This window comes from Gastrolobium bilobum, unplaced genomic scaffold (assembly GCF_033153095.1).
Source record: "Gastrolobium bilobum isolate Gb01-03AN ecotype WA unplaced genomic scaffold, APGP_CSIRO_Gbil_v1 utg41763, whole genome shotgun sequence".
Lineage (NCBI taxonomy): Eukaryota > Viridiplantae > Streptophyta > Magnoliopsida > Fabales > Fabaceae > Gastrolobium > Gastrolobium bilobum.
The window spans coordinates 27,370-99,458 of record NW_026895909.1 but is presented as its reverse complement, the minus strand read 5'-3'; the positions used below and the strand labels follow the sequence as shown (position 1 = coordinate 99,458).

Below are 72,089 nucleotides of genomic sequence, written 5' to 3'. Positions count from 1 at the left end.
TGGGAGGATTGTTTACAAACAACTGGTGGCAAATGCACCAAGAAACTCCCCCTTTTTTTTCCCTTGTCTGGTCACTGAAATGTGCAAGAGGGCTGGTTTAAAGGCCAACATCCCGATTTCGGATGAAATCATTCCAGAAGGGTCGGACATTGATTAGTCCACGATAAAAAGAATCAGAGACAATGAAGGATTGGAAAGTGAGGAGGAAGAAGAAAAAGAAGAGAAAGAAGAAAAAGAAGGAAAGGAGGAAGAAGAGGAAGCTGAAGTTTCGGGGAATGTGAAAGAAGAACCTCAGAAAACTCCAAGAAGGGAAAAACTTCCCTTTAAGAGAGCTCCTGCAAGGGGTGGACGAAGGCAGTTCCTAGTCGAGACAACTGACATGACTCAATGTCAAACTATGTTTGGTCTCGGAGCAGACCTTCTAGCCACTCAAGTGCAAGCCTTAGAAGACACAGTTGGAAGGGAGCTGCAATCTCTGAAAGAAGCCAGCTTGCTCATCAACAAAGAAAAGGTGGCCCTGCAGAATGAACTTGACCAGATAAAAAATGCTGGACCACTGCCGCAGAAAAAAAGGATTGAGGAAGGAGAGGGATCCTCAACCTTGCAAAACACGGTAAAAGACCTGGTGAAAGCAGTAGAGATGATGAACAAGAGAATGGAAGAGAGGGAGCAAGCCCACGAAAAAAGCAGGAAGGACTGGAAGGAGGAGATCGGGCTCTTGAAAGATGAATTGATGAAATGCAAAGAGGAGAAAATTCAACTTCGATTGTACTACCGAGCTCGGGATCAAATCTTCGCCAGTAACTGGGGAGAAAAATTCAAGGGACAAACTCCATATCCATCGTTTCCAAATGTCTTCCCTCCAGAAGCAATAACAAATGCTTCGTTTAGCGGAGCAAGACAAGAAACTGGAGAGCATTAAGGGTCGCTACGGTGACCCCAGGTTCATTCGTTCCCTATCTTTTTTTAACTTGTTTAAATCTGTTGGAATGAATGCTTGAAAGTTTTGTGGTGAAATGTTACTGACTTTGCTCTTAGATAAATGACTTCTGTGGTGTACCAGGGATTCGCCACCCTGTTTTATTTTATTTTTTATTTTTTTAAAATATATTGTTTTTAATTTTTGCTAAGTTTACCGTCCTAAGTGTCCTGATCTACTCAATGATTCTTTTTGCCCAGGATTCTGCTCCTTGAGATGCCCTAAAGAGTTTACAGTTTCTAACAAAGCAACATAGGGCATCACTCTGATTTGGAGCAACACCATGCACAAAAAGCAGCACTCCAAAAATCGGACACTCTGTTATTCAGTGGACTATTTGAGTTACCAAGGAAAGAACTTCAGGCTGTTTAAGTAAATTGCTCTGCTCCTGGTTAAAAAAAAAAAAGGTCAGCTCCTCTGCTCCAAAATTTCGCTCAAAGAGCTCAAGTCATCAAGGTAAGAGCAAGAGCCGCTCAAAGAGCATACTGTTGAAGGTCAGCCCTATGCAAAGAAAAGGGTAATTGACTTCCAGTTAAAAGACCTGAAAAGAAAGAAATAGAGAAAGGAGCTAGAAAGTAAGAGAAAAAAAAATCAAGCCAAAAAGATCAATCCGGAAGCAACTCTGTGGGAAACTGACTAAAAGAGTGGAAGAGTTCACACACACAATGAAGCTGGTGAAACTCACAAGTCAGATGAGTGCTCTAATGAAGCGATGGAAGGAATTAAGTTAACTCTTTATCAATAATCTCAAGGAGCATTAGCCTGTCACAAGAAGACTGTTGGTTGTGAAGGATTACTTGGGACGAGTAATATCTAGTTTTGGAGTGTTGATAGTCCTCAAGAGTTGAGGCCCATTAAGTGCAAATTGTTCCACAAAACACATGTTTTGGTTATAAATCACGCCCTTTAACCTTCTTCTTTTCATATAGAGCAACTGTTTTGAATAGTGGACCAGAGCAATGCCGAAAGTGGGAATTAAGGTAGACCTGAAGCAAATTTAACATTATCTTTTTCACATATGACTATTGGGTTAGTTTGCTTTGTTCAGGACACCTAAGGCCCATCAAAATGAACCACAAAATGAAGAGAGAAGAAGGAGTGTTGCGCAGAAAGGAAAAAGAAGTCTGCTATAGTACAACAGCAGTCAAAAGAAGCAATGGAGTGCTGCCTCTGCTACAGTACGAAAGCAAAGAAGCTGAGCAATGGGGAGCCGCCACGTCAGCTACAGCAGAGAAGGTGAAGGTGCTGCCTCTGCTACAGTACGAAAGCAAAGAAGCTGAGCAATGGGGAGCCGCCACGTCAGCTACAACAGAAGGAGTGGAGGTGCCACCCTGAATCCGATACTCCTACTCACAAAGGGAGCCAAAAGCAAGGGGGACCACTTCCATTTAAGGCCAAGCTGGCAAGAAACAAAGCTACCATTGGAGAGGATTTAGACAAAGCACGACCCTTGATGAAAAGAACAATGGAGATCAAATGAAGAACCCTATAAAAGGAACAAGCAATCCTCATAAAGAGGAGGATCAGCACCCATCCTAGGACTGGTTGTCTCTTTATTTTTCTTATTTCTTTGTAAAAATGCTCACTAGGAGCTAACTTCCTCTAAGTAGGTGAGGGTTTCATAGAAGTAATACCTTTTGTCTTAGGATAGCTTTGTAAGGAACACATATTTTATAAATGAATTTTGAGTTGCTCTTTGGTTTAATTTATTGATTTTGTGAAACCCTTTGGGCTGGCAACCTCATCCCGGGACCACTCGGTTGATGAAACACTGACAAAGGCATGTGGAGCATTCTCAAAATCCTGGGGTAGTTTAGCCTGAAGAAAGGAGGGATAAACACCTGGAATGGGGAGCACTGTCATGTGAATCCATGCTCTTTTGAGAAGGCAGCATGGTTTCCTTGCATATAACTCTAAGTACTATGGAGTAACGTGGAGAGTAAGGCCTTACCCTTTGCTTACATATAGCAAAACAAGGGAAGGAGCAAAATCCACTTGTAAAATATGCTACCAGGCAGGGTTAACCAAAGGGATGAAAACATGGAACCCGTAACACCTACTTGATCTTTTTCTTTCTGAAATTAATCTTAACTCAATTCCTATCACAACCTTTTCCTCACGATAACTGAACTGTGTTTTACTAGCTGATGCTCTTACTTTCATTTTGTTGACTGCTCTTAAAGTTACTTCAATTGATGCCATTTTATTCGATGACCATGCTAAGTCATTCACTGCTCTCATCTGGTTCAGAATGGTTAACATTGTTTAACTAGCTGCCCAGAGATTGCTCTTTGTGAAGCTTAGCTGAGAATAGTGATTTATTTTATTGCTCCATTTTACAAATTAAGTTTCCTTTAGCACTTCTTACTTCACAACTGCTCCCTGAGGACGATAAATCTGGGGCTATAATACCCTATATTGCTTGACACGTACGCTTGCGTATAGTTGAAGAGGGTTGCTCTTAGTCAGAGTAGATTGCTCCTGTTGGCAATCCTGATTACTACTCTACACTCTTGCTCTCTGAAAGAAATATTCCCGAGCAACTCTCGGTTCGACCAAGCAATAATATATATAGTTCGGAGCTTGTTGGAGTGAGATAGAATATGGTGATCTCTCTTAACACTGGAGATAAAATAAAAGGTTGGAAAAGCCAAGCCTTTAAATAATGGTATTTAAGTGGTGGTGTCACTAGTGCTTGTCTTTATCTCATATATATGATAAAGAGGAAACTTTATCAGACACTCGTGCATTTTAGTTTTAAAGAGGCAACTATAACTTTAGCAACATTTCTCTTCTTATTAATCGAAGGTGGGGTCTATTATACCATTGATAAAGAGAAAGACTCAATTGAGTTGAGCTTCACGAAGCTTTGTCTTGAAATGAACATTCCTTACATGGGAATTTGCAGATGTTCACAAGTTTTGAATGTTGCATGTGAGGGTACCCTTTATATGGATATAGGGAAAATGCTTTCAAAAAAGTGTCCAAAAAACCAAAGAGTGATGCATATAAACTATGATGACTATGACGGTTATAGGCATGCTGTTGAGGTTTTCAAAAACACCTCTTTTCATCATTGGTTTAAGGATCCATTGGAAGAAGGGAAAATGGATATTTCAGTTAATAGCTATCACCATCAAGGGGTCAAGAGATTGGCGCAACATTTTGTCCTAATGGTGTTTGCCTCTAATGGCTTGATTGAAGGGTTTTATGACCCTGATGCTTATAATCTAGAAGAGGGCACGTTTATTATGGGATTGCAATTTCACCCAAAGCGCATGAGAAAGCTGAATTTAGATGAATTTATTACCCATTATGCCCATTTGCTTATAAGGTTTAAAAATGGTTACTTTTAAGCTACAATTAAGAGAATTTTATGAATAGGTTGTTGCTTGAAATTGAAAAATTATAAAAATCTTAATAAAAATCAAATATGGGCTTTTTTCTTATGAAAAGAATACATATTAAATTTTTAGAAGGCCCGCAGGCTGGCCCTAATCCATAAGGCTATATCATTGTGGGCTTTTTGGTCTTAACCCATGCAGGCTAAGGCTAAATGAGTCAGCTGACCCGTTTTGACAGCTCTACTGATATATTCGAGAAAGACAGAGTTCTTTGAGAATAAGTTTCACAAAGATCATGGCTTAAGTGTTTTTCGATCTACAGATATAATTTTAGAATCTCTTATCGAATCTGAAGCAAGTCATTCTGACACTAACCTCCCACAACTGGCTGTTAAATCAGTTCTAGTTAGAGTATCTACAAAAGGGAGAGTTCCCAAGAACTTTGGCGAGGACTTCATCACTTACTTTCTAGAGGATGATCCATTCTCCTATCAAGAAATTAAAAAATAAGATCTAGGGAATCTCTGTTGTAGGCTGAAGCCATAGATGATGAAACGAGCTCTCCGTTGTAGAATCATACTTAGCAGCTAGTCAATTTGTCGAAAGAGGCTAAGGCTATACGTTGTAAGTGGGTATTGAAGAAGAAACTGAATTAGCAAGATATAAAGCATGTTTAGTAGCTAAAGGCTATAAGCAACAAAGTGCAATCGACTATTTTGATGTATACTCACCTGTGTGTCATCTATTAGCTATAAGAATTCTTCTTGCATTGGCATTTTATGTAGTGCATCAAATGGATGTAAAGATGACTTTCTTAAATGGAGAGTTAAATGAGAAATATACATGGAACAACTGGAATGGTTTGTCATGAAATATCTTGAGGGCAAAGTTTGTAAATTGAATAAATCTTTGTATGGTCTTAAGCAAACACCTAAGATTTGGCATCTTAAATTTGATGAAGTGGTAAAAAGTTATGGATTTCAGTCTAATTATTCATATAAAGGCCTTTACCATCATTCTATGTCAAATAAGATAGTCATCATTTGCTTGTATATGGATAACATGTTAATTCTAAACTCCGATCATTTTGTAGTGAGTGACAAGAAAGCTAATTTAGATAAAGAATTTGATATGAAAAATCTTGGTATTGCTAATATCATTCTTAGTATCAAAGTAAGCTTTGAAAGGCAAGTCATTTTCCTTAGCTAGACTCATTATATTGAGCAAATATTTTTTGCCTGGGGATACAGTGAGTGCAAATTGAGAGAGACACCATGTGATTATAATAAAAGACTGAGTTTGAAGGGACCAACGTGGATCAACTAATATATTCATAATTGATTGGTAGTCTCATGTATGCTTGTTGGGCCAAGATGTGCTTTGGGATATTATAGGAGCAAAAGTGTACAAAGAGAAAAAATTACTACGAGGAGCAATTAATCAATTAAGGAGCAACTCTTCTTGAAATGCGCAAGAGTACGTGTCAAGCAATACAGGGTTTTCAAAGAACCCAGATTATCGTTCTCAGGTAACAATTGTAAAAGTTGCGTTCAAAAAGAAGAAATAACGAAAATAAATAAAAGAAAATGAAAGAGCAATGGTTCTCGGTTAGAAATCACCAAAGAGAAATTTCTACTAGCTAGTTAAACAATGTTAACCAATCTAAGTAGCTTAATATTGGGTATCCTTTTTAACCTTCACTGAATAGTAAGAGTAGAGCAATGAATGGAAATAGTCAGTGAACTAGAGAGCAATAAAACAAAGTTTACCAAGATTCGTAACCAGAAAGTACTAAGAGCAATTGTCTCTTTTAGTTTTTGATTTTTGTTAATAACAATATATTAAGAGAATTGAAACAAAAATTAAGAAAGTAGGTTTTCAGGATCGGTATTTTCACCCTCTTGGTTAAACCTACAACGTTACATGTTTCTTTAGCCAAATTAAGCTCCTATCACCATTACGATTAGTCAAAAATAACCTGAATCAAAGGCCTATTGCTACACCATACTCTTGAAGTTATAGAGTCGAAACTCAGGAAGATCATGTCTGCTTTATGAGAAGAGCATGGCTGAAGGGATCACGAGCAAAAGTGATTTACACATGACATTGCTCCCCTTTCTGGACATTTCTCTGACTCAGAATAAAATACCCTAAGATTTCTAATCTTGCTCCACACTGCTTTATGAAAGTTTCATCAACCAAATGGTCTTGGGATGAGGTTGCAAAACAAAGGGTATTGCAAAATTAGAACATTAAACCAAAGAACATCCCATGATTCATTAAAATAAATGTGGTTCCATTACAAATTCATCCAAAGACTAAGAGGGCTACTTCTACCTCACCCTTTTTTTTTTGTAAAGAAAGTTAACTCATGAGGAGCATGACTAAAATTACTGTGAAAAATAAAAGACTCTCCCAAAAATATCCTAAAACTCTAGGTTGAAGATGACGAAGGTGAAGACTTCCTCGTGATTTGATCCCCCTTTCTTTTTATATTAGGCTCTCATCTTCAATCTCAACCGCTCCTTAAATCCATGGTCCAACTTTCTTTAAATCCTCTCCAATCACAGCGCTGCTCCTTGCCAACTCAGCCCTATTGCAGATGTGGTCCCCCTTCTTCTTTTCATTCTTTTCTTACAACATCTGCACAGTGAGGGCACTACCTCCATGTTCCCTGCTTACGCTGATGTGGAGGCACTCGAGTGGTTTCTTTTCTGGCGCTTGTACTATAGTACACTTCTTTGTCCCCTTTCGGCGCTTCAATCTCTCTCTTCTTCCAATTTTCTCCTTAATTGAGTTGGGTTTCATTTGGTTGGGCTTTAGGTTTCCTGCAAGAGCAATCCGACCCATTAAATACATAAAGGAAAAGATTCAGTCAAATTGCTCCAGTACTACTCTAATTTCCAAAGTACGTATTGCTCCAACCCAATCTAACAAGTATTTGCTCCTGGGAGAAATAATAGAAGAAAAGTGAAGTTTATACATTAAAAATTTGGATTAAAGGAGAATCCAAACCATCAATGGAGCTATACTTTTGAGGGCTATCAATATGCACATAATCAAAGTTCCAAGCTACACTTGCTAGATTTTTACCTTTTCAATTTTGTGAGGCTTGTGCCCAACAATCCCTTCCAACTCTCAATTACAACTTCCACAAATCAGTTGTATCATAATAAAATTTGTTTGAAACACACGCATGTGGCAACAAAAGCATTGATTTCAAATATGAAATAAGGCATGAAACCATTGTTATTTTTCATAATTTAACTCATTAAAATATTAAACAACATTGAATGTTAAATTGGGTTTAAAAATCATAATCATGGCTATGAAGCAAATTCTCTCCCTATATATTATATAATGAAACTTAAAATAATAGCAAATCAATTTGTTTTCGAAAGAAGCATAGGACAATAAATATAATTATTATAAACATAATAAAGGGCACCATTATTGGGGAATTGGTATCAATACATCATTATCAATAGAAAATACAATATTTTTCATAAAAATATATCCCAAAAAAGTTATAAAATATATTATAAATTTTAATTTTTCTTTTAAATATTTATTGTAATGGAAAATAAAAAAAATGCTCAAATATAATATTTAATTCTAAGACTACGTGAGTAAAATTTGGTGTAAATAAAGTTAAGAATGAGCTCGCATGCACCCCACACGCTATTAGTCGCAAGTTGCTTTCCCTCGATAGACCTAAATGGGTCTTTTCCCTTCCAAGTAGGTCAACCCACCTAGGAAATGAGTGCCTCCATTAACATCCATGACTAAGCTTTATTATGCACAATTTACAACAATTACTTTAAGCGGGTTTCTTCCAAAAATAATATCCATGCAAAATAAAGCACTACTCTTCCAGACTTTGTTAAATTTAAGTTAATATTAAATTGAAAACAACTCGTAATTGTCTCGAATATTCGTTCTAATCAATATCAAATATATATAACAAAATGACAAACAATTTCACTTGTGACCGATGCCCAAATTCCAAGTCGTTCAATAATTCTTCACTATTGGTTAAGCTTTATGTATTCTTGATAAACCTTTACAACATTCAAGCTTTTGGGTGCTTGAAAACCTTACAATCCTCTAAGCTTTATGGTTGCTTAGAAAACTCATAATCTTGAAGTTTCTCGAGTGTTTAAAAACCTTTCAACCACCAAGATTCTCGGGAGCTTAGCAACCTTAAAAAATCTTTGGGTCTCACTACCCTCAATCACAAAGATATTGTCTGGAAAGTGTTTAAGATATGATATATACCATTGTTGTGAAACCCGACCCGACCCGGACGGGTCGACCAGGAACCCAACGAATCGGTCATCGAATCGATTCGGGTCACGCATTGGACCGATCATGCACCAGACCCGGACAAAACCGGCCAAATCCAGTCAAAATCGGTGACCCAATCGGGTCATGAATTTTTATAAAATAAAAAAAATAACAAAAAAATAAAAATTGTTTCATCTTGTCAGAAAAAAATATAAATTTTTTTTTAAAAACTTTTTGTTATTTTCTTTACTAGTATATTCTTCTACAATGACCTCAAATTTCAGCTTCCAATACTGAAGCAATTTGCAGAATAATAAATTAAGAGAATGTGACATATGTCATTTCAATGTAGATGAATTTGAAAAAATGAGTTCAATGTCATTGAGAGGTATGCTTATGGGGATTATGAGTTGCAATTTAAATAGACATAGTAATAACGTGTATTTTCATTTATTTGTGCTTCATGAACTTGTAAAAATGTGATTGAATAATTTTTGAGCTTATCGGGTCATCCGGTCTGATCAGTGACCCATCGATCCGACCAGTGACCTATTGACCCAGTACCCTGACCGGCTCAATTCCTGGGTCGGGTTTAATAACATTAATATATGCACTCTAGAAATATGGATAATATAAATTGAAGATCTATGAGTATACAATCTTTCACAAAGAAATAAGGTCAATGAATTTAAATAATCAAGAATGTATAAAATAAAATAAAATCACACAATAATGGTTCAATAAATGTTTTGAGATTGTCTAAACTTATTTCAAACGAACTACCATGTGAAATTTTACCGTTGTCTTCACCATCATCATCATTATCTAGGAAGCATTGATACGTTGTTTTGAAAAAAAATTGTGTCAGACACTTGTCGGACACCGACACGCGTCCGACATGCGGTCAATTTTTTGGACACGTTGACTATCTCGACACGCGAATTTGACCGTGTCAGACACGGTCAAGGGGTAAAAATATAAATTTTTTGAAATTTACAAAATTAAAATAATTATAAAATAAAACCTAAAAATCACCAATGCAGAAACACTTCGTCGCCTTCACACGTCGCCAATCATCCGGTAGCTTCTCAAACTAAAATCCCGCCGGAACCAGATATGAAGGGCCACTAACGACCTCGAGGTATTTATACCCACAAGAACAGCAAGATCCAGTATTCAGCACCGCAAATTTCTCTTCTAATCTACGCTTATCCAAGTTTTCAGATTCTTGTGATTGTGATGCTAAGTTTGGTTGCCTGAAGTGGACGTGTCTTGTTTTGAGATGTCAACAGAGGTTAAAAGAATTTGTTTGTTCATGGCCATGTAACTTTTAAGCGTGAGATTGAAGCATATCTGCGGCTATGGATATTTTTTTGCGATCCGTGTGCTTTTGCACATACCAATGGAATGCCATTATTTCATCCTCTTTCTTCTATTTGTACTAGATTTGAATTCTTCTCTCTCTTTTTAAATATCTTGGCCACGTCATTTTTAATTGGTTGTTTTAGAATTGTTGTCTAGTGCCATTTTATGGATTTTAAAAATAATAAATTTATTTGTTCTTTACTTTTTTAAAGGAATTCTAAAGAAGTTTTGAGTAAAAAAAAATATTCTAGTTATATGACTTATTATGAGATGTTATATGTATTAAATGTAAATCATATTATATATATTAAAAATATATTTAATATCAAAACGTGTCCTAACGTGTCGAAATATGACATTTTTTAGAAAATTTACGTATCGGAATGTCATGTCAGTGTCGGTGCATCATAGATCATTATCGATCCTAGATACTTTAATCTATACTCCAATCATCATCGTCGTCTTCTCCTATGCCAACATTAATGTTATCCTGCGTACATTGGCGTAGATGTAAACTCATCATTGTATTTTAATTTTCTTATTTACAACATGAGAGTTGAGTACTCTACTCTAGTGATTACACAAGTAAAGATGAGTTGCTAATATAGTCAATATCATAGTTCAAGCATTGTCATTAGAGACTATTTCTTACGGGCACTAATCATGCACTTGGTATCTTCATCGTCACAGACCATTTATTTGTCCTGGTGTTGAGATACCAAAATTATACACATTAATCTAGAAATAAATTTATTTGCTTCAAGGTTCGATTTTGCATGAATTTCTTTTTTAGAAAATTATAACTCATGCCACATTTTTTGTGCAATAATCTTTTGTTTCTTTCAAAAATTATTTCTTGTTGACCTTCAAAATTTTATAACAATACAGAAAGATAATAATTTGATTCATTTTCAATTATAAAATACTAAAAAATATCGAGGATTGTGAAAGCTTCAATAGACTAAAAAATTATAAAAATATAGAGTAGGACAATATAACTATGAAAAGGATTCTGGGCAGAAGAGAGTGTAGGTTGCGTGTGAGGACGAGGATATGGTAGGGAAGGTTATATTGGGAGAATAGCGTGGGTTGTGTAGAAAACGTCATGTGGATCGGCATCTTTTTTTTTTTTTTTTTGGTACAGGGATCGGCATCTTTTTCAAACACTGCAACATGACAACTAAATTTTATATTTATGGTGAAGTCTTGCATGATATCACATGAAATAACGTTTTTTTTTATAATATTTGATAGATATATTAACTGTCTGAAGTTTTAATAGACTCTATTAATCCAGTTTTAGGTTGGTGTCTTTTTATTATTTTCAGAAATTATAACTCTTATAATTCAAATACAATATGAAACCAATTAATCCGAAAGCGCCGTGGAGAAACCCTTTGGGCAGGTTAAATCATGTGATTTAATTAAGTTGTCATGACTAAATCAACGCCTCTTAAGTAGAACAACGAAATTAGATAAATTGTTTATTTTATATTCTGTTAATAATATTTTTTATATATATTAATATTAAAAAAAAGCCTAATCTAATCAGTGACAAGTTACTTTACAGGGGGGATGCGATGGTGATGTTGAATCGTTGATTGCAACGGTAATGGCAAGTTACTGTTAATGCCTGAGGCTGGACCAGTACTATCCTGTTTTTAGTTTTGACAAAGAAAGAAAATGTTACCAATACAACTTTTTTAAATAATTTTTAATATAATTGTTATTATTATTAAGTCACGTTTATATTTATTTAATAATTAAAAATCTTTTATAAATAAAATTTAAAACATGACTTAATAATAATAACATATTAAGAAATACGTTATTGGTAATTTAGTAATATATCCCGCGAAGAAAATTCGATCACCTCCCTTGCCTTCAAACGAATGGAAAAAATATACTTATGGTAGGAGTGTTTATCCTTTTACATGACACAACTTATATCCTTTCACTCTCACAAAGAGGTGAGACTCACACCTTTATTTTTTTTTTGTTAACTCTCTATCCTCATTTATTTATCTTTTTCTCTCTCCTAAAATGACATAATTTTACATCATGTGAAATGACACAATTTTACATCACTGAAATGACACATATTTTTTCTCTATATTTATATATTAAATGTAGGTATAGAAAAGGACCAAATAAATAACACATAAGATCATACATTAATTTATACGTATTAAACTTATTTTCCATAGTGTTTCTCTTGTTGTCGTCACAGCCTTCTTAAGTCCAAACATAACGAGGAGGTCTGAAACTTGAGAAGCCTAAAAGTCACGCTCACAAAAGCGTTGACCCTCCCAATTCCGGTTAAGCGAAGCAGAGAGACAGCAAAGAACAGAAAGAGGAAGAAAGTTAATCAAAAAAAAAAAAATGGGGGTAGTTGAAGAAGCTCACAACGTGAAAGTGTTGGGATCGGGCACGCGGTTCATAGTTCTGGCTCACGGGTTTGGCACGGACCAATCCGTGTGGAAACACCTCGTACCTCATCTCCTCGACGAGTTTCGTGTCATAATCTACGACAACATGGGAGCTGGTACCACTAACCCCGATTATTTCGATTTTGAGCGCTATTCAACTTTAGAAGGCTACGCTCACGACTTGCTCGCTATCTTAGAAGAGCTTCGAGTTCATTCCTGCATCTTTGTTGGTCACTCAGTTTCCGCTATGATCGGTACTATTGCTTCTATTTCTCGCCCCGATTTATTCGCCAAGATCATCATGATCTCCGGTTCCCCTAGGTAATATATAATTAACCATTGATTAATTAATTAAACTTGCATCTTAATTATTGAGTAATAATAATGCTTTTATTTGACTTTTGTTAGTAAGTTAGAACTAATTATTCAAGGATCAATTATTATTATTATTACATAATCATGGTTAATTTTTGGGCAAGGTATTTGAACGATGTGGATTACTTTGGATCGTTTGAGCAGGAAGAGTTGGATCAGTTATTCGATGCTATGGGGGCGAATTATAAAGCGTGGTGTTCAGGGTTTGCTCCAATGGCTGTTGGAGGGGACATGGAGTCGGTGGCGGTTCAAGAATTCAGCAGAACCTTGTTCAATATGAGGCCAGACATTGCTTTGAGTGTGTTGCAGACCATTTTTCAAAGTGACATGAGGCAAATTTTAAGCCTTGTTACTGTCCCATGCCATATTATACAAAGTATGAAGGACTTGGCGGTTCCGGTGGTGGTGGCGGAGTACCTCCACCAACACCTTGGCGGCGAGTCCATCGTCGAGGTCATGTCAACGGAGGGTCATTTGCCGCAATTAAGCTCGCCGGATATCGTTATTCCGGTGCTGCTCAGACACATTCGCCATGATATTGCGGCTTGAGGGTGATGGTGATGGCTACATTATTGAGCTTTTAAAAAAATAAAAATTTGAAAGAGGATCGCTATTTTATCTTTTGTGTCTGTTTCCTAGATGACGAAATGGGGTTTGGCGCACATGCATGTTCCCCTCAACTGTGTATTGCTGGCTGTTGAGTGCAATTTAATTTAATTGTGGTAGGTGATACAACTCAATCGTACTGGGCATAGTCTTTCAGAATCATTCACCCATACGTACCTTCATTTATTTATTTTTATTTCTCTGTCTTTAGTTGAAAATGACATTTCAATTAATAAAAAAGTTATCAGGACTTGTAGAGTTATTTTTGTGAAAATGAACATGGGAATATATAATTTAGGATTTTATAAAAGTTATTTTGTAGAAAAATTGATTGTGTTATGTTACAGAGATTCGTTATTTCCGTGCTGTAGTATTTTTTTTTTTTTACTTCAAAAAATGCGGGCCCCACAAAATATTGTGTATGTAGGAAATTTTTTGTGGTCAAGTTGCATGATAAATGTAAACCCCATAACATTATTTCATATTTGGTAAAAGCTTTAAAATATATATATATATATATATATATATATATATATATATATATATATATATATATTGATTTCCAAGAAAGTAACATGCTCATATTTTTTATTTTTTTAGTTTCTCCACTGTTTTATTTTCAAATACTATGTGGACTAACCAAATACAAAGATATAAAACAACATATATAGCATCTTGGGAGTGGATCCTCTCATATGGAAAAGTTGACATGTGATCATGTTATTTGATCATAATCACTCATTGAAAAATTATATACTTTTCTCTCTCTTATGTCATCATCAATGAATGGTTGTGATCAAATAACATGACCACATGATTATTTTTTCATATGAGAGAATCCACTCTCATAGCATCTGGAGTGAATCCTCTCATGTGGAAAAGTTGTCATGTGATCATGTTATTTGATCACAAGCACTCATTTAAAAATTATATATTTTTTTCTCTTTTATCTCATCATCAATAAATGATTGTGATCAAATAACATAACCTCATGACCACTTTTTCACATGAGAGGATCCACTCCCATAGCATCGGGAGTGGATCCTCTCATGTGGAAAAGTTGTCATGTGATCATGTTATTTGATCATAATCACTCATTTAAAAGTTATATACTTTTCTCTCTTTTATGTCATCATCAATGAATGGTTGTGATCAAATAACATGACCACATGACCACTTTTCACATGAGAGGATCCACTCTCATAGCATCGGGAGTGGATCCTCTCATGTGGAAAAGTTGTCATGTGATCATGTTATTTGATCACAATCACTCATTTAAAAATTATATATTTTTCTCTCTCTTATGTCATCATCAATGAATGGTTGTGATCAAATAACATGACCACATGACCCTTTTTCACATGAGAGGATCCACTCCCATAGCATTGGGAGTGGATCCTCTCTTATGTCTAGTATAGTCTGTTTGCTAATAAAAAACATAAAATTAAAGCATAGAATTCACTTTTAAAAATAGGCAAAAACACATAAAAGCTTAAAAAAATTTGAGTTTGTTTTTGAATTTGATGTGTTCGAGACTTGAGTACTTTGAGTTTGTTGTAGTTTAATTTTAGATGCATTGAAGATTATTTTTCCTTTGTCTTTTCGCAATTGCACTATAAGATTTTGATTGTTTGAATGAAAAATTTTCAAAAAAATAAAAAAGGGGAGCCCATTTAGGCTTGCAACCTATCCTTAATAAGTGGTTCGTTTAATAACTTTGTCTCGGTAAATACTAACACACTTTAATTTTAATCATTTTGGCCTAACGTATTTCATAGGGGGTCAAAGAAGTCAAGCTGACTAGTTTTACAGCCCTAACTATATATAATATATATTGTTCAGTAAAAATGCATGACATACAATATCCCAAACAATTGGGGACAAATCCAAGAACATCCACATTAGGATTCCATTCAAGGACCCCATCATATAACTCCCGGAATCTTCCTGGTGCCTTTCCCATGGATGAGACGACCCCATGGCAAAACTCAACTGGAACTCCTCATGAGCCATATCCAGCGGAAGTCCCTCGTTTGGATCATCCTAGTACCGCTCCCAGAGTCGGCCCCATGGCAACAACCCGACCGGAATCTCCAAAGGATATCTTCAGCGGAAGTCCAAACCAACACATATCTACTGGCCAGAGACCACACAATTTTTCACACAACATGCTCCAAGCATGTCACACAATCAAGCAATAATGCATGAACATACATATTCACACCATGTCAAAAGCATAAATCCAACCACAACCTTCCACCAGGTGTGGTGGAGCACACAAGGGACTAAACCCAAGTTCCAAAGGTTTACCTCAACTCCATAAATATTATTTTTCCATGTAAGCTCCAAGCTTAATCCACTTCTATTGGTCCCATGAGAGGCAACCGAAATGATCAAACAATAATGATCAACAATACAATTCACAAGGCAATCAATTCACTTTCAAAATACTCATACACAAACCCCTTCACTTAGGCCAAAGGGCTATTTACACTTATTTTTCCTTATACATCACTATAGGTCAAATTACCACATACTCAATACATCCAACATTCTTCCTTCCAATTCCACAACATCATACCAACCTACATCCATTTAAACACCATTTACAACCATGCAACCTCAACTACACAATTTTTTACATCATTTTTCCTTACTTTTCATTATAATTCGAATTCTTCAAGAAGTATGCCCCAAGGCTTTTCAATTCAATTCAACATTCATACACATATTTCATCATACAATTAATTCATACTCATAACCCATTCACTTAATTCTCAATCATCACATTTATGATTTCCATGACACATCCATCAAAATTTGCCTAAGTTACTAAAAATATCACCAATAATTTTCATGAGTTTAATCACTCTAACACATCATTCTAATCCACTTTTATTTAATACACATTTTCCATTTGAGCCCTCTAACCATATCAATTCAAGAACACGTACTCTAGGTCACCAATTTCAAATCCACAAAACTAAACACCTACAAGTAGAGTTACTCACCAAGGATGAAGGCCAAGGGCTCCTCCACACTATACCCAAGCAATAGCTTAAGCAACAATTCCAAAAACACCTATTTTCCTCCAAATTTTTGTGGAAATGGGTGATGGTTTTTTCCCAAACCAATGAGTTTCAAGAGTGGAGAGTGGTATGGTTGGGTTTAGAATGTCATTTCCATAAACTTTGATGTGTAACACTTTGGCTTTTGGAGAGGATTTGGTGTTGTTTTGGTTGGATGAAGGTTTCAACACAAAGCCCTCAACAATGGAGGAGCTCCACGGGTTGGAGAGAAAGAGAGGAGAGAGAAAATCAGATTTTCAATTGAAGTGGGTTCACTTAAGTCACTTAAATCCATAGGTGGGTCTCACATGCGATTAACTTTAATAAATCACCTAATTTAACCCACAAATTCATAACCTACGTGTTTTTCTTGTTCACGTCATATTTTTGTTTCCTAAAAATACTGATAATATTTTCGCGCTTATCGGTACAATTATACCGCAGTATTTTACACCGAAAAATTCACTATTCATCAAATTTTTCGAAACTTGCCTATCCACTCGATTTTTCGTTCTGAATCCATTTCCGGTATTATTTTTATCATTTGAGACCTTCTACTCAATTTTTCATGCCTAGGGATACGTGTTTGGTAAATTACCATTTTGCTCTTTTCACACAGTTTGACCTTAATTTCAAGATTTTCACTAATCCTTCCCTTTTAAATCACCTTATCATAAATAATTATGCATTTAAAATTATGAGGTGTTATAGTCAACATTTAATGACTTTATGTTATTTTGATACCAATTTCATACATAAATAGGTGATCTTGGTATATACGGTATATTGGAGTAGCTTTTTTGGATTACAAGCAAGGTTGGAAGAAAAGCGCTTATATATAGGTAAATTTTTGGTTTAGGAGTTTTACTCCGTTATATTGTTCCACCAGACTTCTACAGAAGTTATGGTTTATAAATGGATGATTGAGTGATGTGTTAGTAATATGGTTTGATGCATTCATATAGAGGAAGTTGTATCATTGGTCAAAAGATCAGTGGACAAGCACTAGGGGCTAAGTTGCAGAATCAATGGAAGTACTGTTATGCAACTAAGGCATGTGTGACAATTTGATAATTGTATGTTCTTTGGCCAATTGAATTAATATGGACTTCTTGAGTGAATGGGGTTCACAATTATGATGGACACTGTGTGTACTGGGTCACCTATGACCAGACGTGTACCAGGTACACGAGTGCACTGGATGTACAAACAGGAAACTAATACTCACTTTGGGAGATATCTCATTGAGTGATCTGAGTGAGTGTACTAGGTGCAAAACTTATTTATGGAAGTTCCGTACTGGAGCTCACTTTGAGTGTTAGCTCATTGGGGGTGTGACCTGAGTGTACTGGGTGCACAATTTAGACAAACACCAAATGAACAAAATTCATGTGTGATCCGGAGTGTACGGGGTACACAATAAAAGATAAATAAGAGTTTTGTGCATGTATGAGACTATACAAATTCAAAAATATGTATCTAATTAAGTCTTCTTATGATTCGTTTTGTCTATCCCATTGCTCCTTATTTCATATTTCAAATGCATATGATTTATACCCGGCATATATTTTTTTACCTATTTCTTTTCGTGGGCATTCAAATCTAATGATATGATGCTACAACATTCAATAATTAAGTTCGACATTGAATATAACTATTAACATAATCAAACTTATTATATGACATGCATGTTAATACATTATTGAAATATTATTTTTTAGAATAATAATACATCAAAATCAAATTCATTATTTATTATTTACATATGAGCTCGGCTCATGCTTATAATGTTTGAGGGACAAAACTAAAATTTAGAAGGGAATCAAATAATTGGGCTTTTTCACCCTTTTGCCCCTTATTAATTAATTAATAATCATTTTGCCCCTGATTCGAAACTATCTACCAATCTGCCCCTCTTTAATCGACTACCTTGCATTTTTAATCGACTAAACGGTTGTTGGGAGATTTAATCGACTAAATCTCTCTACTTAATCGATTAAAATCATACTGACTTATTTTTTTTTTTGTAAAATATGAAGATTTAGTCGACTAAATACGGAGATTTAGTCGACTAAATCTCCCAGCAGCCATTTTTTGTCTGTTTTGGTCATTTAGTCGATTAAAAATGCAAGGTAGTCGACTAAAGAGGGGCAGATTGATAAATAGTTTCGAATTAGGGGCAAAATGATTATTAATTAATTAATAAGGGGTAAAAAGGTGAAAAAGTCCAAATAATTGTTTATAACAAAATTCAATAAAACATACCGGGGGGTTGTTAAAATGTTTTAAAGTTAACCATCATAACAACTTGGTAAAACAATAAAACACGTAATGAGTGTATATGTTCAAATTCCATAATGCATTGTACTCCTGTTTCCGCAAGTTTTATGTCAACTTTTTTAGCATTAATTAAGTGCAACACCTATTAAAGTTAAAAAATAAAACATATGACTCATATGACTCACATAATTATATTTACTCCATTTTTTTAATGCTATATAAATCCCCATATTTTTAATTTTAATAAAAGAGCACGCACTACAATTGTAGTTCCAAAAATACAACACCAATTAGCTTACTAGGCCTCGTATAGAGGAGAATGTCTTTATTGGTACGGATGCATTGAGTTTTCAGTACATCTTTCACTCATAATGTGATATGTGTCTTATTTTTTTATCAAATCACTTTTTTATCTGATTTTAAAATAATTTATTTATTAATAATTTAATAAAAATAAAATGCATGTTATATTATGAGTGGAAGATACAATGAAAATTCAGTATAGAAATTTGTTCATATCAAGTGTTAGTTCCAAAAAGAAACCATCTTTTCCAACTGAGAAGAATGGAGTTTCGAGGAAATTAGACCATATTTAAATACTGCTTCTAAAAGTAATTTTTTGGTTTTCAGAATTAAAAAATAAAAAATCCATTTGATAACACCTTTTTTTGTAAAAAATTAAAATTAAAAATTACAACTATTTTTTTTTTAAATCAAATTTAGAGGATATGTATGAACTATTTTTGTTTTGTACGTAATTTGATTTTCTTTTTGTTGGTAAACTTGTATTTTGATTTTTAAAGGAAAAAAAAAACAGAAAACATATGTTTTTATAATTATTTTACAAAATAATTTTAAAAACCAAAAAATCATAATACAATCAAACAGATTATGCAACCCATGAGTAGCAGAATGAACATCAAACACATGCTCTCATGGGGCCTACTTAGCTCTCATGTACCAACTGAGCTACCATAATTTGATTCATTCTTTCTCACCATTTCATACATGGCACAAAAGTGCCGAGTGATGCCAGACTTGATAGCTAAACCATGGTTCGAACAAAATAACTAGACTTTTTATTAGACTTTAGAGGGCGTTTGGTAGAGAAGTAATTTTTTTTAAAATTACAATTTTTGGGAATATGGTAGAAAAATGAATTTTTCGAAGATATTCACGGAAATGTTGGGTAATTTTCTTGATGCTATGTTTGGTTGATTGTAAAATATTGATAGGGATGTGGATTGAGGTTAATTAGAATTTTTCTTCATAAACATGAATCCCGGGATCCAACTTTCTCAGGAAAATTTTTACAATTCTCGTACCAAACATGGATAAATCGAATTCTCAATCCCACTTTAGCAGGATTTAAAATCTTTCCTTCTACCAAATACCTCCTTAGTGGCAACTCTAATACAATTGAATTGTCAAAAAATAATATAAATTATTAAAAATATTCATATCCAACCGCTTAAATTTTTGGGTTGAATTGATTCTTCAAAATTGGTATCGGGTTAAATTGGTTTTCAAATGATGCTTCAAACCCCTCACGTAACAACTTACATTTTTTGATTGAATTAGATATATACGGGTTCTCACTCTCATTTAATTTTATAATCAACAAAATCGTACGGGATAATCAATGCTTCACTGTTATTAATAAAGAATTTGCATTTATCATTTAACATGACACAATAAAATTTTCTACACATATAATATTTTGTGGGGCCCACACTTTTTGAAAAATAAAAATATGGCACGCAAAACGAATCTCTATAACATTACACAATCATTTTTCCTTCAACATAACTCTTATAAAACCTTATTAATAAATAAATGAAAATAAGAAACTTGGGAAGACTAACACTGCAAAAATATACAACTTTGAGGTTTGATAAACTGGCACGCTAACAAATTGTAGCATATTAAAATAGGTGTTTATTTTTCTCGCATTATACGAGGAAAAATATACTTTCTACATACTTATTAAAAGATGTATCGTGAGTTTTTTTTTTTAAAAAAAATATGAATCCTACATATTTTATGTCTACAATATGAAAGAAGTTATTTTATGTAATATAAGATTCATTTTCTCCATTAAAATATAGAGATAGGATATTGTGATAACCAAATAATGTTACTATCAATGTTACTATCACATCTTAACCGTTGATTTTCGTCAATCAACGGTTATCATTTATCAAATCAAACTCATTAATTAATTATTAATTCACAATAAATAATAACCGTTGATTGGCAGAAATCAACTGTTAAGATGTGGTAGTAACATTATTTGGTTGTCACATATTTGGGTAATATATTAAAATTCATATTTAACAGATTATTTCTTCTTTGATTCTTCGATCCCATGATAGTTTATACCTTTCTTGTTAGTTTTATGGCGGCCTTCTAACAAAGGAATCAGGAATCCAACTTTTGTTGCCATATTTCAAAAAAAAAAAAAAACTTATCGATTAATTAAGTTCTACATGCTAATTTTCATGTATATACTACTATGTACCAACCGGATTGCATGTGTTGCTATTCTATCCCTCTGCCGTTTTAATTCAAAAAAATTCTGAAATCTTCCGAAATTTGCGCAAGTTAAAAATGCTGATCTGGTTAACTTTCAGCCACACTTTCCAGATGGCTGAGGCGTTTAGGCGGTCACGAAAAACATTGGCCATTTCCTGTTTCAAGAGGACAAGCAGTTTGGTTGAGTTTCCAAAAAAAAATACTTTTTATATTTGATTAATTAAAAGTTAAAGTTATTTAAATTTTTTAAAAATTATTTGATTTTTGAAAAAAATATTTAGTTTTGGGTTTCTGCTTTTTTTCAGATGTTAAAATTTTTAGTTTTTTTAAAAAAAGTAGGTCTTTAATTTTTTATAACTTTTTTTTTAGTAAATGACTTCTGTTTGTTTTTTAAAAACAGACATTCAAATAGATTTTTTGAAAAATAACTTTTTTGTTGAAAAGAAATAATTAAAAAAAAATCCATCCAAAAATCCTTGTGCTGTTTGGTACAAGTTTTCTTTTGGAATTGATGGGAAGTGTGGGTGGGTATTGAGAAATTCCATGTTAGGTACAAGTTTGACAAAAGCAGTAAAATATGTTGCGTAGTATTTGTGATTTGTATTGAAATTGTGATGAAAGCTACTGTTTCAAAATACCACTTCTAATGTGGTATTTTGGAATAACTAGGTAAGTGAAAAAATGAGCATCAAATCATAGACCAAAATGACCCTCCCATCATGTAAAGTGAGTATTTCAGATTCAAAAATTATAAAAGGGTTATTTTTATATTTTCAATTCATTTTTCCATCAATATTTTACTTTCAACCAAACATAGACTCAATAAACTTAACCCAATTTTTTCGATAATATTTTGACCTACCAAACAACTTTTTTTTAACTTTTCTACCAAACTCATTTTCCCACCATATTTCTAGAAATTATATTTTCCTAGTAAAAAAATTTTCTCCTCTACCAAACACCCCTTACATGTGTTGAGACCGTCATTCCAATTAGGGGTGTGCATGGAGCGGTTCATAACCGGTTTTAACGAAAACCGAACCGAACTGGTTTTCTTCTCTTAAAACCGGTTTTTAATTTTCTAAACCGGTTTGAAACCGGTTCCAAAGCCGATTTATGGTTTACAACCGGTTTTGATTTAAAACCGGTTTTAGACCAGTTTTAACTGAAAACCAATTTTAAATCAAAATCGGTTATGAATCATAAACCGGCTATCAAGTTCAAATCAGTTTTTTAACAAATTCAAAATGGGTTTTTGATGGATTGTGCTATTTTTATAAGTAGTAGTTTGTTTCTCCCGGTTATAGGTAGTTGACCAATTATTTCTTACAAGAATCTTCATTGATTTGGAACTCTCCGGACGAAATGATTCTTATAGAAATTGTTTCACGTTGTTTTGAGAGTAATTGGTAGAAGAACAATTGAATTATTTTAAAATTATAAAAAAATTGTTTTTCGTTCTCTCAAGATTTATGTTACTAAGAGTTTCATTTGAACTGATGGAGAAAGGTATGGGTAGCGGTATTCAAAATGTACAAAAGAACTAAATCAATCCATAATCAAACTGCTCCATATTTTAAAAATCGGTTATTTTTAAAAATCAGTTTCATATGAAATTGTATTTTATTTTTATAAATTGATTATTTACCAAACCATAAGAATAATTGGTTATCCATAACCAAACTGCTCTATAATTAAAGAACAAATAAGTTAATCCATTGTGAGTTGTCCTTTTAACGGCGCTCTCAGAGACGTTAAGCCAATTGATTAATTTCGTTGCGCTTTTTGTTATTATTTTTTAACTTCATCTTTGTCATTTCAAAGACTTCGACTTGTCAAGTTATGAGTTTGTCAGGAGGCCTGTATGTGGTTATTTTATTTTTTTGGGAAAAAAGTTGTTATGTTACATAAGAAGTGCTTTATTAGGATGCGACCTTTCAATTTATGTGTAATTTTTTTTAAAATAAATATTTTCTACTTGAGCTGCTTAACTTTTTTTGTTAGTTTATTGTTTGGAAGTTTGAGTTAATTGATTAATATAATAGACATGATAAAAGATAATACTTATTTGTTCTTTAATTGTAGAGCAGTTTGGTTATGGATAACCAATTATTTTTATGGTTTGATAAATAACCAGTTTATAAAATAAAATGCAGCTTCATATGACATCAGTTTTAAAAATAATCGATTTTTAAAATGTTAGTTGGCAAGTGTTCATTCCCAATTTCCAATTACCGTCATTCCAAGTGTTTATTATTATTTTCATCTCAAGTATTTTTTTAAAGTATTTTATCTAAATTTCGAATAAAGGGTTGTTGTTTTTTATGTTTTATCTCTTATGCTATTAGGAACAGTCAGCTTTGTAGCTTGGCTGAAGGTTATATCCAGATAGGTTGAACTCGGGGATCAAATTAATAAATTATAATTATTTAAAAATTATTTACAAAAATTACAAATGTTAAAAGGAATGTTTTTATATAGGCAGCGGACAATTCACTCTCGCAATCCCTTGTCCTTGTCACCCTGTGTTATGTTAAGAGGAGAAATAAATAAAAGATGTGGAAGAGAAAAATAATTTGATTCATTGTATGAAAATATATTCATTTTTAATTAATTTATAAGAAATAATTTACATTTCTCGTACTTTACCTTTAATTATTAAATAAAGAAAAGAGAATTATTTTCATTTCGTCACATAAATATTTAAACAAAAGGAAGTTATTCTCTTGTATTGGAATGCTTGTGATAAAAAAAACGAGAATAAATAATAATAAAAATCTAACCATATTTAAATTTTAAATTAAGAATAATTTTAAAAAGACTTTTTTAAAATGTAAAATAGAGAGTGCGACTAAGCACACGAAATGCAAGTAACCCCACATGTATCACGTAGTCTAAGGGTGTGCATGACAACTATTTTATTCCATAACACTGTTTCTGAAAAGAAACAATTATTTTCTATTTCTGTGCCTTGGAACAGTTTTTGAGAAAAAAAATGTGTTTGATAACATGTTCTATTTTTATTCCGAGAATGAGAATTGTGTTTGATAACATAACAAATAATATAATAAAAAAAATTCATATTAAATATAAAAAATTTCCGGATCATCATTTCCTTTCCATATGGTGTGATTGTGGTGGTGGCAGAGGCGACGGTACGATAGTGGTAGTGGCAGTGACGTGGTGAAGATAGTGGTGGTGGTTGTGATGGCAGTGGTTGCGACGATGGCGGAGGAATGGTGGCGGCGACGGTGGTAGTGGTGGAGGTGACAACAATGACTGCGACAATGGTGGTGGGTATGGTGGTTGGTGGCGGCAACAATGGTAGCAGTGGTTGTGGTGGTGGTGGTAGCAGTGGTTGCGGTGGTGGCGGTGGTGTTAGGTGACAGTGACGGTAGTGGTGGTGATGGTAGTGGCGGGGGTGGTGTAATAGTGGCGATGGTGGTGACGGTAATGGCGCTGACGATGGTGGTGGTGGTTTGTGGCGGTTGGTGGTGACGACGACAGTGATGGCGATGGTAGTGGCTGCGGCAATGGTAGTGGTGGTTGTTGACAATGGTGGTGATGGTAATGGTGGCGTCATGGTGGTGGTAGTGATGGCGATAGGGGTGGTGGCAGTGGTGTGTGATGGCGATGGTGGCAGTGACGGCAGTGGTTGCGATGATGGTGGTGGTGGCTGATGGCGATAGTGGTGATGGTGGTGGTTGTAACGCCCGGCCACTTGCAAGCATCAACGACTATCCCCACACACTAACACGAGACTTTTCAGCTTGCTTTGTCCTCACTCGCACACTTCCCGGGAAAACTTCCCAGGAGGTCACTCATCCCAGAATTGCTCCAAGTCAAGCACGCTTAATTGTGGAGTTCTTCCGATCCTGGCTACCGAAAAGTAGATGCATCTTGTTAGTATAGGTAGTACCAATTAATTCTTATAAGCTATTCTCAGTTGTGTTTTCCTATACCAGCACAATCTCTGGAATCCCTCTCTTTTCGGTGTTATTCAATTCATTCATGTACCCCTCCCGCTGATAGTACGCTAGCTCTTCCACTAACCATACATTCAATTGTACATTAGCTCTTCCACTAACCATACAATTGTCAGCACTCGGGATGTTACAGTGGTGACGATGACGGTGACAGTGATAGTGGTGGTGGTGGCGGCGACAACGGTAGTTGTGGTGGTGGTGACGGTGGCATGGTGGTAGTGATGGGTGGAGGTGGTGGTAATGATGGCGATGACATCGTAGTAGTGACGGGTGGTGACGACGACACTAGTGGTACGATGGCGGCGGCGACAGTTGTGGTGGCAGTCGTGTTCGAGATGATGGTGATGGTGGTGATGATGGTAGAGGTGGAGAGTGGTTGAGAGAGATAAGTGTTTCTCATTTTGTGACTAGAAACAAAAAAACAGAATTTTTTTATTCTTTTTTTGTTCCCCAGCGCAAAAATTAAACTGGTTCATCCCGGGAACAAAAAAATAAACTGGTTTTACCAAACGAGTTTCCTATCCATTTCTGTTCCCGGGAACAGAAATTAAAAAAGAATTGATTCTGAAAAGGTTAGGGTGTGCATGGCAACCATTCTGTTCTCTGGCACTGTTTCTGAAAAGAAACAATTTTTTTCTATTTTTGTGCCTTGGAACAGTTTCTGAGAAAAAAAACGTGTTTGATAACATGTTCTATTTTATTCCGAGAATAAGAATTGCGTTTGATAACACGTTTTATTTTTTATTATGAGAATCAAAATTACTTGTAAATCTATTTCTTTACTTTTTGTTTACAAATTTCATCAATTGTATAAAATAAGAAATTGCAATAGATTTTAATCGAAATGATAACATTTCATATTTAAAAAAATTATCTATAAAATTATAATATTTTATGGTGTAATTTTTTTTACAACAAATGCTAAAATATAGTTTTAACCATTATTTTTCATCCTCTTCTCAATTAAATTTTTTCTTATTTCTTATTTCTTTTTTTACATAAGGAAAGAACAAAATTTCCACTTTTCTCCAAGGCAGCGTTGAGATATATAGTCCCACATTGGTTGTATGTGCAACTAATGTGGAGTTTATAAGGCCTTGGGCACTCCCACCCTTTGAGCTAGCTTTTGAGGTGGTGTATCCCAAGGTTCTTTACATGGTATCAGAGCCTCGCCGCTCCCCACTTTCTCTTGTGGCGTTTCTTAGCACAGGTAGGATGGGCCTGTTGCATTGTCCACGCTTCAAGCCCAAAGGGCTTTCGTATGAGGGGGCGTGTTGAGATATATAGTCCCACATTGGTTGTATGTGCAACTAATGTGGAGTTTATAAGGCCTTGGGCACTCCCACCCTTTGAGCTAGCTTTTGGGGTGGTGTATCCCAAAAGGAAAGAACAAAATTTCCACTTTTCTCCAAGGCAGCGTCAAAAGAATTGAGAACCAAGGAGATAAGAACGAAACATTTTTGTTCCATTCGTCCTATTTCATTCTTTTTTTTTCTATTTTCGCACCAAATTTTATCTAAAACTTTCCACAGAACTTTACAGCACGTGAATAAGTTAAAAGCTATAACAAGAACTGAATTTCAACAGCATAAGAAATTAATATATATTTTTTTGTCAATAAGTAAATAAAGACTTTTAAAAGATTCAAGAGCAAAAGAACCTATTTGGAAATTCACAAACTCAATTGCACAAGAATTCAACCACAATGCAAAAGCACCTATTTGGAAATTCAAGAGCCTTAGCCCCAATTTAAAAAATCCCAAAAATTTGCAACTTCAAGTTCTAATCACAGGTCAGAAAAGAAGAAAAATTAAGTAACAAAATAAGCTTTTATTCCTGCCATTAATCCGAGATTCAGTGAGACGAAGAGATGAGGAGCATACCTGTTGTTCTTGTGTGAAGGAGAAAGACGTGCAAGTGGGAACGCGAAAGAGAGAGGGAAGGAGACGAAGAACTTCCGCGATGAAGGAGGATTGTGGTCTGCTGATATGTTGAAGGCCGGTTATGGTTTGGTGTTAGTGTGTGAGGGGTACGAAGAAGTGAGAGAGCGAGGGGAAACTGATTCTATTTTTGTGCCCGGAATGAGAAAAGCAGAAATTTTTTTTTTTTTTGTTTTGTTTCTCAGCACAAAAATTAAATCGGTTCATCCGGAGAACAAAAAAATAAACCGGTTTTACCAAACAAGTTTCTCATCTATTTTTATTCCCGGAAATAGAAATTAAAAAAAAAACTCATTCCGAGAAGGTTGTCATGCACACCCTTATCATGCACATCCTAAATTCCCAACTTTTCAACCTAGGCTTATGAAATTGCAGCGACTAAGGGTGTTCGCGGTCTAGATTGGATCGGTTTTGAAGCAAAAAACCATCTGATCCAATTCCTTCGGTTTGGTCATTACATCATCCAATCGGTTTGAATTTTTTTTCAAATCCGATTGGATTGGATTAGTGTTCGGTTTTTTGAAAAGCCAAAAAAACAAAATTTATAAGAATTATTTTTAGAAAAATGAGGATGTTTCAAAACATTTCAAACGTACTTAACTGATTAACATAGTACCAAATGATCTAATGTTAAAAAGAGCAAATTATTTTAGATAAATAAATGACAAAAAGTGGTAAAAAAATCCAGCTTTGATTTAAAGAGTAATATGAGAACGTGAGAAGGTCTCCTTATTAATAGAAAGAAAAATAATACATTAAAATTCAGAGTATAAAACAAATTGTGAAGCCAATGAACAATGCATTCCTATTAATCAGAAAAACAGGGTGAGACTAATTCTTCTTCTTTTAGTAACAAACAAAAATTCAGAATACAACATAAACATCAATGAAAAATTATTCAACAACGAATTGAAAATGGACTGTATGATAACCTTGAATAGCAATCATACAATTTAGCATCAGAAATGGCAGGCTGTTTCACTGAACCAGACTTATCTGATAAATTTGCTGAACGTGAGAGAGACCAAACTCAAGGAGATACTAAAAATATATGGATGAAACATTGATTCCTAATACTAAAATCCTCTAAAACTTTTCCATCTGAATAGAAAGAATGAACCATAAATATCAATTAGTTTGCCTTTGACCAACTTACTGACTACTAATTATAAAGGTTATCAAATCGAAATTCATATCGTGGAAGAAACTAATATTTGAATTGTGCATTATAAATTGTATTGAAGACAATGAAAAATATGTCATATAAATACTCGATAATTTTAAGCTAGAAATTAACAATATCACTTCATCAGTCTTACAAAATAACTGCAGCGCGAGGAGGGGACGTAGCTGCTGCTGCTGGCGACGAGCTGTGCGAGGAGATTGCCACGAATGGGAATGGGTTTTAGGGTTTCGACAAGAACTTGTAGCTTCTCGCGTGACTTCCTCTCTTGCGTTTCACTTCGGTTTAGATTAGGTTTAGATTTTTTTTTGCGTTTCACTTCAAAGCTGATAGGCTAATGGCTGGGTTTATAACTCTGGGCTATTATTTGGGATAGGCCCAATTTGGTAGAAAATAAGTTTGGATCGGTTTAGATTGGATCGATTTTCAATATCCAAACCGAAAACCGATCCAATCCAGTAAATATTTGTGGTTTTTTTCAGTTTTCGATTATTTCGATTTTCGGTTTGATTTTTGCGGTTTGAATCGGTTTATGAACACCCCTAGCAGCGACTGGTTCGTTTCTTTGGGCGGTTGGGCATATAGCATCGGTATCTTTATTTTCATGTACATTTATTAAATAATTTTAATTTTTTTATATTGTTATTCAATCATATATTACTAAAACTGGTAATTTGTTTTTTTTTTTTTGGTAACTGGTAATATCTTTTTTTATTAAAAGAATAAAACGATTAATATCTAGACTTATTTTTGATAATTTTTTATAAAACGTTTTTATATTATTACTTAATGAAGCATTATCAAGTCCTAGAGTGGGACTTATATATATATATATATATATATATATATATATATATATATAAATAAATAAATAAAAGGTTTTATAAGAGTTATGTTGTAGGAAAAATGATTGTGTAATGTTATAGAGATTAGTTTTGCATGAATTAATTTATTTTTTTTCTTTTTTCTTCAAAAAGTGTGGCCCCACAAAATATTGTGTGTGTAGGAATGTTTGTTGTGTCATGTTAAATGACAAACGCAAATCCCATATATATATATATATATATATATATATATATATATATATATATAGTGCGAGTTCAGCATTTTAATGATGTGTATGTCAATACAAAATTAGGTAATTCTTCTGAATCAATATATTTAAGCCATGTATATAAGAGATCCAAGAAGGTTAACTAAATATTTGTGGGATTAGTATTTGTTCTTTTATAAGATATATAATTGTGTCATTTTAATCAAAACTGCATTATTTTATGGTGAAAGAAAGAGTTACATAATAAAATCATGGTAGGAAAAAATGAAATATTTTTTAATTTAAATATTAAATAAAAATATTATTTTAATTTAAATAACTATCCTTTAAAAGAATAAATATTTTTTTCATAAAAAACTTTTTTAGAAAGATTACATGCTTAACTGTCCTTTTAAAAGTAAAGTTAAAAGTTGGTTGATGATTATAAAAAAATTTAGCTTAAAAGTTCCTTAAAAATTGTTCATTAAAAAAAAAAAGCTAACACAACTAAAAAAACCTCCTTTTAGTAGTTTGTGACTTTTTTCTTCATTATAAAAAATAGCTCTTTTTATTATAAAAGTTTTTGTAAAAATATATTTGGTACAATTTCTGCTTATAAAAAAAGAAAAAGCTAAAAAAAAAAATCCCACACAAACACTTAGAGCTTGTTTGGATATTCTCTTTTTTAAGCTAGAAACTACTTATAAGCTAAAGCTTAAAAAAAAGCTAAAAACTGTTTGGTAATCACATAAAATTTTTAGCTTAAAAGCACATATTTCAAGAGAATTATCTCTCTCTATCTTTGTAACTCTTCATTATAAAAAAAGTACACAATTCAGGAAAAGCATATAAGAGCTTAAAAAAAGCTCCTACTAGGAGCTTTTGGCTTTTAGCTTTTTTATTCATTATAAAAAAAGAGCTTTTTTCAAAATCTGTTTGGACTAACTTATACTTATAAGTAGCTTCTAACTTAAAAAAGAGATGATCCAAACAGGCACTTAATAATATTGTCATCTTATGTCACCTCACCTTACAATAAATAAAAGCATTTTGTTTTCGTGCCCACTTGATAGAATGATCATAAGAATTCTCCAATATAGGTCATCTCCTATTATAAGTAAGACATTTAAGTTCCAAGGTAAATTATCTTCTTCTTTTTTTGTATAACCTGGAGGTATCCCCATTCTACCTCCTCCGATCACCTTCTACCTCCTCCGATCACCTTGCCCTCAGGATACAGCCTTGTAGACTAGCCCCTCATTGGAACAATGGGTGCATTGAGCTTCGCTACCAGAGGAAAGATGAGACTAATCCCCTCATTCGAGGAGGGAGGCACATCCTCTGGCCCCCAAAGATTTTTCAAGAATTTGCTTGAGGCAGGGTTTGAACCCCTGACTCAAGCAAACCCTTGGGAGCTCAGTTGCCAACTGAGCTACCCTTGGGGGTTTTATCTTCTTAATCTTGCTTAAATCTGCTTACACAAATTATAATTTGGACATTAGAGCATCGTGTATGTACATCCCCTTCCAGAGATTAATGAAAAAGCAACTTCAAGACAACCCCAACAGAATATTCAAGTCTAGTGAGTAATATACAAAACGTACATATTGACAACCCCAAAGAAATATTCAAATCTGGTCAATGATATACAAAACTTACATATTGATAATGTATTAAAAAAAAACACACACGCATATACATGCACAGTATTAAGCTTACTATTATTTCTCAACGGCAACATCTAAAACTTACAAGTAAAATTTAAGCACCCACTTTTTTTGGATTTACATTATCCAAAATAATTTAGTATTCAAAATTTTGGATAAAATGAATACTTGTTGCTATTTGTTTTATCTAGAAATTATCGTTTGAATCTAGTTGAATTATATACAACATTTCTCATTTATTTTCCATGTGGGCCATTCTTAATCAGCTTCCCATTGACTGGCGCCACACACTTTGCTGTCATATGCGAGATGCATCGTATGTCTCCATTACTCACCTGCCATATCCTATGCTTATTCAGCGCATTATGGAGCTTAAGGGTGTATCCATGGATGGTGAAGTGAAAAAGAAGCTCATGACCGGTCATAATTGCTTTGGAGAGAAGATGCTTGTGAAGACGAACATCATCCGCTTACATGGTCAGTGGCAATGGGATGATGAGGCCGTATATGGTGACGCCTCTGCTGACGACATGGATGAGGATCCGAGTACTCCGCAGGCTGTTGATATACCAGCAAATCCCTCTGTTGCTGCGGCTCCACTTCCTCCACTGCCTCCTCCACTTGCTCCCCGAGGCTACTCTTCTCATGGCATCATGCTTTACCTTCAGCGACAGGAAGCTGCTCATATTGCCTTTCGTCATTGTATCTCTACTCGCCTCACTCACATTGAGTCCACTCTTGGTATTGCTTCTCCTGCGGGTGATGATGGTGCTTCTTGTGACGATAATGATGAGGATGATGCTTAGTCTATGATTACTTGATGTTATTTTTTTTGCTAGATTGTGATTTTTGGGACGCTTTGTACTCTCTCTTTTTGATGATATTTTTTAGTACTACGCATATCTTTTTCATGTATGTATCGTTTTTTGCTTAATGTTATGAGTCTTGTTTTCCTTGAGATTTGATCGCACTCTTATCTTTATCGCACACTCTTTTATGTTCTTTTCTCTATTAGATTACTCGCTTCCTTTTGATGTTGCCAAATGGGGGGTGGGGAGATATACTAAATTGAGAAACATTCAATTAGTCAATTTGAAAGGTAAATATGGGAAGATATTGAAACCTAATAAATGAAATAAACTAACATGGTCTAAGAGGGAGTATTGGGTTTCAAATGAATAAATTTATGCTACACTAACCCTCTTTCTCAATTTAAAGTTTGTCATCATTAAAAAAAGGGGAGATTGAATAATCAAAGTGATTATGTGGTTGCCACGTACTCAAAGTTAATACACTTGATGATGCCACATCAACATGGTTTTGATGATAATAAACAAACTCAAAGAGGAACGAAGCAACATCCAAAAGAAGTCAAGCCAATGAGAAAGCAATGCAAATCAAGCATTAAGTCTCAAAGAATGAAGCTAAGTACAAGACCTCACTGGTACAATCATTTAGGACTTAAGAAAGATATGTAAAGGTGTATAGATTCTAGCATTGCATGAGCTCAAGTCATACATATAGTTACCCAATCATAAAGTGCTTAAAAATCTTGGTTTAACTAGTCAAAAGTGCATCAAAAGGTCTTTAAAATAATTTAAGCATTTAAGCAGCCTTGCACAGTGTAATCACACATGTTCACGATCCTAAATCACTCATTTGAACTTAAAAGAATGCATCTTTAATACTAAGCTTTAAAGAAATGTCAAAATGAATGGTTTAATATGTAAAGATTGGTTTGGAAAGGTATTTACAAGATCTAAACACTTATAGATAGCTTCCATAACCAATTACATGTATGGGGTTTGCATTTGTCATTTAACATGACATAACAAAGTTTCATACACACACAACATTTTGTGGGCCCACACTTTTTGAAGAAAAAAAAATATGGCACGCAAAACGAATCTCTATAACATTACACAATCACTTTTCCTACAACATAACTCTTATAAAACCCTACATGTATTCCAAGTAATAGAAACCATCTTGAAAGGAAAGAAATTCAGATTTCTGGCAAAAAAAAGGTGCTGCCATGAAATATCTGAATATTGCACTCTAAATATTTGGATATCAATATTCGTGCTTATGTTGCGCAACAGTCAAATATATGCTTCATTTCGGATCGACATCGTAGCATAATATCTGCTGTGGAGAATGACCGTAATTGGCAGCCACCGAATGCGCATCACATTTTTTTGCCTTCTTCATATTGCTAGCAATTTAAATCAAAAAGTTTAGAAATAAGAAATTGAATGGGGCATTAAAGAATCTAGGTATGATTAACCAATCCTAACTCCAATCTGTGAGTATAATGGATTTCTAATGTATATATTTATCGTTGTGTGTAGGTTATACTCCTTTAATGGGGAATTTTGAAATAGCATTTGCACGATTCTGTGATACTAGTCCCCAGGTTGCAAAATGGATTGATGGCATCTCCAAGGAAAAGTGGACACATGCATATAATGTGGATGGTCAAAGATATGGGCATATGAAACAAACTTTGCAAAATCTGTAAACAGGGTGTTAAAAGGGGCAAGAGAACTTAGAGAGAAGTTAGAGAGAGAGAGTAAAATAGTAAAAAGTGAAAAAAAGGATTTATATAGAGCAGATCACGCTTGGCCTGGGTGTGAGGGGTCACGCCTAAGTGAGGCGTGACCTACGTGGAACTTACGCCTAAGTGAGGCATAACAAGTGATTCCCAATCAGCGCATGAGATCTTGCAATATATCCGTAAATAATATGAAAACAGCTATAAATTTGTAATTATTTATTTAAATTACCATATTTTAATTTTTTTTTCCGAAATTTTAAGTATCTCGTATAAAATGAATGAGAATAGTATTTTACATTATCTAAATCTAAACGGAGTGGGGGAGATATAGTTTTGTCGTGCGTGCATTCCACGCGTTGTGCAGTGCACGTGACACAGGTCACATTCCAAGCACCGTTGCTCCTTCTTTCGCACTCGCTTTCTTCCTCCCAATTTCCCAAGGTTAATGCTTTTCCCTATTTATCAAAAAAAAAAAAAAAAAAGCTTTTCCCAGCCCCAAAGTTCTTTCTCATAGGATTCCGTTGAAACACCGAAGCAGGCAAAGAAGAAAGCAACGCCGATCCGTGAACCTCACTCGAGTTCTCTTTCGGCCATGGCTCCTTCTATCTCCGAACGAGTGCAACTGGCCAGGCTCTGTGCCTCAAGGGACTGGTCCAAGGCCATTCGAGTACTCGATTCGCTCATTTCTCAGTCCGGTGCAATCCAAGACATCTGGTTCGCATTACACTTCTTTCGTCTCCAATTCTCCTTTTTGGTGATTGATTCGCTGATTTTGATTCCAAATCTAATTCTGATGGTTGCTTTCAGCAACCGAGCATTTTGTTACAGCAAATTAGAGCTTCACAAGCACGTGATTAAGGATTGCGATAGAGCGCTTCAGCTTGACCCTTCTCTTCTTCAAGCTTACATTCTCAAAGGTCCTCCTCTGCCCTAATCAGATACATTCACCGTTTTTTCTTTCTTCTTTCGACATTTTTTTTTGGTGGTGTCATCTTGACCATTATTGAGTTTACGCTTTTCTTACCTATTTCAATTGCATATTTTACTCAACCTATGTCTCGGAAATTTACTCTGCTGCTGTTGACTTTTTCTGACTATGGTAATTAGTTCAGTTCCTATTCCCTGGGCGTTTTCAGATATGCTACTTCTCAGATTAGTTAAATTGGTGGATTTGTTTTAGATAGCAAATGATTACACTCTGTAACTAATGCAGCCGAGGGCAAAGGCAATTTAATTTAACTTCACTGAAGAATAGAGTTGGTTGATGCATAGTGATTATGTTGGAATTGTTTTATAATGAATTTGTTCATGCTGTTTATAGATTTGTTTCGCACCATTCTTTTTGTTTACAATGGAGGTTAAACTGAATTTTTCTCATACACAGACATGTGTATAATCTGTTGAAATTAGTGGTAGTTTATACTTTGTTCTGTCATGTAGGTTGTGCCTTCTCCGCATTGGGGAGGAAAGCGGATGCTTTATTGGTATGGGAGCAAGGCTATGAACATGCTTTGCATCAGTCTGCAGACTTGAAGAAGATGCTAGAACTTGAAGAGCTTCTGACAGCAGCAAAACAAGCCAACAATGCATTGAGTGAAACCCATGGGCCGTCTAAGCCACAGTCTGAATCAGATTCTCTGAGTAATGGGAACTCAAATGAAACTTATAAGAATCAAGATGGGTTGAACACTCAGGCTGAATTATGTGGCAATGCTAGTGATAAATCTAAGATATGCCTGAAGTCTACTGATAACTTTGACTCGAAAAATGAATTGCATGATGAAGATATAGAGTCTAACAAATCTGATGGCCAAGTGAATGGAAGCCCTGATGTTCTAGATACATTGAGTTATAATTCTGAATCATGTAATGACTCAAGTGACGCTTCAGAATCGTGCGATAAAGTATCTACCAATAGTAATGACTCAATTAGTGTCAGTGAAATTTTTAGAAATCCAATTAGTAAGTATATTTTTCCCCATGAAAGAAATGATGAAGTAAGGAAAAATAAGAAGTTCTGCGTTGCTCGGGTTTCAAAGACAAATTCCATAACTGTAGATTTTCGACTCTCAAGGGGTATAGCAGAGGTTTGTTTTCATGCTTTTACTTCAATAAGCACTATTACACGACAACTGCTGTGTTGTCGTGTTTATGCGTTTAAGAGCATATTTGACATTGTGGTTCTTTTGCAGGTTAATGAAGGAAAATATGCTCATGCCATATCCATTTTTGACCGGGTGAAAACTTGTTCTTACTAGTGATACTCTTCATTTCTTCCTTTCATGCATATGCTATCTTGCCCTCTCTTTTTTCCTACCATCAAATAACAAACTATAACCTTGTCCCCATCATATATGCAGATACTGAAAGAGGACCCTGCATATCCTGAGGCACTGATAGGAAGAGGGACAGCATATGCATTCCAGAGAGAACTTGATGCTGCTATAGCTGATTTTACGAAGGTACTTGACCGAACACTATCTTACAGGTATATATGGAGATATGATATTTCTTCTATACGTAAGTTGTTTACGTGTATATCTTAGGCTATACAATTTAATCCATCAGCTGGTGAAGCATGGAAAAGGAGAGGTCAGGCCCGGGCAGCCTTGGGAGAGTTTGTTGAGGCGAGCACAGCTAAGCTAACCCTAATTCTTAGATCTTAGTAGCTGTCTAACATGTTGAAACTGACAATGGTGGAAGCCTCTAGCACTGGGCCCGCCTTTGTTTATATACATACTCCATGAAATAAATCAGTTGTACTACAGGAAATGAAAAATGGCAAGGAAATTTTATTTTATGTATGGCTATACTTGTTTTAACTAAGATGCTAAGTTTGTATGGGTTTGAGTACTATTTGAGTATTGCCACTTAAAGCTTTAGGCTTTTTGTTGGATGCTTAAATACTTAATTCTTTTGGTGCTAAACTAATTTGGTGGTCAAGAGTCCTGTGGTCTTTTCATAGTAGTTAATTGCGCCGCGAGCTGCACCGTATAGGTGTTGCGGTTCCTCGCCGCAAGAAACCGCGCCGCACTGCGCCAGAATGCAATAGCGGCCATTGCGATCGCATTTGTGGCCATATTGCTATCATAAGGCAAAATATCAATTTTGTCCTAAATTTAAATATGTAACAGAAAAAATTTAAGGGTTTTTTAGTCTATCGGCGTCTCTCTGTATCACTTATACTATCTCTGCCCTTAAAAAATGTGTCTTTTTGTCATTATTTCTATCATATATCTATTCCGCTATTTCCGCAACCGCGCCAGAATGCAATGGCGGCCATTGCGATCGCATTTGTGGCCATATTGCTATCATAAGGCAAAATATCAATTTTGTCCTAAATTTAAATGTGTAACAGAAAAAATTTAAGGGTTTTTTAGTCTATCGGCGTCTCTCTTTGTCACTTATACTATCTCTGCCCTTAAAAATGTGTCTTTTTGTCATTATTTCTATCATATATCTATTCCGCTGTTTCCGCAACCACAACCCGCTATAACGCTATAGCGTTTTTCGGGATTGGCCGCGACATGCCGCAATCCGCATTTGATAACTATGGGTCTTTTATTGGTTTATCCTCATAAATTCAATGTTATTGCAATTTCTAACTATCACCTACAAGATCTTATGTTCTATAGTATAAAAAGTTTGAAATATGAAAAGATTGAATTTTTTTGGGCATTTTTTTTTTAGCACAAGTGTCAACCTGTAAATGTGACAATTGTTTTTTCCCTCCTCTTTTGATATGGATGTCAGGCTATTGAAGACTTGAGTAAGGCATTAGAGTTTGAACCGAACACAGCAGATATTTTACATGAGAGAGGTAGCTTGTCTTAAAACTGTCTCTTTTGTTTTCATTTATTTATTTGGATAACTAATTTATGTTGGAATAATTAATTATGCCTCTCTTTCTCTTTCTTTGTTTGCTACAATGGTCGGATGCATGTGTCTTGTGGTAATTCCTAGAAGATCAGAGGAACTGGATTAGTTTTTATGTGTATTGTATTCTTCACCATTAATATATCATGTCATTTGTTAGAACTTTAGAAGCAGATGGAGAATTAACAAATTTTGATTTACTGGATGAATTTATATAAGAACCTTTGTTTTGTGCTTGGAAATCTTAGGGTAATTAAAGTAAATCCTTAGCTAGGATTTTGAATTTGAGCAATCATCAAACAAGGTGTATACTATTTTCCTGTACTTGGGAAATTTTGCTAATTGATTAATTGTGATACAGAAAAGTGTCATTTTGGGGTAATCAGATTATTGCATCAATCCCTTAGGTTATCCGTTAATGTGCTCATTTTATGTAGACATGTTATGGGCATTGATCTGTTTCCTTCTTGATGTTTATTTGTATATTGGTAATCAAAATTAAGTCTGGTTGCTTAAAGTTGAATGAAGCTTACTCGGCTAGGGTTTTGTATCGTGACTCTAATTTTCACTCCAGCTGGTCTTTTGTGGTGTTTTTTAATTCTTTAATCATTCATGTGCCTTTGCCTAACCGTTTAAGCTTTTGGGAGAGTTGGTTCATGACACAATATTAGAGCCTTTATGATCAAGTGGTCTAGAATTTGATCCTTGCTACTTGCATTCTTCTTATAAAAACAAAAAAATTAAGCACAAGGTAGGCAGGCCTGTGTATTGTTTATGCTTCAAGCCGAAATGGCTTTTGTGTGAGGTAATGTGTTAGAAATGTAATGTAAAACCTTTTATGTATCTTCATCTAACAACTTAAACTTTTGGGAGAGTTGGTTCATGACAAGAACATTATTGGTTTTTACCTAGTAGGGTAACATCTATTGAGGAGAATAAGCAATTTTATTTTTTAAATCCTCTGTTTATTTGCATTTTTATTTATTTATCTTTTAACTTTTTATGCTCTCGGTTTAGAGGCTATTCTCATTTTTGTTCTCTCTTTCTCCATCTCCTTTTTGACACGGTTGCTTTTTGTTTAGTTCTCATGTAATTGCTCTTAGTTTTTGACTTGTTTAGATATCATTTCAAGTTCGAGTTTTGGTTATAAATGCATACGATGTATGATGATAACATTGAACTAATGAATTCTCTGTTTAGATCTCATTGCTAAGTAATGTACTTCCCCCCCCCCCCCCCCCCCCCATAAAATTCAATGCAGGAATTGTCAATTTCAAATTTAAAGAGTTTGATGCAGCTGTTGAAGACCTTTCAGCTTGTGTGAAGCTAGATAAGGATAATAAGTCTGCCTACACATATTTGGTGGGCCTTAATTTTTAATATTTGGATCCTCATTTAAAGAGTTTAATGTTGTTTTCCTGATCTTTAATGGATGGCGTCTTCATTCTTGCACTGAACAAAATGACTTTACAGGGTTTAGCATTATCTTCAATTGGTGAATATAAGAAAGCTGAGGAAGCACATCTAAAATCGCTTCAACTTGACAGAAATTTCCTTGAAGCATGGGTACATCTGACTCAGGTATCTATCAACCAAACCCGTAGTGTACTGATGGTGTGATCATATTAAACTGAATGTATACTTGAATTATGATTAGTTGTATTCTTGGATTCTACCTGGTATCTCTACTCATATCCTGCTACATTACTTTCATCCATGTCATTACTGTGCCTGTAATCTAATTTGCTTTTTCAACTTGACAAAAGTATCCATTTCATAACAGATTAGTTCACAACTTCACATGTACATTTTTTTATTCAGTTTTAGGCTTATTTCTATGTAGTAGGCTACAATTTTTATGGCATTTTGTTTATAGGCTTAAAGCTATTCTGTTAGATAATTTTGCTTGTTAGCTTTGGGTTGACTGTGTTTTTGACAGTTTTATCAAAGATCTAGCCGTAATAGGTTTATAGCTATTCATTAGGTGATACGATTGTCTCACCAAGGCCCAAACCAAATAAATGGTCCAACCCAATTAAAGTTTATCAGCATAGAGTCGTTGTTGTGAAGAAAGGGAATGTTGCTGATATGGCTAATTAGTTACGGGGTAGTGGGTATTCTTGTAATTGATTGTGGGATGGGTAGCGTTTATAGTGTTGTGGTTTGTTATTGGGGTTTTAGGCTGGTATTACTTTCGTCTACATTTGTAGAGGGCTTGGAGACACTTCCATAGCTCGGAGCTTATGCTCTGTTAATTTCCATTTGTATACGCTTCTTTTTTACATAAATATATCCATAAACTCTCCATTTCGATAGGAAGAGGTGTTTATCCTATTAAATTGGTGCTCTCGTTGAGAGATTTTTTTTGGGGGAGAGAAATTTCTGTGCATGCTCACCAGAATGACGTCACAACGAATTGACGCTTTGGACGCAAAGATGGTAGCGGTTGAATCGGTGCTCAAATCGCAGGAATCTCTTTTGCGCTTGCACGATACTGCTTCGAAGGGACTTTCGCACCAGTTAGTGGAACATTCGACGAAGCTGAGCTCCTTAGTGACCAATATAGGGGACATTATCCAAATTCTGGCAAAAATGTGTACCGAATTCCGAGAAGGACTTAAGTGTCCAGACCAGTCGCTGCACATTCCAATACTCACCGAAGGACAGGGAAGCAAAATATTGACGGGAGTTCCGAGAGGAAAGGAAGTGGTCTTTGTTGCAGAGGAGGAGTTGACAAATGGTACTATTGCGAAGGATTATCGGCTATCAGCTAAGAGAATATAGCTTTCGGTCTTCATCGGGGCAGACCCCGTTGGTTGGATAGCTAGAGCGGAAGCCTATTTTGCCGTGCAAGGCACACTAGAGAGAATGCACGTTCAATACGCACAGATTTGTATGGAGGGAAGCTTCATGGCACTGGTTTAAAGTCTTGAAGGAATCGGATCCGCAACTTGATTGGGAGCGTTTCAAACATGCTCTGTTTGGTTGCTATGGTGAATCATTTTGGGAACCCTTTTGCCCAACTTAAGGGGCTATTACAGGGAGGCACCGTAGACGAATACATAGAAGAGTTTGAAAAGCTGGTTGCCCAGGTCCCACCTCTTCCAGAGGAACAGTATATGGGCCTCTTTATTGGTGGACTGAAGGAAGATGTACGTATGTAAGTTTTACCTTTCCGAATCGATTCAAAATGATTTCCTTTTCCAAGACAGTTGAGCGAAAGTTCCATGGAGGAGCAAAGGTTGCCAGTGGACGAGACAATGGGGGTTTTCGTCGCAGCACAGTGTCTGTTCCTTCTTCAGGTATGGTGCTAAAATAGTAAAAGCAAACTTTTCTCCAATCGGACAGAATCGTTCTGGTCGTAGTGAAGAAAAACGTTGTGGTTCGAACAACAGAGGTGTTAGGAATTTGTCTTATCTTGAACTCATGGAGCGAAGTGCTAAGGGGTTGTGCTTTAAATGCGATCATCAGTACAACCCCACTCATCAATGATCGAACAAGCAATTAAGACTACTCATTTGGGAGGAAGATGAGACAATTGGGAAAACGGATGCACTGGTTGATGTTGAGGAAGCAAAAGACGCAGATGTTGAGGAAGTGGACTTCAAGGTAGCAAATGTTTCTGACATATTTCAATCCAAAACTATGAAGGTGGAAGGAAGTTTGGAGGGATTTCCTATACTGTTGTTAATTGACAGTGGTGCTAGCCATAATTTTATTACCCCAGAGTTGGTTCCTTTTTTGAACCTGCAAATGAGTAACACAAGGGAGATTAGTGTTAGTCTGGGAGATGGCAACAAACGTTTCTCCAGTGGAAGATGTGATGCACTTAATATTCAGATTGGTCGTTTTCAGTTGAATGTTGGTGCTTATATCCTATAGTTGGGTGGGATTGATTTGATTTTAGGAATGGAATGGTTAGAGACCTTGGGCGAGGTTCGCCAAGATTGGAGAAGGAAAACTATGCAATTCTTGCATAAGGGAGAACTGATTAAATTAAAGGGGTATCAAGTCAATGATCAGGATCATCAACTAGCATTACAAGGGTTACTTCATGAAGGAGGGCACGATGACAATGAGAAGACCAATTTAACAGGGGATACTCTTAATGCTGAACGCACAACACAGTAGCAAGAGTCGCTTCAAAGGATACTGGAAGAATTCCATTCAGTGTTTCGCGAACCACAGGGCCTACCACCTCCTCGAGACTCGAATCATGCTATCAACCCGTTACCAGGTACTGCTCCAGAATGTGTGAGGACGTATAGGTATGCTCATCACCACAAGGATGAAATAGAAAAGCAAGTGACTACTCTGTTGCAAAAAGGATTCATCCGCCACAGTACAAGCCCTTTCTCCGGCCCGTTTATTCTAGTAAAGAAGAAGGATGATTCTTAGCACGTGTGTGTACTATAGAGCATTAAATAAGGTGACAGTTCTGGACAAATTTCCTATCCCCATTATTAATGAGTTGCTTGATGAATTACATGTAGCCAAATATTTCTCTAAAGTAGATCTTAAGTCGGGTTTCCATCAAATACAGATGAAAGAAGAGGATATTTCAAAAACTGCTTTCCGTATCCACGAAGGGCATTATGAATACCTTGTTATGTCTTTTGGTCTTGTTAATGCCCCCTCTACCTTCCAATCCACTATGAACTCAGTTTTTCATTCGTGTTTGAGGCAACATGTCTTGGTATTTTTTGACGATATATTGGTTTATAGTCCCTCATGGGAATTTCATTTGCTGCATTTGAGGGAAGTCCTGTAGCTGTTACAGCAGAATAGTTTATACGCCAATAGGAAGAAATGCTCTTTTGGACAATTGTCCATTGAATATCTTGGTCATGTGATATCTCTTGTAGGGGTCGCTATAGATTCATCTAAGATACAGGCTGTCTTGAGTTGGCCTATCCCAATGAATGCTAAAGGAGTTCGTGGTTTCCTTGGTCATACTGGGTATTATAGGCGGTTTATAAAGGACTATGGAAAGGTGGCACGTCCTTTAACTGATCTGACCTAGAAGGAAGGGTTCTTATGGAATGAGGCACAAGCTGCATTTGAGAGGTTGAAACAACTACTCACTTTTGCCCCAGTTCTCGCATTGCCAGATTTTGCCAAAGTCCTTTTCATTAAATGTGATGCATCGGGTTTGGGCCTAGGTGCTTTCCTAATGCAAGAAAAACAGCCTATAGCTTATTTTAGTAAGGCCTTGTCTAACCAGAATCTTTCAAAGTCAGTATACGAGAAAGAAATTATGGTGCTCCCGCTCTCGCAATCCAACATTGGAGACCATATCTAATAGGACGAACCTTTACTGTCCTCACTGACCATAGGAGTCTCAAACATCTAAGCCAATGAATCACCACCATTGATCAACATTGTTGGTTGGCAAAACTCATGGGGTACAACTTTGAGGTGATTTACAAGCCTGGACCAGAAAATAAGGTTGCGGACTCTCTATCCCGTCGGGAGGGTAATCTAGCGTTATTTCACATAATCTCTACTCCATACTGGGTTGATATAGGCAAGGTGAAAGAGGAGTATGTAAACGATGCCAAACTACAGAAAAATATTGCTGCTATCTTTGCTGGTACTGATATACCTTCGGGTTTCACAATGCAAGGGGATCTGTTGTTTTTTAAGAACCGTATGGTGCTGGCTGCCACTTCTTCTCTCATTCCCTCTTTCCTCCAAGAGTTCCATTCACCACCAATAGGAGGACACTCTGGTTTCACTCGAACATTCAAGAGGATTACTGGGGTTTGTTCTGGTTTGGAATGCACAAACGAGTAATGGAATATGTGAAATCTTATGACGTATGTCAAAGACACAAATATTGTACCCTTTCACCAGCTGGCTTTTGCAACCTCTTCCAGTTCCATAGCTAATTTAGGAGGATCTTTCATTGGACTTCATTACCGGGTTACCAAAATCCCAGGGGAACGAAGTGATTCTGGTAGTGGTTGATAGACTATCCAAATATGCTCATTTCCTGCTTCTCAAGCGTCCTTTTTCAGCTGGAACGGTGGCAACTTTGTTTGCCAAGGAAATTCTGCGTTTACATGGCCTTCTGAGGTCAATTGTGAGTGACTGTGATCCGCTGTTCTTAAGTAATTTTTGGAAGGAGTTGTTCCGTTTGCAGGGAATGAATTGAAGATGAGTACCTCATACCATCCCCAAACTGATGGTCAGACAGAGGTCCTTAATCACTAACTCGAAACTTATCTGAGGTGTTTTGCTTCAGAGCAACCAAACAGTTGGTCTTTGTGGATTTCATGGGCTGAATTCTAGTATAATACGTCATTCCACAGCTTTACTGGCACAACACCGTTTGAGGTTGTGTATAGGAGACCCCCTCCTACTATTCTGCATTACTTGCAGGGTGAAACTCAGGTGGATGCGGTTGCTAGAGTTCTATAGGACAGAGATGAAGCTCTTCGTCAGTTGAAACACCATCTCATGAGAGCTCAGCAGTCTATGAAGCAACATCTGCATGTTCATCGTTGTGAAGTCTCCTTTCCTGTGGGCAATTGGGCGTATGTGAAATTAAGGCCTCACCGGCAAGTTTCAGTAGCTCAAAGAATTAATCCGAAGTTATCTGCGCACTTTTATAGCCCTTTTCAGGTGATTGCTAAAGTTGGAGTTGTGGCTTATAAGCCTGCCTCTGCCAGGATACATCCTGTCTTCCATGTCTCATAGCTTCGAAAGGCTATTGGCAATTCAACTGTTGAAGGGAATCTCCCACCTGGTTTGGCCTTAACTGCAGATGAACCTCCTGAACCAGAGGGGGTGCTTGCTTAACGAATTTTAGGAAAAGGTGATCAGTCCCATACTGAATGACTGATACTCTGGAAATACAAACCCATGGAAGAAGCTACGTGGGAGAAGGCTGCCGACATTCAGGGCCAGTTTCCTGTGTTTAGCCTCGAGGACAAGGCAAATTCTAATGGCGAGGATATTGATACGATTGTCTCACCAAGGCCCAAACCAAATAAATGGTCCAGCCCAATTAAAGTTTTTCAGCTTAGAGCCATTGCTGTGAAGAAAGGGAATGTTGCTGATATGGCTAATTAGTTACGGGGTAATGGGTATTCTTGTAATTGATTGTGGGATGGGTAGAGTTTATAGTGCTGTGGTTTGTTATTGGGGTTTTAGGCTGGTATTACTTTCATCTACATTTGTAGAGGGCATGGAGACACCTCCATAGCTGGGAGCTTACGCTCTGTTAATTTCCATTTTATACGCTTCTTTTTTACATAAATATATCCATAAACTCTCCATTTCGATAGGAAGAGGTGTTTATCCTATCATTAGGCTACCCTTTTTCTGCCTATTTATTATCAGTTATGTGCTTAAAGCGATTCTGTTTGGTGATTTATTATCAGTTACCTGAATGTGTGTATTTTGGCAGTTCTATCAAGATTTAGCTAAACCAATAAAAGCTCAGGAATGTCTAAATGAGGTGCTACAAATTGATGGGAGGTAGTTTTTGTGAATGAACCAAATTACTCACATCAGCATTGTTATTTTAGCTGCTTTGTGCCTGTTCACTTCACCCAAGGCTGATTGCTTTTAAGTTTTGTTGTTAGGTTTGCAAGAGCTTATCATTCCAGTGCCCTTCTGTCCCATGCAATGGGTGACCACAGGTATTTGTACAACCATACCTGCTGCTTAATTTTATAGGTTGAATATTTATTTGAAGTGACTGTTTCTTACTTGCCGCGGTCTTGAGAATTTGGTCCATGAAAACTAGTAAGGACAACTTCATGATATAGCAGCACACTTACAAGCAGTATGGAAGCAAATTTGGATTGTAGAACATGTAATAAGGTGAAGCCTTTCAGGAACAAAAAAATTGTTGATAGTACTGTTGGTTTTAGGAACTGAGGAGGGATCATGGGGGGAGAACATAGATTACTTGCCCTTTTTTCATGACTATTATGTTGATTGATATGGCATCTCATTAGTAGGATGGTTTTGTATTTGGAAATTTTGGTTTGTATTAAAGAACAGGCAATTTGAGGAAGAATTATGGTGGGATTGTGAGTATTCCAGAAGTCTCAAAGTCAAAGCATGTAGTTCTATTCCAGAATTATGTTGTGATTGTTTCACTTTGGTACTCTATGTTCTATTACTTGATTTTACTTCTGATTTAAATTGGGTTTGACTATGACAGGAAGGCTATCAAGGATTTAACAATGGAGTTGAACATTGATGGCGCCAATATTGAGTGTTTATATTACCGAGCTTCCTGCTACCATGCTGTTGGACAATACAAAGAGGCGGTATGATCATATTAATTTTAATTTTTGGGTGAAATTTCAGTTTTCATTTGTCATGCTATGACTTTATTTAATGGTCACAGGTCAAGGATTATGATGCTGTGCTGGATTTGGAATTGGACTCAATGGACAAGTTCGTGCTCCAGTGCCTTGCCTTTTATCAGGTTTGTTTTATTGTGAAATAGTATATCTACAACCCATCTTTTTTTCAAATACTATTCTACTTGTCAAAAAGAATGTAAGAACATTTCCTTCTCTGTCACAAAATCTGCTAACAATGTTGAGAGCATTGAGAAGTGAAGTGTCACAGGAAGCATTCAATTAGAGCAAGAGAGAGATGATAGCCCTACCAATATACAAATTAATAGCATGCTAAATTGAACATGTATACTTCTGTTGGCATGTTTCCAAATAGTGCTGTTCACTTCTGCTTTAGATCCTTATGCTACTTAGTTGTCATGTATGTCTACATCGAGACACTTGTGGGACCTATCTTCTTCCCATGATTCAGCTATATATAACTAACTTGTGTACGTTCTTTAATGGCTTTATGGAATTCTGCTGATGGACTTATATGTCATTGGTGCTCTGGGAGTTAACATGCTCCTTGTTAAGTTTCATTTATTAAGAGCCTAGTTCTATGATGTACTTCAACACTTTTCCTCTTTTGCAGAAAGAGATTGCTCTGTACACTGCCTCAAAATTTAACAGTGATTTTTGCTGGTTTGATATTGATGGAGATATTGATGCACTTTTTAAGGTAAAATTTATGAAAGTTATTCTGCCTTTTTCCCTGGTAATTTCCATCTTTCTTGATTCAAAGGTATCTTAATTGGAAAACCCTGTTTACTTGACTTCAGAGTTTCTTGAGCATGCCCATGGGGAGTTTCATATGGGTTTAAAAGATCTTTAGCAATTAGGTTTTAAATCATGGCATACGTGGTTATTCATGTTTTGTAAAGTACGGGGTTCCCATTTCTATTATATTTATTTGTATCTTCGTTATATTCAGGAATACTGGTGCAAGAGATTGCATCCAAAGAATGTATGTGAAAAGGTTTTCAGGCAACCTCCTCTACGTGAGTCATTAAGAAAGGGAAAGCTTAAAAAGCAAGAGTTTACTATTACGAAGCAGAAGGCTGCTCTTCTACAGGCTGCAGATTCCGTTGGCAAGAAAATCCAGTATGATTGTCCTGGTTTCCTCCCTAATAGACGCCAGGTAAAGTTATTCCTTTCCTGCTCTTTTTTTGTGGCTTATTGGTTGTAATCATTTTCCTTTCTTTTCCAACAAATCCTTTTTTTTAAGCGCCACTTTTATTTCTTGACAGTCTTTTGGTGTGTTAAATTGGACTTGTACATTTTTCCTTTATCCTAATAGACTTTGAAAAGGATTTTGTTGCATCTAAAAAATTGGATGATCGTTGTTTATATCATGTTGTAAAATCAAACTGCAAAAGAAGAAAACATGTTATATTATTTCCATTTGCTTCCTGGTAGATATTACATGGCATGTTGTTAGGATTTTATTTTCATTTATTGTCTAAGAGATAATAATATATAGGGAAAAATGTTTGTCCTTTTAAAGGATGGTCATTTTAGTTAAAACTAGTATTTTTTATTTAAAATTTAAATTAAAAAAAAAAACCACCCACTTTCTCCCTCCATTATTTTCATTGTGTATCTCTTTCTCTCACTTAAAAGAACACAATTCTATATCCTTTCTTGTTTTGGTAAACCAATTCTATATACTTTAAAAAGACAAACACTAAACCCTAATATATAATGGTCAAATAACATCATAAAATATGCAAAGGATGTCACTTTTCCAGTTTTAACGCTATAACTACAAAACAGGTCAGAAACCCCCCCTCCCGGGATAAATTTCTGTTAAAGAAATCTTTTATTTCTGACTGTATTTCCCTAAGTAAATGCTTGTGGTTTTCATAGAATCAATATCACTTATGTTGGCTTTCAATTTGTTCTAAAAACATGGATTATTTATATAATTTGTTTTGTATCTTTATGAAGCTAGATTATTTTCTGGATGCTTTATTCTAAATATCTGCAAGTTATGTTATTTTTTTCCTTTATAATTTTTGTGCTTGCACAATCATCTTTTTAACCTGTCTATATCTATATGTTAATATTTCCTTATTTATCAGCATCGAATGGCAGGACTTGCTGCTATTGAAATTGCACAGAAGGTCTCAAAGGCTTGGCGTTCCTTGCGTGCCGAATGGAAATATTCTAATAAAGGAAACTCAAAGACTGGGAAAAGGGCCAGGAGAAGGGAAAGAATTAATATGCCCAGTCAAAACAGAGGAGGTGCGGGTTGTAGTACGAGTAGTACCTTGGATACATCTCCTTCACATGGCACTATAGATGATAAATCATCCAGCCGTACAATGCCATGGCACAATGTTTACTCATTAGCTGTTAGATGGAGACAGATTTCTGAGCCTTGTGACCCTGTTGTGTGGGTTAACAAGCTAAGGTATCCCATCTTGTTGCTAATAATTCTATCGGAGGAGCACATCATGTGTCAGTCCCACCCAAGATTTGTTGTTCAGATATTTTATAATGTGTGGTATTTATATTCATTGCGCACATAGTTTCTCTTTTTATCTCCATTTTTTTGTGCATTCTCTGATCTCTCTAATTTATAATTTTGTTGATTGTGCTATAAAATCCCGTAGTCCCAGAGGCATGACAGAGCTATCATGTATTGTGGTAAACTTTTCTTGCATAAATTCTAAATATATTCAAGGTCCCGTTTTATTTTCAGTTAGTGCAGGTAATATGAGTGTTTGCTAGGTCATAGTCATATCCTCAAACACGACATAATATATTTGAGGTAGTATACTTACATCTAAAAATGTTATTTTGGTGTAGACGAGGTCTTCATATAATACATTAATAACATATAATGGTAAAAGAGCCCCATAACATGACTGGGGGGAGTAGACAAGGAGGGTGTAAATTTACACTTAAGATTTCCAAATTAATCTCAACTATAAGTTTACAAACTTGTATTGTATGCTAACTTGCTGATTTCAACTCCTTTTTTATCAAAAATTTTAAAAAAATAATCTGATTTCCTGATACTTTACCTTTAATCAACTCTATGTCTTTTGAGTCTAAATGAGTAAAATAATGGTGTGCAGCTTCTCGTATTCTCAGGATAGGTTAACTATGAGGTCTCTGTTACAAAGTAATGACAATTAACCATTCCTTCTGTATTTCAGTTTTCTCTCTCTCCCCTAAACTCTCTCAAAGTGTGGATGATTTTTATAAATAAATTTGATAATTCATATTTGCTTTTAACAAAATATTCCATGTTCATCTCATTTGGATCCTTTACTTGTAATTCTTACTATTTATTCCTCTAAATTTTTTGCATATATGGTTTGTCCCTTCTCATTTGATTGTTGTTACAGTTTAGTCCTTCAGAATCTTGTGTTAACTTTTGTCCCTTTTCTGGTGCTTTTAGTGTTTGTGTGGGTTTTTTTTTTTGTTTTGTTGTTGTGGGGTGGTTTTTTTTTTTTTTTTTTTTGGGGGGGGGGGGGTGGGGGTGGGGTGTGTGTGTGTGTGGATAGGGTGAGGTTTTAGATCTGCTTTGTAAAAAAGATGGCTTGTCATTTTTGTTAGCTCTAACTTGATCTCTTTCGATTAGACTTCAGAAAAAACTGAAGCCTATTTATTATATAAGGACCATAAAAGAGGGATAGAAACTGCCCTTACACAGAAAACTTGGTTGACTCAAGTATTACAATTGAAAGGAGGAAAATGAATTTCCAGTGCAACTAGAGTGGCTAAGTATATTTTAGCCTTCATGTTATTTTCCGCTTTATGTGGTTTAACGTCTTTATTGCTTGTTCTGCTATGATTGCTTTGCATTTATTCAAACAGAAAAATATTTCTGCAGTTACCGCAGATAAATAAATTATCTACCGTTACTCCCAAAACGATATCGTTTTTGGATTGAAACATTAAAAAATTATAATAACAAAGACTATAATAACCCTAGAATAAATTAAAATTACAAAAATACCATGATTTCCGTCCCAAAACGACGTCGTATTGGGCTTACTGCAGATAACTTATTTGCAGAAAAAGCGAACCCTTCTTCAAATTATGCAATTTTGAAAGGTCATTTTCTTTTATTCTAAGGCATATACTTTCCTTTATTTGTGACAATAAGCTCAGAATTATATTGGTCTGCTTTAGATAACTTTCTTCTTTTATTGGTTGCTAGCCTGTTAGCCATATTGGTTAATGTGCCTAGTTTTTCTTCGGATTATTATTTCAGAGTTGGACCAAATTAAGATCTTGTGTTCATTACAAAATAAAAATAAAAATTAAGATCTTGTGTTTGATTTGAATTGGTTGCTTTGCACTGCAGTGAAGAGTTTAATACTGGATTTGGTTCTCACACACCTATGATTCTTGGTCAAGCCAAAGTTGTCCGTTACTTTCCTAATTATGAAAGGTAATGAGCCTGTTTTTATTGATAAATTCAACATTAATAGACTGGCTTAGAAAGTGCTTATTATTTTTAAATGCCACAGGACATTGAATATTGCGAAGACTGTAATGAAGGAGAGACCAATTGTCCACAGCAAAACAGATGAGATTATTCATCTTTCCAAAGATGGGAAATTAGAAAAGGTGAATTGTTAATTTTTGTGCCTTTTCCTGTAACATTGCTTGATTTACTATGTAAAAGCACTCTGCCATGACTTTTAACCCCAAAAAGGTTTAGCGTTGAAAAAGTTTTAGTTTGCTTGTCTCATGTCAGAAATGCATCTCTTATGCAATTGTTATGCTGGGTGATACACTAAAGTTATACTTGCAGGATAGACATATTTTATTCTTTATAGGCCTGGTTTCTAGATGCTCACAGAGCATGTTGGGATAATCGAAGTTTTATAGCACATCTCAACCAGCCTTATATCATTTAGATAGGGTTAATGTGTTCCTAAAATAGAAAGTTGACATTCGCAAGTTGCATGATAGGCAGTTTTCCTCATTCATCAGGTCAGATAGACTATGATAAGACTCTCTTTTATTAATGGTAGAGAAGACAATAAAACAGTACAAGAGAAACTCACTTAACAAAGGGCACTCCCTTTTCCTCAAATCCAACTAACAATTCTTGCATATCTCCTAAGACACACAACTTATATATATATATATATATATATATATATATATATATATATAAATATATATAGGGGCAGGATATTCTTACACCGGTGTAAGTTAGAAGTCTTACACTCAATCTTGACCATTGATCCACTTGTATCCAATGGCTCACATTACTAAAAAATTAGAGCCCGTAGATATAAGTGGGATCAACAGACAAGATTGAGAATGTAACTTACACTGGTGTGAAATGATCCTGATCCATATATATATATATATAAAGAACCAATTCAACCCAAAAACCTGTTGGGTGAGGCTATATTAATGGTTTTATATATCTCAACACGCCACCTCACACGAGAGCCCATGGGCTTGAAGGGTGAACAATGCACAGGCCCACCTACCTGTGCGAAAAAAAAATTCCACTAGAAAGAAAGTGAGGGCGGTGAGGGTCGAATCCGGTACACCGAGGCTCTGATACCATGTAAAGAACCAATTCAACGCAAAAGTTTAAACTATTGGGTAAGGCTAATGTATATTCAAGGTCCCCCTTACAGAAAGGTAACTGCTGAATTGGCAACAACAAAACAGAATTGGCAACAAAGTAAATGACAAAATCAAATTAATGGAATTTGAAACTAAATAAAATCATTGACTCAAATCAGTAATAAATTATTGACCAAATCAATAATGGATTTTCGATTAAATCAATTATTGATTTTTGCTCTTGATTTTCGATCAAATCAATTATTGATTATTGCTCTCCTTGTGTAAACCTTCCAAACCATGGGTTTATCAGTAGCAGTCGTATCAATACTTCTCCCCTTGAGAATCAACCTTGCCCTCAAGGTTGAAATATGGAAATTGAGCTTGTAGTCACGTCCTCCCAAGTAGCTTCCTCAAGTTGCTGGCCTTTCCATATTGGATCAGGACTTGATCAATGAGCTCCCCTTGCTGCTGAAGCGGCCTATTTCTCAAAACTTGGGCTGGATAAAATTTGAAACCATCAACCTGCAAATCTGCCGGTAATTCCTCTCCCAACAAATGCTCCCCTATAGCCTTTTTGAACTGCGAAACGGGAAAGATAAGATGTATATGGGCTCCTACAGGATGTTGCAGCACAAAAGCTACAAGACCCACCTGTTTCAGCACCAAATAAGGTCCATAAAACCTGGTAGCAAGCTTTGGATCCAATTTTGAAGGCATGGAACATTGCCGTCGTGTTCTTATCTTCAAATAGACCTGATCCCCATTCCGAATGTCCATAGGCATCCTATATTTATTGGCTTTTCTGGACATATATGATTGAGCCCGATGCAAATGAAATTTAAGTTGTCTATGGGCCACATCTCGACCCCTGAAGTTTTGGGCAACTGCTTCTACTAATGTCTCCCCCGGAAAAAACATCGTAATAGTTGGAAAGGGTCTACCATAAATTACTTCAAAAGGAGTGTATTGGGCAGCCGAGCGAAAGCTCATATTATACCAATTCTCGGCCCAAGGAAGGAATTCGCCCTATACTTTGGGTTGCTGAGAACAGAAACAACGCATGTAGGTATCTAAGGTTGGATTAATTATCTCCATTTGCCCATCGGTTTTAGGGTGATAAGCCGTATGGTGTTTAAGAGTGGTACCCTACAACCTGAAAAACCTCTTGCCAAAATTGATTAATGAAAGTTCGATCCCGATCACTAACAGTAGTTGAAGGAATGCCATCTAAGCAAAAACCTCTATATAACAAAAACTTTTGCAATACTCATTGCTGTGGATGGATGTTTCACCATGACAAAATGAGCATACTTGCTCCATCTATCAACCACAACTTGTATATAATCAAACCCCTTAAATCTTGGTATCCCCACGATGAAATCCATACTCAGCCCCACCAAAATAGCATAAGGAATGGGCAATAGGAGAAGTTTGATACTTATTCCATTGGCAAACTTGGTAAGCAGCAACAAATGCATCCATTGTCTCTTTCATTCCCACTCAAAATGGATTAAGCTAGTCTTCTAAATGTACAAAATACACCAGCATGTCCGCATGAAGGAGATGAGTGAAATTCATGAAGCAATTTGGGAATCTAGGCTGAGGTATTGTAAAATAGCCTCCCTTCCTCCCGTGTATATTGCGGGTGAGAATTTGTGTAAAAAACCAATTCAGCCCAAAAGTTTAAGCTGGTGGGTGAGAGCTTTTTAATGGTTTATATTATTTTCTAATATGTCCCCTCATACGAGAGCCCATTGGACTTGAAGAGTGGACAATGTACAGGCCCACCTACCTGTGCTAAGAAAATTCCACAAGAGAAAGTGGGGGGCGGTGAGGATCGAACTCGGGACACGGGGCTCTGATACCATGTATAGAACCAATTCAGCCCAAAAACTTAAGCTGTTGGGTGAGAACTTTTTAATGGTTTATACTATTTTCTAACAGTTTGGATCACGTTTTGATACGGTATTCTTTTTTATGGATAAGAAGAAACGTAAAGGTAATACAAAGAAGACTCTCCTCACTCCAAAAGGGCACTCTGTATTGGTCTCAATTCAAAAACTAAATTCTCTCTCCCCTATCAATTCTGAACCAGCCTTTAAATAAACTAATAAAATGATAGAATTGGCAACATAATCAAATCAGCAATTAAATTTGGAAACTAAGTAATCTGGAATTTAAAAAGAATAAATCTGGAAAGTAAAAGTATTTATGACCCAAATAGTAATCAAATCATATCTCAACATCCCATTCCATATGATTATTAATTTGTGACCAAATTAATTATCGGTCTTTCCTTTTTTGGTGTAGACCCTCCAAATTGCGAGTTTCCTTGCATCAACTGTATCAATAATCAATCCCCCCCCCCCCCCCCCCCCCCCCAAAAAAAAAAAAAATAAAAAAACAAAGAATCGACCTTGCCCTTTAGGTTGAAGTTGGGGAATTGGCCTTGAATGGATGTTACTTTTTCCCATGCGGCTTCTTCTGGTGGTTGATTTGCCATTAGATGAGCAGTTGGTCAATCATCTCCCTGTGGTGTTGGACCTGCCTATAACCTAGCACTTGTGCTGGATAACAAATGTGCTCATCAATCTCTAAGTCATTAAGCAGTTCCTCTTCGACTGATTGTTCTCCCACTGCCTATTTTAGTTTGGAATCATGGAAAACAGGATGTATCCTTGCCGTAGCAGGAAGCTACAACCTGAACGCCATTGGGCCAATCTGCTTCACTACCAAGTAGGGTCCATAAAATTGGGCCAGCTAGTTTCAGGCTTAACTTGGAGGGCATATGCGATTGAGCCCTGTGTATGGAATTTTAATTGTCTAAGAGCCTCATCCCTATCCATCAGATCTTGAGCGACTGCTTATACCAAAGTTTCCCCTGGGATGAACTTAGTGAACGTAGGGTGAGGTCTACCATATACTATCTCAAATGCGGTGCAGTGGGCGGCAGAATGAAAGCCAATATTATACCAATATTTTGCCCATGGAAGGAATGCATCCTATGCGCGAGGCTATTCAGAACAAAAGTGATGGGCCTAAAAATAGTGAATAGGTTAGTTAATTTGTTAGGAAACTTTCTAGAATTTTCTTAGAGGAGAAAATAAAAGGAGTGTGTGTGTGTGTGTAGTGAGGTGGTCATGAATTGAGTATTGGTTTGGTGGGGAAATTAGGGATCTCTTGAAGCCTAGGTATGTTGGCTTTGAGGGGAAGTTGAGGTCTTTTGGGTTTATTTTCTGCGATTAGTGTTTGTAAGGAGCTTGTCTCCATTTATGTTTTTCATCAATTTACGGTCAAATTCAGTATTATTTTTCTAGTTCCATCAATTTGGTATCAGAGCAGTGTAATTTAATTACCTCCGTCTGTCCATCAGTCTCTAGGTAATATGTGGTGCTAAATTTAAGGACGATGCCTTGTAATTTAAAGAACTCTTGTCAGCAATTGCTAATAAAGGTTCTGTCCCGATCACTTAAAATGAATAGGATGCAGGCGTACAATTTCTTTCACAAAGACTCCAGCAATACCTCTGGCAGTGAAGGGGTGTTTGATCATCTCAAAAGGAGCGTATTTGCTCAACTTCTCAATCACCACTACCCCTTAAATCTTGGCAGTCCCACTATAAAGCCCATGCTAAGTTCTTACCAGATGCATTTGGTATGGGTAGAGGTTGCAGTAATCCGGTTGGAGAAGATGTTTTATACTTGCTTCTTTGGCAAGTGGGTTAGTGGGGCAGGCTGCCACATAAGTCGTCACACTTCCTTTCATCCCTATCCAAAAGACATACTGCGCCAACCTTCTAAAAGTGCAAAACGCCCGTGTCCTCTGTTGAGAAATATAGTCCCACATTGGTTGTATGGGCAACTAATGTGAGGTTTATAAGACCTTGGGCACTCCCACCCTTTGAGCTAGCTTTTGGGGTGGTGACCTCAAGTTCTTTACATGGTATCAGAGCGTTCGAAATCTCACCGCCTCTCACTTTCTTTGTAGTGGAATTTCCACATGTAGGTGGGCTTGTATGTTGTCCACCCTTCAAGCCCAGTGGGCTCTCGTGTGAGGGGGCGTGTTGAGAAATATAGTCCCACATTGGTTGTATGGGCAACTAATGTGAGGTTTATAAGACCTTGGGCACTCCCACCCTTTGAGCTAGCTTTTGGGGTGGTGACCTCAAGTTCTTTACATCCTCCAATAGGCGACGAGTGAAATTCTTGGAGTAACTTCAGGATCCAGGCAGAATTACAAGACAGAACTAATTGCCTTTTATAAAATAATCTTTCTCCCTCAAGCGTATAGTGAGGATTTCAATTCGGATTCTTCCGTAAATCCCCCAAATCTATGCAAGCATTGGATCTCACTTCCTCAATTCTTTCTATCTCTTGCCAAAACGGCTTAGAAATAGCTCGGAACTCCATTTCTTCCTTTCTCCTTGATAACGCATTGGCCACCTTATTGCTTGACCCCACCTTGTACATGATGTCGAATTGATAGCCGATGAGTTTGGCTAGCCAGTGTTGCTGATCTTGTGTTGTAATCTGCTGTTTTAGGAGAAATTTAAGACTCCTCTGGTTAGTATAGATAGTGAATCTTTTTCCCAATAAGTAACGTATCCAATATTGAATTGCCAATACTAGAGCCATCAACTCTTTCTCGTACACAGACTTGGATAAGGTTGTTGGTGCTAATGCCTTGTGATACAACTCCTCCTATATTAAAGACTTACCATAGGCAGCGTGTCAGGGAATCAACCTCTCCTTGCGGTGTAACTAACTTCAATGCAGGTGCAACATTGGATAATGGTTTCCATACAGCAACGAGTGCAACACACGGTTTGGCTGAGTCAGCAAACGGTTAGAGAGCTGAGGATAAAAAGGGAATCAAGAGGAGTAGAGAGGCATCTTTGGAGAATTAAGAACTTGGGCCTAAGGAGAGATCAGAGGCTCTCCAACACCTCTGAAATTATCTTGCTTATTTTCTTTATTTCGTATTTCTTATTCAGTTCTGTAATTAGAGAGATTATGGAAGAAATCTGTCATGGAATTTACATGTAATCGTTACAGTGATTTACTGAATTAATACAAATTGTCCCTGTTTCTGTTATTTCTGGAAAATTGTTGTCCTTACTGTTACAATTGGTATCAAAGCTCTCTTTTCTTGGGAGCGTTGAATGGTCTTGACGAGAACGATGGATCGTCGTATTGAAATTTTGGAGGAAAGAGTTGTACGAACCGAGGAAGGGATACAACGAGTTGAAGCAGGGTTAGCTGAAGTCTTAAGGGGAATGCAGAATATGAATGATAATCGAGAGGCTAGTCGGTCCAGGAGCCGTGTGCGGCGAGTACGTGAAGGAGGAGGGAGCAGGGGCTCTTCGGAGCTATCGGGACACGAACCCAGAAGGAAGTATCACGGAGAGACTATGAGGAGGCGGCTGGAGTTGCCTTATTTCTCCGGTGTGGGGGTGTACGATTGGCTAACTCGAGCGGAAAGGTATTTTGAAGTAAACCCGATGACCGATGGAGAGCAATTGAGGGCGGTAATGATCGTTCTCGAGGGGGAGGCCCTACACTGGTACCAATGGTGGGAGAGGAGTACCACAATCACCTCCTGGGAATTATTCCGAGCCGAGATATTAAGCCGTTTCCAACCCGATCTAGAGGGAAACCCACTCCATGAGCTGCTGGGTTTGCGTCAGGTGGGAAATGTACAGGATTACAGAAGAGATTTTGAGAAGATAAGTGGAAGCTTGGATTTCGTTGATGATGAGGTCCTTCGGGTAATCTGGCTAAACGGCTTGACCACTTGCATCAGGGAGGAACTCTTATTGCAGCCCTTAGATAGCTTGCCGTTGATGATGAAGAAGGCACAGCGTATTGAGAGGCGAAATTGGGCTTGGAGGGCTGAGGGAATTGGAGGAAATGGCCAGGGCGTTATTTTGGGCCTGCTAAATCCAGCCATGCAAATGGAGCCCGAACCACTACGGGTCAGGGTAATTATGGGGTAGCGGGACAGAGAGTGGGTCAAGTATTCTCTACTACTTCGAACCCTACGCACGAAAGCCCCAAAACGCCAACGAACCCTAACGCAGCTAATCAATACACGCGCATGGAGGAGAGCCAAGGCAGCAGCAACAACCGTACCAGTAGTCGACGATTGCCTCAAGCTGAGTGGCAGGAGCGTTCTCGCAAGGGGTTGTGCTTCCATTGCGAGGAACGGTGGAACCCTGGCCATCGCTGTAAATCGAAGCAACTGAACCTGTTGTTGGTCGTCGATGGTGAAGAAGAAGACCACGCTCCGGACAACGACGCTCCGGACAACGACGCTCCAAATGTCACGTTCCAGCTTTCGTCTCATAGCTTATTAGGGCTGGCATCTAGTAGATCGATGCGATTATGGGGTGAAATCGGAGGCCATAAGGTTGTAATTCTGATTGATAGCGGAGCCACGCATAATTTTATCAAGGAGGAGACTGCTCGGGAGCTCGGCTTGAAGACGACTAAAACTTCTGAGTACAAGGTGGAGATTGGTAACGGTGACCGTTTAATTTGTGATGGGGTATGTCAAGGAGTAGGGATTCGGTTTCAGGGAATTGAAGTAGTTCAGGATTTGTTCTTGTTCAAGCTTGGAGGTGTGGATGTGGTGTTGGGTATGGACTGGTTACGGGAGTTGGGTACCATTAAAGCAAATTTTCGGGAACTCTCTCTCAGCTTTGAACAAGAAGGACGAAGGGTAAATCATTCAGGCTGAACCTGAACTCTCATGCTCAGAGGCTTCCTTTAAAGCTATCACGAAGGCAATTCAAAATGATGGACAAGGTTTTTTGGTGCATCCTAAGTGGCAGTCATTTTCTATTCCTGAAGATCAGAAGGAGTGGGAAGAATTGAAGCAGTTGCTGGGGGAGTTTGAGGATATTTTTGCTGTCCCTTCGGGTCTCCCTCCCAAACGCAGCAGAGATCATGCCATCCTCCTCAAACCTGGGAATGATGTCCCCAATATTCGCCCATACAGGTACCCTTTCTATCAGAAGGATGAAATTGAGAAAAATGTCAATGAATTGTTGCGTACTGGTATGATTAGGCCAAGTGTGAGCCCTTGTTCAAGCCCTGCAATTCTGGTAAAAAAAAAAGACAACAGTTGGCGAGTATGTGTTGACTATAGGAAATTGAATAAGATAACAGTGCCTGATAAATTCCCAATGCCAGTCATAGATGAATTAATTGATGAAATTGGGGCAGCTAGCATTTTTTCTAAGCTGGATTTGAAATCCGGGTTCAACCAAATCCGGATGAAGGAAGATGACATTGAGAAGACAGCTTTTCGAACTCATGAGGGCCATTACGAATATCTCGTAATGCCCTTCGGTTTGACAAACGCCCCATCTACTTTCCAAGCCTTGATGAATGAAGTCCTTAAACCATTCCTTCGCAAGTTTGTATTAGTGTTCTTTGACGACATACTGGTTTACAGCCATTCTGAAGAAGTGCATATTCAGCATTTGAGGGCTGTTTTAGAGGAGTTGAGGCGACAACAACGGTATGCAAATAGAAAAAAATGCACTTTTGGGCAGCCTCAGATTGAATACCTTGGCCATATCATCAGTTCTAAGGGAGTGGCAGCTGACCCTTCAAAGACCATGGCTATGCAACAGTGGCCGGTCCCTAAAGATACTAAAGGGTTACGTGGGTTCCTTGGTTTAACCGGATATTATAGGAAATTTGTGCAGGGATATGGCATATTGGCCAAGCCTTTAACGGATCTGTTGAAGAAAAATGCCTTCTGTTGGAGTGAGGCAGCTCAGGTTGCTTTTGACCAACTCAAACTCATCATGTGTGATCTGCCCACCCTTGCCTTACCTGATTTTAATAAGCTGTTTACGGTGGTCACCGACGCTTCGGGTAAAGGCATTGGAGCTTCTCTTATGCAAGAAGGGAGGCCGTTAGCATTCATTAGCCAAGGTTTTTCTCCAATGGCACAGGGGAAGTCTGTTTATGAAAAGGAGCTGATGGCTTTGGTTTTTGCTGTCCAAAGGTGGCGTTATTACCTTTTGGGTAGACACTTTGTAATCAAAACTGACCAGAAAAGCCTCAAATTCCTTATGGACCAAAGGGTGTTAGGAGAGGACCAACAGAAATGGACCTCTAAACTTCTAGGATTTGACTTCGAGGTTCAATATCATCCGGGGAAGGAAAATGTGGTGGCAGACGCTCTTTCTAGGAGGGGAGAATTTTTTTCTTTTTCTACAGTAAGGCTGCCCATGGTGGAGCAAATTGAGCAAGAGTAAGGGGCTGATTCTACTCTTCGGCAGTTAGTGCTAGACTTGGCTGCAGATCCTTCCAAGCACCCTGGCTTTCAACTGATGAGTGGGAAGTTGACTTTTCATGACCGATTAGTAATCCCAAAAACATCTAAGCTCATTGACACCTTACTCAGGGAATTTCATGCCACCCCTGTTGGGGGCCATTCCGGATTTTTTTCGCACTTTTAAACGAATCTCCAATTTTGTTTATTGGGAGGGGATGAAGAAAGATATACAAGGCTATATGGCTCGGTGTGCTGTGTGTCAACAGTGTAAGGCTTCAAATTTAACCCCTGCTGGTCTTTTACAGCCTCTACCCATTCCCAGTCAGGTATGGTCTGATATCTCATTAGATTTTGTGGGTGGTTTGCCAAAGGCTTGTGGGGTGGACACAATATTAGTAGTGGTGGACAGACTTACTAAATTTGCTCATTTTATTCCCCTCTGTCATCCTTATAGTGCTCAAGAGGTTGCTGTTCTGTTTATAAAACATATTGTCAAACTGCATGGGTTTCCCTTATCCATTGTCTCTGACAGAGACCGGGTTTTTATTAGCCATTTCTGGTCCGAATTATTTAAGCAGGCTGGTACCTCCCTTAGGTATAGCACTGCTTATCATCCGCAATCTAATGGGCAAACTGAAATTGTTAACAAATGTTTAGAGACATATCTTAGATGTTTCTGTAACCCGCGCCCTAAGCAATGGCCGAACTGGTTACATTGGGCTGAGTACTGGTATAATACCACTTATAAATCTTCTACGGGTGTTTCCCCTTTTAAGGCTTTGTATGGATCTGACCCCCCCTCTTTGTTCCGAGTTGGACACGCTATACAGGTGGCTGCAGTGGACAAAATGTTACAGGACAAGGATGCTGTTCTTGGGGAGCTACAACAACATTTAACAAAAGCACAAAACCGTATGAAAGTCCAGGCAGATAAGCATCGTAGGGACGTCCAATTAGAGCTTGATGACATGGTTTTTCTGAAAATTCAGCCATATAGACTCAAGACTTTGGCTCGGAGAGTTAATGAGAAGCTTAGCCCCCGTTTTTATGGTCCATATCGGGTGTTGGCAAAGGTTGGGGCAGCAGCATATAAGTTGGAGTTACCTCCTTCTTGTCTTATACATCCTGTCTTCCACGTATCCTTACTCAAAAAGGCACTTCCCACTTTAGAGCTAGCCAAGGTCCAGCCTCTTCCTTCTATGTTATCTGAAGATTTTGAGCTGGTGGTGGAACCATCCGAGGTGTTACAGTGGCGTAAAACACTGGGTGGAGCTGTGGAGGTCCTGATTCGCTGGAAGCTTCTTCCTCCTTTTGAGGACTCATGGGAGGACTCTTACATGCTACATCGTCAATTCCCGGAGTTCAACCTTGAGGACAAGGTTCTTAATTTAGGGGGGAGTATTGATACAACTCCTCCTATATTAAAGACTTACCATAGGCAGCGTGTCAGGGAATCAACCTCTCCTTGCGGTGTAACTAACTTCAATGCAGGTGCAACATTGGATAATGGTTTCCATACAGCAACGAGTGCAACACACGGTTTGGCTGAGTCAGCAAACGGTTAGAGAGCTGGGGATAAAAAAGGAATCAAGAGGAGTAGAGAGGCATCTTTGGAGAATTAAGAACTTGGGCCTAAGGAGAGATCAGAGGCTCTCCAACACCTCTGAAATTATCTTTCTTATTTTCTTTATTTCGTATTTCTTATTCAGTTATGTAATTAGAGAGATTATGGAAGAAATCTGTCATGGAATTTACATGTAATCGTTACAGTGATTTACTGAATTAATACAAATTGTCCCTGTTTCTGTTATTTCTGGAAAATTGTTGTCCTTACTGTTACACCTTGCTAAAAAATGCAATGGGGTGTTTGTCTTGCATCAAAGCTGCCCCAATCCCTCTTCCAGAGGCATCACATTAAATCGCGAAGGGCTTGGAAAAATCGGATAGAGACAACATAGGGGTTGTCACCGTAGCTTGCTTAAAGGTATTGAAGGACTCCTCTGCCGCGATACTCCACTCAAAGCTCCCCTTCTTGAGCAAACCCGTTAAGGGTTGAGCTATTTTTCCCAAGTTTTTCACAAATCGGCAATAATACCGGTTGAGTCCTAGAAATCCGCAAAGGGCCTTGATTGTTCGAGGAATGGGCCATTGTAATATACTTTCCACCTTCTAAATACAATTGTAGCTCAGGGATTTTTTTTGTCAATGATCTTTTTAACAAATAAATGCTTCCAGATTATTTTCTTTCGTTCAAATGTTAAATTTTAATAATAGTCCTGGTGGATGTTACTTGCTTTTTGTGTTTTGTATAACATAGCTTGATTAATAATATTATTGTAGTATATCCTTTTTTGAAAATTGAAACTTTAATGTTTGATATGCAGATCATGCATGCAAAATCGTGCTCTGATCTTTATAGAGTTGTTGGTGAGGAATTCTGGTTGGCTACCTGGTGCAACAGTATTGCATTTGAAGGGTAAGTTTCCATAGTGCTAATAGTCTCTGGAAACATAATTTCTTCAAATGCTTACTTTTTGCTTGTTAATGTTTCTTCAGGAAGCAGCTTGAAGGGACAAGAATAACCCTTGTAAAAATGTAAGCGAGATACAAGCCTTGTGGAAATTCCAATTTCCTTTTCTTGGCTGCTTTATTTTACTTTTTATTCTTGTATATTTTATTGGGGAATTGAATATTTTTTCAGGAAGGAACATGGTTTTGACTTTGCAATTAGAACACCTTGTACACCTGCTAGATGGGAAGATTATGATGCAGAAATGGCAATGGCATGGGAAGTATGTTTCTCATACCAAACAACTTTTAGTATATTATTTAGCTGATTGTGATAGATATGCCCCCTTATATGGTCAATTTATGTGGCTTATATCTAAAGAATGTTTCTTTAGCATCTTTACCAATGGTCATTGGTAAAAATGGCCACCTCTTTCATTCGATCATCATTTTTACTTACATGGTCATTGCCAGCTTTAGAAATTTGCTGACAGATATTTTATTCTTCTTGAAGTTTCATCTGAAAACATGTTTTTGTTTATTTGTTTATAGTTCAAGTTACTAAATGAATTGTGACATTTACCTTATATCCATCTTGGGACTGTTTTCTGTTAGACTCTCTGCAATGCTTACTGTGGTGAAAATTATGGGTCTACTGATTTCAACACACTAGAAAACGTGAGAGATGCAATTTTAAGGATGACATATTACTGGTATGACATTTTCGTAATGTACAAATTATCTGTTTTGTTTTTTTAGCATTTGAAAGTCATTTCTGTAAATAGGACTGAACTGCTTTTCAGGTATAATTTTATGCCGCTGTCTAGGGGATCTGCTGCGGTTGGATTTGTAGTTATGCTGGGCTTGTTACTTGCTGCCAATATGGAGTTCACGGGAAGCATCCCACAGGGTTTACAGGTTGATTGGGAAGCCATTTTGAGCTTGGATCCAGACTCCTTTGTGGATTCGGTTAAAACATGGCTATACCCATGTCTGAAGGTGACAACCTCGTGGAAAGACTACCCTGATATCGCATCAACTTTTGCAACAACAGGATCGGTTGTTGCTGCTTTGAGCTTTTCTGATGATTGAACTCCTGTAAACATGACCAGGTGAGTTAACTGCATATTAACTGTAAACGGGCTTGTTACATTGTAACCATATGTTAACGATTATTGTACAATATTGTACGTTATTGCATTGGGTGATAAAATTACCATTTCTCTTCTCTCCAATTTTTCAACAACCACTAGTTGCCTCGTGGGCCCCTGCGCGCCCCAAACAGTCGCATGTTTTCTGTCTGTATTTCACTTATTGAATTGTTCACAGCAAGAATCGCCGCTATCCTAATTCTTGAAACCCTTTTTTTAAAAAAATCCTCCATCCTTCACTTTATTTCCTGTTTTATCTCTATTATTCTCGTTATGGTTAATGGTTAGGTGTACATCCACGATTGAGATATTCAACCTTCCGTATATAATTATTTTATTGTTTAGTGCGCAGAAAAAATCAAAACAGTTTGGTAGGATAAGACGCATAAACCCAACTTTATTGTGAATGATCTGTAGATTTTGCGAGAGATCGTAAAATAATATTTAGGGGAATATTATATGCTTAAACATCACAATCTAGTTTTGTCCTTTTTCCAACTTTTATCCTGCTGTGAATATTTTTTGCTAAATTTTTGAAGTTTCAGAGTCTAATAACATCAATTGATTTAAGGCGACCATTTCATTTGATAGATTTTGAGGTGAGTAGAATAAAGGATAATAAATATCATCAGTATATTTCATATCTACTATTTTAAAAGCTAAAATTTATTTGAATTAAGATTTTTTTAGTTATTTTATTTTAGATCTTTAATTCATCATCTATATATTCAATGTATTTAAGCCTATTTATATTAATAGGCCTATATTGTAAATAACAATTTAACCGACACAACAGAAAAAAAAGTAGGATTAAACTGAAAATGTAAAAATAAGTTCAATTTTATTAGGCTAATTATTTTTCTATATATATCCTATTAAACTGTTTGACATACATATATGTGACATAGGGGTTAAAGTCATGGGCATTCTCTGTGAGATCAAATCACAGGTTGAAATCTCATATATGTAATTGTGTCAATAATAATTATTTGTTCGCGTGAAAAAGATTACAACCCTTGTAATAAGGGTACTTAGTTTTAGGAAAGTCACCCCTTTGTGGATGTGATCGAACTTGAATCGAATTGAAAAATAAAATAAAAATAATCGATGAATTGATGAAGAAATAAAAAAATATTTACATCTCTAATATAAAATAAAAAGTTACATTTATCTAAACTGAAGTATCATTTCGCTTGTTGGTTGACAGATATAACTAAAACATTTTCACAATGATTCTTAAATATTAGATTTTGTTCCTATTTTACTTGAATTGATGTACGAAAGTTATGCTCATTCATATATATTTTGCAATAAAATTGCTGCTGCGATGGAGGTTCAAGTTATGAGTGCTTGGCAGGAAAAAATCACCCCTGAAATATCTTTAGTTATTTATTTGTCTTATTTATTGGGTGTTGATTGTTGAATTCTTGAGTAGCTGCTTGACATCTGATTCGGTGCCACCAAATACCTAATAAAGTTGATAAACCCATCAATAGATTATATCTTGAGCTACCTATACCTATACTTCTTCAAGCGTGATTGCCATTTAGTATTGTCGGAAGGCGAGAAAAGATATGCCAATGTTTTGAAATGCATGTGCTTTATTTTTAGACGAAAAGATTGCCTATGACGTTTTGACTTTTGAGAATATTAACCTGAATTATACGCTGTCATTCTTTCACCGGTATGTGGGATATTCTGGAATTAAGTCCTCTAGCATTTTCGTTAAGAGCAACGATATACAGTTATAGAAAGACTCTTTTCTAACAGAATTTTCACATACTTCTTCATATATTGTTAAATAAAAATTAAGAACTTCAAAAAAATTCCACCGCCCATTCTTTTCCAACGACATTTATATACTATTGCTTCCTCTGCATACATATGTGCACTGTGCACGCACACATGCATACAGGGAAAATCATTTTACACTATTTTAAATTAGTGTCTAATAAACTCACGTGACTAATAATTAGATTTGTTAGATGATACAGGTACATGTAAGATTTGTTATTCTTAGTGTAAAGATAAGTTGATCCTTTCATGTGTGTGTATATATTATTCTCACATTCAACTAACGAAACCTCACACGAATCAAGGGCGTAAATATATATTACAGGCCGTTTTTTTTCATTTTCAGCACTCTTGTATCTTCACTTCACCATATTGGTTAAGAGACCATTCGTAACTATTGATAGAGAAAACATTACTAAGAAATGCCATTACTGTTCTATGTCTATTAATTTAAGGTCATTAGCAAATTCTCATAGAAGAATATTTTGGCACTTCCTTGTGAATGAAGGCAAACGTAGTGGACATGCCAGTGTGGAAGATCCCTGATAGTTAGGTCCTTTTTCTCATCTTCGCCTAAGCCTCACCCTTGACTTGTCCTTCTTGACTTTCTTCTCTCCCGTACTCTTCTCCCGACGAAAGGCTCTTCTACGATGGAACCCAAACCTGTATTTTAAACAAGAAAAGGGTTAAGATACTCCATTCCCCACAGCAATGCATGACTCTCTATTATAAGCGTACCCATGCATAACACGATAACTTAACCAGCATGGAACTTAAAAGGTGACTTATTTGGGTTTTGACATATCTCACAAACAGTTTAGAACTCACCTTTCATTTTTCTCCTCGTTTTCTTCCTCAAGTTCATAACATCAAATTGATTTTGGCTCATCATGAACTCTTTCAGTGCTTCGTGTTTGCTACACCACTTTGACTTGGCTGAAGCAAAGAGCCACGTGGAGTTCATATGCTTGTTAACCATACGTGCTGCATAGTAAGGGATTTTGAGTCCCTTTGTCTTCCAAGACCTGAAGCGGGTGCTGATGAACTTTAAACAATCCATTAAGCTCTCTTTAGCGAGCCCTTTCATGTCATAAGCTTGTGATCTTCTCCACAAACTCTTACTGTGAGGACACGCCACATCCGATAGGCACAGAGCTCGAGTGGTATCGCTTATAGCAGATTCTGCATCTTTAAGAAGCAAATGACACTGAGCTCTGTTGCTATGAAGCACAATCCTCTCTTTCCTAAGTTTAAGAGGGCACAAATCCAAAGCCTCTGTGTACTTCATCACAGCCTTTTCAATCTCCCCTGACAAAAATCTCTGATTTCCTTCTTGTTTCAGAACACTCGACAAGGCTTCTTTTTCTCTGATTTCTTGCTCATTCATTAGTCTTTCTCTCTTAACTCTTTCTACCTTCAAATCCCATAATTCTTCTAGTGTTCTCCTTGTTCTTTCGCTATTCAAACTCAACTTGTAAAACTTGATTTTGTGGTAATCCTGCAACAGAATCTGCATGATTGCTTGTCCAACTTTGTGTTTTCCTCTTATGTCTCTGAGTTCTACCAAATCAACAAGAACTGGAGCTGCAGTGTCTATTACTTTATACCTTGTTACTGGGTCTCTGAGAAGTTCGAAAAGACTTTCAATAGCCATGTGTTGCCTATCATCTGAGGATCTTGCCACGTTACAAAAATTCTCTATCACTTCTTGCAAATCTGCTATACTTTGTCTTCCAATTTGGGTGTGACACAGAGTTCGTAGAAGTCCTATTCCACCAGGTGAAGATGGATTTGCCATCCCTCCCCACATTCCACATAAACCCTTCAAGAATTTCTTCTTGCAGATAAATCTGAGAGATTTTTCTTTGCATGCAAAGCAATCTATGAGATAGAGAGACCAGCACTGAAGCTGGCTACCCCATTCTTCTGCTTTTCTATTTTCTAATTCCAAGCTTCCAAACCCTCTTGTTAGCAAGTTTCTATGGTACTCCAATCTATGTGACTCCTTCAAGCAAACAAACTTATCATATACCTCATTTAGGCACGTGGAAGCTATGTTAATAGCTGCTTCTATGATTTCTGATCTATGTTCATTAACGGCTTCAAAAGTAGCTTCATGGCTAGCCAGATGATTCAGTGCTCGAAGTGCAACTCTTTGTTCAACCCAACTTATCTTACCTCGAAGCAGTTCCACTAGTGGCTGAACCACCATAGACTTAACAGCTTTTTTGGCAAACTTAGCTTTGTGCATGGTATAGGAACCAATGATATGTGCTGCATAATATGGTATATATATGTTCTGGTGCCTAAGAAGCCAACCTTTGTCCTTGACACCTTTTCTAATCAGTTTGGCCATACATCTAAAGCTGCCAAGGGAAGGAAATTCTGGATCGTTTGGTTTAGTCATGGCGATTTTCCATATCCCACTTAAAACCAGGATATGTTCTTGGTCTTCTCTTAGAGGCATTTGTTTGAAGTAATGGGCAATTTTAGTTCTTCTAATAGAAGGGACAGTTTCAGACAAGATGCAGAAGAAACAGGAACAGTTTTTGCATGTTGGCTTATCAGGTAGCAAATTATGACTAGTCTTGCTAGTTGAAATTTTTGAAATTTGGGACACCATGGATAGAGATGAGTTTGATGTTTTGGATAGATAGTCTTTGGTATGGATGATGAAACACATATCCCAAAGATTAATTATATACGGGTGGGTTATTTTGGCATGTTGGAGACCTTGTGGCTCGTGAAAAGAAAGTGAGTTGAGTAGCACATGTTACATGTACAGTACAGAAAGTAAGTATCATAAGGGCCTCTGTTCAATACGTGGGATGCATGATTTCTTCTTCAAACAAATGATCCAAAGTTGAAGAAAATTCAACGGGGTTTCTTTTTCTTTCAGTACTCCCAAGTGAATAGGTTGTGTTAATTTGAATAGCTTGTTCTGTTACATTCTACGGAGGTCTTAATGAATATATGAAAGCGGAAATGGTTTTGGAACAAGACCAAGTGAAACCATATATTAAATGAAGCTTTTAAGTCCATTAAAATGAGGGCTATAATATAACGGATTAGCTGAACAAATATATGGTTGATGAACAAACAAAGCCACAACACTATACAGATGAACCTTCATTACCTGTTGACTGGGGTAGACAATGAATCTACTCTGAACAAAAGCATACAAACTAGTTATAAATCGTAACTTATTATACTCTTCATCAATATCTCTTGGAAATTAAGTATTCAAACTCCCCTGCTCCCTGCTGATTGTATTAAAATATTTCTGTTTTTGCGGTAGAAATATTTTTTGCCACAATAATATAAAAGTAAGTGAATTTCATTAATTTTTTTATAATAGAATTCACTTACTTTTATGTGAACATAATAAAGAAAATATTTTTGCAGAAAAAAAAAATATTAAACCGTTATATATGCTTGAATTGATTTTTGTGCAGTGTGTATTTTCCCTATATGCTCGAATTAAACTAAATATTTTTTTTCTTTTTTATTTTTTATTTTTGGTTTAATGGGTGAATGCTTTGCGTGTGAAGTGACTAAATCTTCTTTTGGTTTACAATATTAACGTGTTTGTTTTTGTTTTGTTTCGATTATTAGATATTTAATTCCATCTATATGGCCCTCTATTTTTATTTTTTGTTTTGTTAATACTGTCTATGCCATTTGCTATATATTCTAAGTACTCGTGTATCGGCTTTTTGACCCTTTTGCCCCTTATTAATTAATAACCAACTTGCCCCTCCCCTAGAACTATCCATCATCCTGCCCTCATTTAGTCGATCAAGTTGCACTTTTAATCGACTAAATGGGCAAAATTCAGAAATCAAGAAACACGAATTTTAGTCGATTAAATATTCACCTTGATCGACTACATGTCGAGCACATTTAGTCGACTAAGGCCATTATTTAGTCGACTAAATATCGCGGATCAGGTTTTTTAAAAACCCCCCATTTCGCAAAGGGGGTTATTTTCAAACCCTAGTCGACTAATTTCGCTCCAAGAACCCCTCTCTTCAACCAAGTCCGAATCTCATCCCTTGAAGGTCCGATTGAAGCATCATTGGTTCCCAACTTGCAAAATTGACATTGTAGGTAACGTTTTCTGACTTGCATTTGGTTTTAGGTTTAGTTTTTTTTTTTGTTTTCTCCATGCTTTGGTTTCTGTTTTTTTAAATTTCTTGTTTATGGTAGAAGGTTGTTTGCGGTTTTGTGACTTTAGGTTAGGGGTAGAGTGTTGAGTTTGATGTGAGGGTAATTGACTAGGGTTGATGTGGTAGCTTAGGGTTAGGGTAAGGGCTGCTATTTTGTTTGGGGTGTAGGGTTAGGGTTCCTGTTTTTAGGTTAGGGTATAAGATTGTTTTCCTGCGATGGGTTAGGGTTAGGGTTAGGGTTAGGGTTGCTGTTTGGGTTTGGGTTGCTGTTTTTGATTGGGTTTAGGGTTTACGTTCCTGTTTTTATGGTAGGGGTATAGGTATAGGGTTTGTTTTATGTTTTATTTTAGGGTTAGGGTTTAGTTTTTTATACTGAATTTTAAAATTTTTTGATATTGTTATTGTCCATTGATATTGTTTCCACTTGCATTGTAGGTACCGATGTTCCCATGGCTGCGCGTAGAAGATCGAATAACGTGGGAAATGAGAGACATAAGAAGGTACGACAAGACCATCCGTCTTCGTCAAGGCCACAAGATGAAGAGCTCGCTCCTGTCAACCTCCCATTCGGATACTTGTTCGAGCATGACCCCGTGGTTCATGATTCATTTGTCCGTGACTTTGCTAACCGACCCATACGTGGGGCCAAATCACTTGATACAACATTTTTCGAAGTAGAAGGTTTTAACATTGTGAGGTGGTTGGACGGAGCACATCTTAGGGTTTTGGCTGAACTGTCGTGTTCATATTCAGAGCTGCATGTACGGGCCTTCTACCATAACCTCAGCTACGTACAGGGTGAGCTGAGGTCGAGGGTCTGTGGGGTGGAGATCATCATGACGGCTCCGGTATGGTTGGAGTTACTGGGGTATGACTTTGATTCTGCGGACACTGTGGAATATGACGCAGATAGCGGCGCCACACTTCCAGGATATACACGAGGTGATGCCGTGCAGGAGCAGAAAAGAGTCCGTGGGCAACACATTGCCTATACGGTGGGGTTGCTTACTGTGGAGTCTCGTATACTACACTATGTCATCACCCACATTCTGTTTCCGCGAGCGTTCAATCATTCCAGGGTGTTGGAAAATGACATTCTCATCATGTGGGCTATCCGACATGGTACTTTGGTGAACTGGAGGCACTACATCTGTTGGAAGATGTATAAGGCCAAACACAAGGGTGCACTTCCATTTGCTTGTCTTGGTCAGAGGATATTGGAGCAGTTTGGTGTTCCAATGGGCAATGTGACCTTGAAGAAGACCTCAGGGTATAATCATAAGTTTGGAAAGCGTCTACTGGAGCAGTGCAAGATGACAAAGAACATACAAACAGGAGTGTGGCAGTTCACAGGCGCGGCTGATGTTGAGGTTCCTGATGTTGCTCCACTTGCAGATATGGTTGAGCCCGAGGTGGAGGATGATGATGACGATGATGATGAGGGTGAGTTTTCATTGCGTGATGTCATGAAGGGCATAAACGCCACGCTGAAGAAAATAGGAAAAACGGCGCTGAAACACAAAAAATGGAGGAAGGGTCACATCCAGAAAGGGAATGAAAGGTTTAGACATATACAGGGACGGTTCAAGGGTGTTGAAGATAGGCTTGCTCGTCTAGAGCTTGGACGAGGACAGCAGCAGGTTGAGGATGTTGCAGGGCAGGGGGCTGATGTGTCCGACGAGGATGACGAGGAGACGGCATCCGAGGAGGAGGAGGATTAGATTTAGGGTTTATGTTTTTTACTTTACGTTTGTAGTGTGTGTTGATATGTAATTGACTTCGGTCTTCTTATTTGACATTTGTAGTTTATGTGTTTTTATGTTTAGGAGATGAACTATTTAATGTTCTCATCATGTTGTGAACCGTTTACTTATTTATGTCATTTTTATTGTTTACCACATGAAGGAATATGGTATTTTTCCATTCTTGTTTTCAATTTGGGTATAATCACAGTCCAAAGGGTCTAAAATGTCCAATGCAATTTAGAACAGTCACTCATAAGAGAGTTAAATGACGAACACAAGTTTCGGGTACCCTAAACCAAGATTTATGCAATACATGTACATATATGGTTTATAACCGCCACAATACAATTTTGTACCTAAAATTGTGTTCCCCAAGTCATAATATGCGTGTACATTAGTATTCAATCGGTTCCATGCCAAAAAAAGAGGGGAAAACATAATGGGGTGCCAAAACCACTGATTTAGTCGATCAACTGAACTGGTTTAGTCGACTAAATGTGTAATCGACTAAACCAGTTCAGGTTGATCGACTAAATCAGTGGTTTTGGCACCCCATTCTGTTTTCCTCGAATATTTTTTGCATGGAACCGATTGTAGTCTAATGTACAAGCGTATTATGACTTGGGGAACACAATTTCAGGTACAAAACAGTCAATACCCCATTCGTATGCATTGTTGGGTACCTATTGATTGAAACTGTTTGTTTACGCTCCCCGAAACTAGGTGAATTCATTTAGGGGTCATAATAATAATTGTTACGAGTTTCAATCTATCAATATGGACCAATGTTACTAATTTGAATAGGCATGAAAAGTCAAATAACATAATGAGTTATACAGTAACACAAAGTAACATAAAAATTCATAACAGAATTACATGAACTCTACCATAAGACCTTAAATACATGCACATGATTGGTTCAACTTTGTCTAATCCTCATAGGACATGTACGTTTATTGTGACCAATTTGCTTGCAGATGCTACATCTACTTTGACTGCTT

General features: G+C 36.7%; 3 protein-coding genes across 6 annotated transcripts; 2 read left to right on the top strand and 1 right to left on the bottom strand.

The window, feature by feature from the left end:
• Positions 1-12,354: 12,354 nt before the first annotated feature.
• Positions 12,355-13,537, top strand: LOC133296784 (probable esterase D14L). Its single transcript, XM_061495841.1, has 2 exons — positions 12,355-12,725; positions 12,884-13,537. The coding sequence occupies exons 1-2, from the start codon at positions 12,358-12,360 to the stop codon at positions 13,326-13,328; spliced, it is 813 nt and encodes a 270-aa protein (XP_061351825.1). The 5' UTR covers positions 12,355-12,357; the 3' UTR covers positions 13,329-13,537.
• Positions 13,538-34,140: 20,603 nt separating this feature from the next.
• Positions 34,141-63,442, top strand: LOC133296780 (suppressor of RPS4-RLD 1-like). 4 transcript variants are annotated; one of them, XM_061495837.1, is made up of 24 exons: positions 34,141-34,348; positions 34,442-34,551; positions 35,075-35,426; positions 35,598-35,721; positions 35,827-35,871; positions 35,995-36,096; positions 36,181-36,261; positions 37,388-37,454; positions 38,772-38,872; positions 38,984-39,091; positions 44,925-44,995; positions 45,103-45,159; positions 45,690-45,798; positions 45,879-45,959; positions 46,469-46,555; positions 46,808-47,014; positions 47,958-48,289; positions 50,198-50,284; positions 50,364-50,463; positions 62,106-62,197; positions 62,278-62,316; positions 62,423-62,513; positions 62,845-62,942; positions 63,033-63,442. In XM_061495837.1, exons 1-24 carry the CDS (start codon positions 34,227-34,229, stop codon positions 63,319-63,321), a joined length of 2,952 nt encoding a protein of 983 aa, XP_061351821.1. In that variant the 5' UTR covers positions 34,141-34,226; the 3' UTR covers positions 63,322-63,442. The 4 variants fall into 4 exon arrangements, with proteins under 4 accessions (XP_061351821.1, XP_061351818.1, XP_061351817.1 ...); XM_061495834.1 differs by having other exon boundaries at positions 35,075-35,721; XM_061495833.1 differs by having other exon boundaries at positions 35,075-35,721; positions 63,015-63,442.
• A 2,549-nt stretch (positions 63,443-65,991) lies between these two features.
• On the bottom strand, positions 65,992-67,797 carry LOC133296781 (uncharacterized). Its single transcript, XM_061495838.1, has one exon. It carries the CDS (start codon positions 67,795-67,797, stop codon positions 65,992-65,994), a length of 1,806 nt encoding a protein of 601 aa, XP_061351822.1.
• Positions 67,798-72,089: the final 4,292 nt, after the last annotated feature.

Excerpts from the sequence above, each read along its gene's own strand:
- LOC133296781 (XM_061495838.1), bottom strand. The coding sequence starts at position 67,797 with ATGGTGTCCCAAATTTCAAAAATTTCAACTAGCAAGACTAGTCATAAT.
- LOC133296780 (XM_061495833.1), top strand. The coding sequence starts at position 34,227 with ATGGCTCCTTCTATCTCCGAACGAGTGCAACTGGCCAGGCTCTGTGCC. Across the intron at positions 38,873-38,983 it reads AGTCTGCCTACACATATTTG|GGTTTAGCATTATCTTCAAT; the intron begins GTGGGCCTTAAT and ends ATGACTTTACAG. Across the intron at positions 46,556-46,807 it reads ATATTGATGCACTTTTTAAG|GAATACTGGTGCAAGAGATT; the intron begins GTAAAATTTATG and ends CGTTATATTCAG.
- LOC133296784 (XM_061495841.1), top strand. The coding sequence starts at position 12,358 with ATGGGGGTAGTTGAAGAAGCTCACAACGTGAAAGTGTTGGGATCGGGC. Across the intron at positions 12,726-12,883 it reads ATGATCTCCGGTTCCCCTAG|GTATTTGAACGATGTGGATT; the intron begins GTAATATATAAT and ends TTTTTGGGCAAG.